Source organism: Mus musculus, chromosome Y (genome assembly GCF_000001635.26).
Source record: "Mus musculus strain C57BL/6J chromosome Y, GRCm38.p6 C57BL/6J".
Lineage (NCBI taxonomy): Eukaryota > Metazoa > Chordata > Mammalia > Rodentia > Muridae > Mus > Mus musculus.
In genome coordinates this window covers 55192037-55264125 of record NC_000087.7, presented here as the reverse complement: position 1 = coordinate 55264125, position 72089 = coordinate 55192037, and the positions used below count along the sequence as shown (strand labels likewise).

The following is a 72089-nucleotide window of genomic DNA, read 5'->3' as shown; positions in this document are numbered from 1 at the left end:
CTTTCTGAAATCCCTTGGGTAAATGGAGAATATTCATTTCTTTCTGAAACTGCTGGGGAAGAAGCTGAATGCAGTACAACCCCATTGGCAGATCCTGAGTTATGTGTCATTGTCTGGGCTGAGATATAAAGTGTCAAAGGCCCCTGGATTGATTGCAAAGGTACTAGATTCCCTAGACCAGTTGAGAGCATTTCTATACCTCCTTTAGGAAAAGATGAATGTCTCACAGGTTCTCGAGGTGATGGTGACTAATTTCCTACAGTAGGGAAAGCAGATTTAGAAGATCTGGCATCCTTCTTCACTTGAGGCAAAGGGTCCAAAAAAGTCTCTGTGTGTTTACATTGTCTTAATTCCAATATACCTATGGAATCTGACAAAGGTAATGGATTCCTTTGAATGGATGACAAAGAACTTTGAAAATGCAAAGTTGCCATTGCAATTGTTAAGTTTTTCTTGTGCCCTTGAGAAGTAAGCAAAAGTATTACAGCTACTCGAGTAGGTATTATATGCCCCTGACCATCTGGTGCAGATAGGTAGTGTTCTGGATAACCTGGCAAATATAAAAATTTCTTCTGATTTTTCTGGCTAGAAAGGAGAGGTTCATTAGTGTGGGGAACATGATGAACATTGTATGTTGAGCACATGGAAAAAATTTGAGAGCCCTCTAGTGTGTAGATTGATATTTGAAAGACTTTGTTAGAGATGCAGAGTACCTACAGGTTCTTGTTTGGGTGTGAACACAGACTCTTGGACAGATAGGGAAGTTCCCAGAACCCTTTGTACAGATGGTCATGATCCTACCATTCCCTCTGCAGGTAAGGAAATTCCCAGAAGTACTTGGTAAGATGGAAAAATTCCTATTTCCTGCTTGTCACTTTCTTTATAACCTGGGCTGGACAACAAAAGTTGTTGAACTCCCTGGGCAGCTATGGGCTGTCCCAAAGTAGATTCTTGATTGAGGTAAGCTTGTCCATTCACCTGAGTAGATGGTGAGAACAATGGAGAGATTTATGCTACAAGAGTTGCTTGTGAATACAAGTTGTCACAGTTTCTTTTCATAGATGGTGGAGGGGATTGACATGCTTGTATTGGTGAGGAATGTCCAATAGGCTTTGGGACTTGTAGCAATGTTCCTGTCATCCATAGGACACATGAATACATTCCCAAAGAACCTGAGACGAAAGAAAAATGTTAATGAATACACTTGGCACACTCTGATGTTCCCAGAATCTTTTGGGAAGATGATGACAGCTGGATAGACTGTTGAGCATATAGTGAAAGGCCTAGACATGCCTCAACAGATATGAAAATTTGGTAGACTTCAAAGGTGCTAGATCCCTTGGGACTTCTAAAGAATTCTCCTGAGATCATTGGTCAGGTTGTGAATATCCTGTATGACTTGAGGGATGTGGCAAAGGGACTGTAGTACTTTGGAATATTGGTGAGGTATCCTGAGATTCTACCATGTTGACTAGTTCCCTCGCTTCTGTTGGAAAGATGCTGAATGTTCTAGAAACCCCGGGAATCGTCAGCAAAAAATCCAAAGTTTCCTGGACAGGTATAGAATATTCTGGAACTGCTTGTTTACATCTCACAGTTGTTGGAGTACCTGATGTAATTAGTGGAAATTTCTGAGCACATGGTACAGAAGACAAAGGTTTCACAGTCACTTGGGAAGATAACAATGTTTTTTTTTTTTTGTTGTTTGTTTGTTTTGTTTTGTTTTTGTTTTTTGTTTGTTTGTTTTTCTTTCTTTTTTTTTTTTTTTTTTTTTTTAGTTTTCCTGGTGGATGAAGAATTTTTTTCAGATGGAGATGTTTCTGACTTCCTAGGTTCAGATTTGGGAGGTCACATAACCTCTGTAGAAGGCAGAGGATTTGTAGTCCCATGGAAAGATGGCAAGGTATCTAGAGATTCTACCATGTGTGACAAGTACCATAGCTTCTTTTGGAAAGGTGCTGAATGCTCTTAGAATTCCTGAGATAGAAGTAAAAATCCCTCCTTCACCTGGACAGGAACAGAATCTTCTAGAGGCCCTTGGTTACATCTGACATTTGTTAAAGTTCCCGTCATTGTGCATGGAGGTTTCTGAGCATGTGTTGCAGTTGATGAAGGTTTCACATTCCCTTTGGAAGATAACAATGTTTTCTTAGTCCCCTGGTTAGATGGAGAAGATGTAAGAACCTCTGTATCAAATGGTAGATGTCACAGGGTATCTTACAAAAATAGAGAACGTGTAGAAGACTTCCCCCCCCAAAAAAAAAAAAAAAAAAAAAAAAACTGAAAATTTTCTCAGGTCCTGGTTCAGATGGTGAATTTTTTAGGGCCTAGTTTCAGATTTGGGTAGTCCCATAGCCCCTCTAAGAGACAAAGAATGTTTCTCAGTTCCTTGAGTAGATGGAAATATTTGAGCCTTCCCATGAGCATGTTGAGTAGATCCTAAAGCCCTTGTATTACTTTGTGATGGTTCTACAGTCCCCCGTGGTGATATAGACTGTCACAGAATGTCTTATTCTGATTTGTATTTTGTACCTTTCCTTGTGGGATGATATAAAGACTCTAGTGTTCCTTGTGCCAGTGATGACATTTCAACATTTCTTTGCAAATGGAAATACCCTAGTGTAGATATTGAAGAATGCAGAGTCTGTTTATAAGGTATGTAAGTGGGCAACATGCTCTTGGGTAGACAAGAAAATTTCCACAGTCCCTTGGTCATTTGTTGAACATTTCAAGGTATTTTGGATAGAGATGTTGTGGGACTCACCTGAGGAATAGTTGTAGCTTTTGATGTTTTTTTTTTTTGTTTGTTTGTTTTTTTTTCAGCAGGACATGATGCAAGTATTACCTTTTAACAGAATTTCTGAAGTGTCCTATTTCAGAAGGATCAACAATTAACCTGGTTTTTTTGTTTGATTGTTTGTTTTTTTTTTTTTGTTTTTGTTTTTTTGTTTTTTGTTTTTTTTTAATTCCTAGAAACTGGATGCCTGTGGATCACTTTGGTAGAGGGCAAATGTCTACTGCTTTCAACCAGACAAGACAAGGAAAATAAACACTCTAGGGTAGATGGAAATAATTGTAAAGCACCCTGTTCAGATATGATATACATATGACCTTTTGCACAGATGGTGAAGGTCTAAATTTCCTTGTGTATATGTACAAGTCTTGACAATAGCTTCAGAATTAGGAGAAGGCCCTAGAGATACCTGCGTAGATGTGGCCTCTCTTAGAGCTTCATGGACATGTGTAAAAGGTCTAAGAGCCTCATGGGCATTTAGTGAAATTTTTAGACCTCCTTTTGTAACAGTGGAAGTTCCAAGAAAATTTTCTTCAGCTAGAGAATTGGATAACAACTTCTGTGTAGATATTTCAGGTGTCATAGACTACTTGATGTGCAAACAGGTTACAAGGGCCCTTTGGAAGATGAAGTAAAATCCAGAGCTTTTTCAGGCATTTGGAATATATTATGGAGACTTATGCAGGCATGGAGAAGGACCAACAGCCCTTGTGCAGGTGGATAAGAATGTGTATTTGGAGAAGAGGGCTGATCCTCTTGAGAGATAGAGAAGTTCTCATAGTCTCCTGTGAAGTTTGGGGAGGTCATATGAATTCTTGTGCACAGGTAGAATACATGGAATTCCCTTCTTTGGGCTGTACAGGATGCTCCAGACTCTTGTGCGTACAAATCACATCCGATAGCACCATGTTCACATAGGATTGGATCCAGACCCTTCTTTACAGATGGAATCTGTCCTAGAACATCTTTTGAAGATGTATCATATCCATGAGCCATTTCTAAAGATGGGACTGTGGCTAGAACTCTCTTCTGTAGATTTATCCTGTCCTACAGTCCCTTTATGTGATAGAGTAGTATGCAGAGAGTCCTGTACAGGTTTTGGAAATCCTAGAAACTTGGACATATATGGGGAATTCTTCACAGCCTCTAGTGTGCCCAGTGGCAGCTGAGAGGGTGATATCCTCTTAGTTGTGTATTCTACGACAAATATTGAAATTGTTTAGCTCACTGGAAGTGTTTTGGAATAATCTCTCAGGTGTTTGGGGCCTGCTGACAAATCAAGAGGGCTCTTTTGGCTGATAAGAGATATCTGAATAATTCTTGATCAGATCAGGACTTTCTGAAGACCCATTGTTTGGACAGAGCATCTTTCAGTCTTCTACTAGAATGACAATGTTTGTGTCACATTTCATAGCAGGAGAATGATATAATCTTCCTTTCTGTGGTAGAGAAAACTTAAGAACTGTCTTTGAATCTGTTCCATAGAGGGGGATAATCTTCTTGGCCCCCTGACAGAATGAGAATTTATCATAACCCCTGGGGAAGTTGCCTATGGTTCTAGTTCACTTTGTGCAGAAGTAAAGTAGAGTCCCTTTGGAGGACTTAAGTGATTCTACCACATCTTGAGTATGTGTGGAACACTCAAGTGCAATTCCATGAATGGCAAAGTACTTGAGCTCCTTGTGGAATTTTTTTCTCTCTGCTTGGGCAGGTATGAGCTGTGTGAGGCTCACTTAGGAAGTTGTGCATTTAATTCCCTTTTACTGTAAGAGATGACATGAGCCCATTTTATAATGATAAATGACTTTGAAATCCCTCTTGGTTTAATGGGGGAGTTTTGAAACCCCCTTGTTCAGCAGGGTCCGCTCTCAAACTCATTTTACTAAAAGCAGATTGCATATGGCACTTTGGGGGAGAAAGGGAACATCTTTGGCTGTCATTTTGAGAGGACTTAGCTCTCTGCCCCGCCTTGGCATCTGTCAAACATGTTGAATTCTCCTGGGAAGAGGAGGTGGGACTTGATGCATTAGGGACTAATAAGACATCACTGACATTACCGTTAGGCGAAGAAGGTTTGGAGCCCTCTTTGTCTGATGGGGCCTGTTGCTTGACAAGAGAGTTCTTCTCCAAAATGCTTTGGAGGAGAATTGGAAAGAATACAGTTATGTAGGGTAGGGAACAAACTTTTGAACTCCTTCTGGAAGAGGAGGCATTTATGAATTTCTTTTAAGCACACGTGGGAAGTCTATGGGATGCCTGGGCAGATGTGCAATGTCCCATAGAGTCTTGGAAACTTTGCGTTAGTTCTCAAAACTTTTTGGTGCATAAGGACCTGCCCTGAGAATTTGAAGATCCCAGATCTCCTTGGTTAGATTGGGAAGGGTGTAGGGAACCTTGAATGTGTGGGGAAATTACCTGTCCATGTTGTCCAGCAGACGATGGTCCAGGCACTGTGTTATCTTCTTTGAATTTGTGACTGGTATCTCCAGCCCTGTGTTTGGAAGATGCTGCAGGCACTCTGGCACCCGACTGGTCAAAATCCCTAGGTTCTTCAAACCCAGTGGACATAGGCTGGCTTCTTTTCACCCATCTATGCATGGACACAGCAGATGAGGCCACTCATTTTCTGGTGGAAGGTGGTAAAACAGATTGTCTGGTACCCTACTCAGTGGGTTACTCATGAACTCAGGAAACATCAGAGAAAGTGTAACTGATCATTTTTTTTTGTTCTCTTTTAGCTCCTTCAGAGGGCCCAGGGTCGTGTAAATGGCTAAACGCTTTATAAGAGCTTTGGGTTTCTGTAGCTCGTCTGCAACATGAGCATCAGATTTTTTTGAATGTGTGGTCTTCATAGGGCTTTAGGCACCTGAACTTGTGCCGTTTCTGTATAAGGAGCCCTGGAGGCACAAAGTCCTTCGGGTCTCTGCTGGTCAAATGCTTCCCCTGTTGGCTTAAGGTGTTAAATACAGCTGGGGGTCAGTGAAGTGGGCCCCAGGCTATTCCCTGATTGGGGTAGGGTATCACCTTTCTTTGGGCGACACTGAAGGCAGTACCAGGCTCTAGAAGCAGGGAAACCTGTGGTCTGTGGTCATAGGGTCAAGTCTGTGCTGAGGCTCGCTGCCATCTCTCCACATGTCTTGCCATTTAATCATTAAGAAAATTGTTCAAGAAACATGAAATGGGCGACTGACCCTTAAAGGGGCAAGGAATGGACTTGCCAATGGTGACTTGCAGAAAGAAACAATGAAGCAGCATCCTTTAAGAGTGATGCTCTCTCCTGAAAATTTTGGACATATCGTAAGGCAAATCGCACAGAATATAAGTAACAGTGGCCTCAGGAATCAAGCAAATTTTGAGAACGGCTGTCCACATGCCTTCTCGGGCCTGTCCCGAGCCTAGATAATGGCTACCCTCTTGCCTGCACAGGCCAATCTGGAACCTGTAGATTGGTTGTCCTTGTTCTTGCACTGGCCAATCCTAGGCTGCCTCACTTTGCAGTTCTGCTTCAGGTAGCACGGCAATCGTCCAAAGTTTCTGAATGAGGAAGGACCCCGAGGACTCTCTTCTTTAGGGTTCAGAGTGCTACCTGGTCTGGTGCCCACTCTAAGGGGTCATGACAAGGAATTGTTGAAGTCAGAGCATGATATGAAATAATGGACATGTTCTTAGGAGGCTGTGATCTCAAGTCCATTTTAAACCAGGATAGATCCCTATAACCTGTGGTAGTCAGTGAGATTTTCAGTGACGTCAGTTTCCATCTCATAAATGAATGGGTAAGTTTTATCCATACAATTCCTCCTCAGAGGCTATGGGGATAGACAAACACTGGCATACTTGCTAGGGAAAGAACTGGTGATAGTATTTGAATAGAGCAAAGAATGCATGGAATTGATATCACAGATATTATTCTGTATTTTAAAAACGAACTCTCCTAGATAAATTTGTGACAACTGTGAGTCTAACTGGATGCTGAAAGACATCTCTGAATGACTAATACTTACTGAAATATTACTGTGCAATTAACATGTTATTGTTCAGAGAATAAGGGCAAAACAGTAATCTATTTATAGTACAGATGCAAGTTTTATTTCCAATATTTTAACTGTTTTTGACTAGATTCAGAACACAGACAAAGTTGGACTCCTGAATGTAGCACTAGTGGCCTTAAAGAATTGTTTTGTCTGTCACAGTTAGCAAGTTGGGTTCTTATTCATTTTCATATTTGGATTGCTTGTTGAAGGTCATATAAATCTCCTGAAACACAACAGGATAATGGCTCACAACAGTGGCAACACATGGAAAATTCAGTTTATGTCCAATGATGCAGCTGGAATATAGTTGCACAGGATTGTTTATTAAACACTTAGTCAAGCTGATTCTTTGAAAGGTCATGTTTTATAGAAATTGGTACACTGAGAAAGTGTAAAATTGAGGCTATAAGTGAAGATCCTACTTTACTGACACAGAAACTTGTTTTGCCTGTTTTGTACACTTTGCCAGTTTTCTAAGAGCAGTTTTTGATCTTGCTGGATGAAAGGTGTTTATTGGCTCCTCTCTTTGATTTTTGTGAAGGATTTCTGTTTCCCTTTGGCTATGCAGCAATAAAGGCTTGCATCATTCAGAAACTCAGGGACACTTTCTATCAACCAGTTATTTCCTTGTGCCATTGCCTCAGTGCTATGCCATAAGTTCTTTCTTCTTGGAATTCTTGAATGCTTTACCACCCCCTCTCTTTTTTTTAACTCCAACTTATCTCAGGAGTTTATATTTAAAAGCTATTTGCTGTCAGAATATCCACTCTTCTCCTACAATCTGGGGTAACTTGTATTCCCGGCTAATTCTGTATTAACTATTCTTATCTGAATTTCTAGTTGGTCTTTTGCTATCTCTGAAAACATTGAATTTAAGTAACAGAACAATCCTGCTAGGCATGAAGAACTTGCTGCATGGTAAAATGGGTAGGAAATTATATGTACCGATTCAGATAATATACACCTTTTGAGAATTAGCTGTGCAATCTTAATGTCAGAACAAAATAGCTTTCTGGATTTAAGTTACTGTTACTATGTTTCTTTCAGATAATCTATAAAGGCAAAATGAGTAGTGGTTTATAAATGGAGAAATGCTTGATTTAAGCATGGTGATATTGAAAAGAAAGTTCAATTTTTCACTTTGAAATTAAATCTATGAAGGTGATTACTTGACTTATGTTTTGAAAAGTTTTCTGTGAATTTTTCTAAATATTGGATATGTTTTTAAACATATCATTATTAATAACAGCATTATAATGTTGTTCAAATAAAATGACTTTTATTCATTGTAAATGTAATAATGAAAATAACTGAATAGGTTTGTAGCATTTAACACAGTAATTAATATTCTTTAATAAAGCTTTTAAAATCTATTCCTTTTCTTAAGTTTATTCTCTTACATGAACAAACAACTGAATGACCAGGAAAGACATAAGACCAAGTCTTTTTGTAAACTAAATTAATATCTTTTGACATTTGGCATGTTAAAAGCTTGACACTGGAAGTCAGTCAAACAAAATGTTGGTTTGGATATTTAATAGGGCCTTGGTGTACTTTCTTTTTCATGACTGGAGCTGTATTGATGACACCATTGTGCTTTTATGCTATTTCTCCTAGCAGAGTTTTGTGGGAACAGTAAGACACTCTTGTTTGTCCTGTCTTAATGTTTTCTTACAATTTATCTTCTTATGACTCCTCCTCATCCCTTCTCTCTTTCTCTCAGTCTCTGTCTTTCTGTTTTTCTGTATCTCTGTCTATCTTTCTCTGTCTCTCTGTCTCTGTCTCTCTCTCTCTCTCTTTCTCTCTCTCTCTCTCTCTGTGTGTGTGTGTGTGTGTGTGTGTGTGTGTGTGTGTGTGTGAGTGTTTGTGTGTGTGTAGAGTGGATGAGGGAGAATGGAGGTGGATCTTAATGGCATGTATATATAATGTTTTTTCATGTATGAAGCTGTACATATATGTAAGTGTATATGTTCATGTGTGTGCATGTGCATGTACAGACCACATGTTAAAGCTGTGTAATTTGATGACTTTCACTCTGTTTACTGAGCAGGGTTTGGGTTGTCTAGCAAGGCAGCTTGACCCAGGATTTCCAGTCTTCCTCTGCTCAGAGTATAGGTGAGCAGACACACTCACTCACCACTGGGTACTGGGTTATCTGAACTCTTTTCCTCACATTTGTATGGCAAGCACAATATCCCCTTAACTATTTCCCAGCTCCTATTATTTTTAAAAAAATGTTATTAGGAATTGGCTTTTACTTCCTTTATTACTTTCTCAGCAAGTTCATTGATGGCATATATAAATATGTTGATTTTTTAATGTGACTTTGTATCACTCCAATTTGCTGAAACTGTTTGTATATAAGTTTTCTGTTGAAATTATTAAGGACAGGATTGCATTTTCTACAAATGGGGATCAATTGACTACTTCCTCTCCCATATGTATCCATGGTGGTATGTAATCATGGGCAGCACTGTGTAAATTAGTACACTGGTTTTCAAAACTAGACTTATGAGATAGTCTAGCTGTCACACACCAAGACAAATACTTAAAGATCCCACGTCCTACATTTGATATATGTTCAATGCATGTTTATTGCAATATTCACAATAGCTAGGAAATGGAACCGTTTCTTTTCCATTATGAACTTAATAGATGAAATGTGGTATATAGGGCCGGTGAGATGGCTCAGTGGTTGAGCGCTCTGACTGCTTTTCTGAAGGTCCAGATTTCAAATCCCAGTAACTACTAGGTGGCTCACAACCATCCATAATGAGATCTAATGCCTTCTCCTGGGGTACCTGAATAGAGCTCTAGTGTATATATATATATATATATATATATATATATATATATGATATAATTTTAGTCAACTGAAAGGTAGCTTGCCACAGACAAACCTCACTTGGGTCCTTGCTCCATGGGCATATCTTGGATTCTGAGTAAAGGTGGGCAAGGATTTAACAAGAAGAGAGGCTGAGAAACAGACAAGACACAAAGGAGTGTGGATCTGAATGTAATTTGTCTCAAAGGGAGCAATAGTCTTATAAGTGACTTTTACACAAAATAGAGGAATGCCTACAAAGGACTGGCAGGGACCAATTGGGATAAAATTCAATGTTAAAAACTGGGATCAAAAGTAGCCTTCCCTAAGGTTTGCTTAATCTTAGAAGTCATAGGCAATGGTTTTGTGCCCTTGCAATAGTTCCTCTTCTAGTCTATCATATAATACCTCGGGCCCCTAGGTCATTGCAAATTCCTGTGTATGTTTGAAGCTCAAATATCTATAGTTCTAATTATCTATTCTGGTTTCTTCTTATAACACAACCTTTCTTATTCCTAGATAATAGTAAATTCTTGCATATGGTAGTAGTTTGCCCTGAGAATTCTAACTCTGTGGAACAGATAGTAATGCCTGATTTCTTTCATTATCTCTCTTACAGTACTAGAGGTAAATCTGAATGTCACTGAATAGGCAGCATCCTTGGTGAATTCAAAGACCATAGTTTGCTCAAGGAATGCCTAGGACAGGAATTCCTAGGTGAGGTATCTAACTTAGCAATATGTCAAAATCAATCCTTAGAGGCACTTACAAAAAAGCAATATTAAGGGAAAGCACACAGATCCATTTACCGACTAAAGCAAGGACATTGGAACATTCATTATACAGGTTACCATGAATATAGGAGACTAAGTTTCCATGAAGTTTTCGCCTCGGGACCATGTCTAGGCGTTTCGGCCTGTCAGGTGGGTCACTACTGGTGTGTTTGTAGCAGTAGCTGAAATCAAGGCATTTGGAGGAAAATGGATGGAAGGAGAGTGTTTTGTTAGGTGAGTTAACACAGATTTGGAATAAGGTAATTAACATAGTTTTGCTCTCATACGGGTTTGAGGCCATTTTTATATAATTTCGTGCATGTGTGAGGTTGAGTGATAGTATTCTCTTGCAGAAAGATAGAAAACCTAATATATTACTTATCATAATGAACATAAAGGGGAGTTAGCAATTGCTGTATTATTGCTGTGATCAACCACTATTACCAAGGCAACTAGTAGAAGGAAAGCTTTTTTTGTCTTATCATTCCAGAGGGATAAGACTTTATCATGATGCCACAACTCTTCCCTGCAGCAGAGCTGGTGCTCCAGAACTCCTCCCACATACAGAGATATCTTGACTACTAGGAGGTCTGTCATAGCCAAGCTCACAGATGAGATACCGCTTGCCACAATACTGTGCCTACCTGGGACCTCAAGGGGCCCAGTGAAAGCAAACCATATCTGTCTTGCCCTGGTAGAGATACATTTTCCTTCTGGCCGAAAACTCGGCCTGGGCCAGAGCCACTGCTCCAGATCCAGTCCCACAACCATCGACAACTTTGATTCCCGGAAGCTCCACCACAACCAGTTCACACTCAGCTCGTTGGAGGAACAGGATCCAGTCAGAAACAATAAGGCCAGTAAAAATCTGAGATAAACAAATGGTGAGAGGCAAATATAAAAATTGCAAAAGACCCAAAAAACACTGAAAGTTTAAAAAAATCAGGAAAACCAAAAAAAGAAAATATATATATATATATATGACCCTAAAGCCCTAACAAAATATACCAAATTTCTAAAAAATAAAATAAAATAAACAATGACAAACAAACAAACAAAACAAAAGCCTTAAAAAATAGAAATTAAAAAAAAAATCCTAAAATCCTTTAAAAGCCCTAAAAGACACTAATACCCTAAAATACTTTAAAATTCAAAAGAAATCAAGAAACATCCATCCCTCTCCAAATATAGACCTCAAGAAAACCCTAAAATCCCAAAAAATCCAGAAATATTTTTAAATCATAAAAAACTAAAACCCTACATAAAATCCCTGTCATTCAAGCCCCCATCCTAAAAACTCTAAAATACTTAAAACTCCCTAAAAGACTCCTAAAATCTTAAAAAAGAAAACCCTAAAACACTTTAGAATCTTTAACCAAACACTAAAAGAGACCTAAAAAGCTTTTAAAATAACCTAAAATACTTTATATTTATCTATCTACCTATCTACCTTTCTACCTATCATCTACCTACCTACCTACCTAACTACCTACCTACCTACCTACCTATCTTATCTATGTATCTTATCTTATCTATCTATATCTATCTATCTGTCTATCTATCTATCTATCTATCTATCTATCTATCTATCTATCTATCTATCTATCTATCTATCTATCTACCTATCTACCTATCTACCTATCTACCTATCTATCTATCTATATACTTTTTACGGTTTTTCAAGACAGTGTTTCTCTGTGTAATTCTGCCTGTCCTGGAAATCACTTTTTAGACAAGGCTGGCCTTGAAATCAGAAATCTGCCTGCCTCTGCCTGCCATATGCTGGGATTAAAGCCATTGGACATCACAGAAAGGAGACCCGAAAATACTTAAACAAACAAACAAAACAAAAATAAAACAAAAATACAAAACAAAACAAAACAAAACAAACAAACAAACAAAAAAACAGGAACTCTAAAAAGACCATTAAAAATTCTAAAAACACTTTAAAATGCCCTAAAATTCCCCAAAATCTCAAGAACCCTAAAAAGACCTTAAAAATTGTAAAAGCAAAAAAAAAAAAAAAAACAAAACAGAAGAACAAAACAAACAACAACAACAACAACAACAACAACAACAACAACAACATGTCTTTAAAAAGTTGCCTGAAACACTGAGGAAACCCTAAAATTATTTTTTATATGAAAGAACCTTAAAAAAAAATCCTAAAAGACATAATTAAAACTTTACAAACCCTAAAGAAAAATCTAAAATTCTAAAGAGAACTCAAGAAGTCTTACTAAAAAACAAATGAAACAAAGAAACAAAATATAAAACAAACTAATGAAAAAAAAACCTAAAACTCTAAAATAACCTTAAAAAAAATAGAACCCCAAAAAAGACACTAAAAACTGCAATGCCCAAAAACCCTGTGTACTGTGGCATGAGAATAGGCACACACGAATATATTAAATGAACAAATGAATTTGAATAAATAAATACAAATATTTTGACTTTAGGCCATGTTTCTGCTATAAGCATTAAAGTTGGCAAAATCAGAGCTGGCAAGAAGGCTCAGCAAGTCAAATTTCTTTTTTTGCTCCCTGGCATCTGGATTTCAAGGACTGAATCCATATGGGAGAAAGGTAGAATTTCACTGAGTTATTCTTATACACAATAACAAGCAAAAATAATCAATCTGTAATAATTAAGGCCAAATATTGGCTATTGCATTAACTGTGGTGGAATTAGAACTGGTTATGCTATAAATGTTGCTGAATTCCAAATTGGTTGATGAATGAGTTTTACTGGGATTCCCCTTAAGTGTGAGGGGTTACTTACAGGAGCAGAAATGACTCAGGGACAGCTGCACCACCAAACACACCCCACTATGGTCCACAAAAACTGGAACCTTCAGAATAGAGCAGACAGCTCAACAGGTTGGAGAGAATCCTTTCAATGTAGCTCAGTGGATCTAAACCTCTTCCAGGCAAGGTAGCTCCAGCTCCCTCTTGTTTCTGCTTCTTTCAGACAACTAGTCTCAACTTCACCAAGACTCTGTAAGACCCCCAAAGCTGGGCCTCCACTCAAGTCCCAGGATGAGCTGCCCAGCACCCCAAAGACTCAAGAGAAAACCACACCTAATGCAAACTGCAAGAGGTTTTATTATCAGGTAGCTGAGGAGGAACTCCTTCTGCCATGCAGGGCAGGGGAGTTTGACCCTCAGCAGTAACATTACAGGACTTTAACAGCTAGCTGAGGAATTGGAAGAAGTTGGAAGGAGAGTTGGCTATAGGTGGGGGTATAGTGGGGTAGTAGTCTGCACCTCCTCTCTATATCCATATCTTTGTAGGTCTTCCTACAATTATCGCATCTCTGGCTGTAAGGCACAGAAACAAAAAGCCTTTTGCTGGCAATAGAATACAAAGAGCTTCTTTCTGATGTTTATTTAGAGATCAAGGGAAAAAAAAAAGGTTGGGAAATGTCCAGGGGCTCTTCCTTCCAGGGATAAATGCTATAAGACAGGGTCTCACATACCCTACTCCTTCTAGTAAATAGTTCTAATATTAGAACTAGGAAAATTAAACCTCTGGCCCAGCTGTCAAATAAAGCCAACATGAGGTTACATCTTCAGAATTTGTTACATTGAGAGCCCCAGAAGCGCTTTAATGAGACTAAAGAGTTTCTCACCAGAGGTGGGATGGAGGGAGGAGGTTCAGTTCCTGAGCCAAGGCCAGTTAGTGCAAGCAGGGCTGGGTCAGTGGGCCTCGGTGGGGCCAATAGGAGGAGCCAGACACAGGCTGGAGGAGCAGCAGCAGAGCTTGTCACAAGCACCAGTTAGGGTCCTTTTCGTCTGGGTTTATGGTTGTTAGAAAGGTGGTGTCAGGCCAGGATAGGATGCTCTATTTGAAATTGATGTGGTCCCATTGTGGTTCCTGGTACCTATGTATTGTTTGTTTGTTTGTGTGTGTGTGTGTGTCTGTGTGTGTGTCTGTGTGTCTGTGTGTCTTTGTTTGATTTTTTTTCAGCAATTCCCAGGAATCATTTTTGATCAGTTATAGGGCCTTCAAGTGAGCTGGCAGGGGTTGGGAAAAAGGAACACCAGGTCAAACATTCTCCCTGCTTCATTAGGTCTCCCATGGAGGAGTTCAAAGGGTGTAAGTATAAATTTCCCTCGGAACAAGGCGAAGGTTAGGAGTGTTGTCCAATCTTTTCTGCTGGTCTCTAAAGCCAATCTAGTTAAGGTTTACTTTAATGTTCTCTTTATCTGCTCTACCTGTCCTGAAATCTGGGGTCTATAAGCAATTGTCTTATCTGAGCAACGAAGGAGGGGATGTTGTCTGATGAAATTACCTTAGGGATGTCAAATATTGGGAAAATTTCCTCTAATATCTTCTTTACCATGACATTGGTGGTCTCCTTCTTAGTGTGGAAGGCTTCCATTTACCCTGAAAAAGTGTCTAAAAAAACTAATAAATATTTATTACTGTACTTGGCTGGATTAACGTCAGTAAAATTTATTGCCCAGTATGCCCCTAGCGGGTCACCTCTTAGCTGCTTTCCCGGGGCGAAGCCTGAATTTTAACTGTTAGCAACAGAGTATTCCCGGAAGACTGACAAGGGAATAAAACACCCAGTTCTAAGAGCCTTTTGAGGTGAGGTCTGATGCCCTTGAAGGCCTCTTTGTTCATGGGGTATTATCATACCCCAATAGGAGTCGCACCAGCTTTGAGCATCACAACGATGGGGGCACCCTTTTTGTCATTTTTATACCTGCAGTCTCTGGCCAGGCTTGAGGATATCTCTCTAACCAGTTCCCTTCTAGAACTTTTCTCTAATAGGTTTGAGGCTCACTTTATCTATATTAGTTTTCTGATTTTCAAGCTAAAATTATAGAGATGGTGGAATCCAAGAGACTGAAGTTCCTTCTGAAAAGAAACTTATGTGGGATTTTATTTTGATAGTAAGTCTCTCCCCAACAATGGGGTGGAGCATTCAGGAATGATGAGAAAGTAATGAGTTACTTGGCTTCTTCTTAAATCAACTTTATTATCAGTGGTCCAAGAGTATGGATTCTGACAAGTAGCCACTATTACTACAGTTTTCTTGTTCTTCAATTTCCCCAGTGGCTCTTTCAGGACTAAAAATTCTGCTCTGGTATCAACAAGGAAATATGTTGTGGTCGCCTCCACAGTTAGGATTACCCTAGGCTCGGGGAGGGGGGCCTGAGGCCCATCTGCCCTAGGCATTGTCATCTGGGTTAAGGACCTTGGGAGGACTGATATCTATTTTTTTTGGGGGGGGCAGTCTTTTGCCCAGTGTCCATTTTTTTTTTATTGGTCCTTATCTAGAGGTGGTTGCGAAGGTCCTCTGGAGTTTTGACATCTTCTTGGTGCTGTGTTACCCAGGTACACTGTCTGCCTACATCCTCCTCCCTTTCTATAATATTCCTTATCACCTGGAATTATGTCTAAAACTCTAGTTAAATTTCTTACAGCCTTCTATCTCATATAATTTATCTTTTTTTCAGACTCTCTCTTTACTCTTTCTCTTTTTTCTTCTCCAGTCTCTCTCTTATAGTACACTTTCTCTGTCTCCTTAACCAGATCTTTCAAAGATAATATTTGCAGACTCTATAGACACTGTAACCTTTTAATGTCAGAAGCAGACTGGCCAATGAAAGCCATGGCCATCGCTGCCTGCTGGCCCTCTGATGTAGGGTCAAAGTGAGTGTAAGGCCTGTATGGTTCTAAGAGGTGCTCAAAAAAAACACTGCTGGGTGCTACTTTTCCTCTTGTAGGATCCCTCTTACCTTGGCCAAATTAGTGGGGCACCAGCCAGCTCCTTTCAGCCCTGTTACTAGAGCCCAGAGGAAAACTGTCAACTGCCCCCTACTGTGAGGACTTTCAGGGTCCCAGTCAGGACTTGTCAGAGGCAAGCCTGCATCTATTTCATTCAGAAGATGTGACAGCCATTCATTGACCCCTAGCATGTTCTTTCTGGCCTCCAGCAGTATCTTTTTTTTCTCCTCTGTGGTGAAAAGAATGCTCAAATTCTGTTGACAGTTATCCCTAGTGGGCTGATGAGAGAACATGAGAGATTACATTAGATGAGTATGGCTAGAGGGATTTCCAGAAAAGGGGGCATGATATGCCTTCAAATTATAGGATCAGTAGAGGAAAATGGCCAGTACTAAAGGGACTGCAGTTGTCTGGGTTCTGATGGAGGAGGGCCGTAAGTATATAAAGGCAGCACTGTGCAGTCTGTTTCCTCTAGGTTCCGAGCTCAACAGCCTCAGGTTCCAGCTGCTGGTCCCACCCCCACATCTACAGCGGCACCTCAGACATGTTGAGAGGTCTGGGAGGGGACGAGTTGGGGATATGGTGGTAGGGTGTTATGCCATTGTGGAGGTTCTTCTAACTCTGGATATATCTTTGTGGGAGCCAGGGTTGCAGTTCAGACTCCACTATTTTTATCTCAGTTTTTTTTTTTTTTTTTAATGGCAGAGAGTTAGGTCTCAGGAGTCTGGCTTTTTCCACTGAACTCAAGGTTTCAACAAGGATGGGGGGGATCCTTGGCTAAATTTTTTTAGATGAGATTCTATGGCACTTGATTTGGTTGAGACCCTGGTCCCCTCTGCCTAAACAACATTTTTAAGGGCAGAAATCACAATCAAATCAAGAGTGTCCTCTGGTGTTAAACCAACACCAAAAGCGTGCCATTCCCTAGAGCAGAAAGTTCTTCAAAATCTCTTTCTGACATCTACAGACGGGTTGTGAATCCTAGTCTTAATTTCAGTCCAAATCACAAGACTCATACGAGGGGAGTGCTAAGAGTCTGTCTCATTGTCAGAGTCACATTCAGGGAGACAAACAAGATATACACACAATAAATTACGATAACTGCAACCAGTACCCAATCAGACAGCCGAGTAAGCACACTCTTAACTTTGCACCCAGTAACAGAAACAGATGACTGAGTGAGCACACTCTCACTTGGCACCCAGTAACAGAAATGGATTGCTGAGTGAGCACCTTTCAATTGGCACACAGTAACAGAAACAGATGGTTGAGTGAGCACCACTCAATTAGCACCTAGTAACAGAAACAGACGGGTGAGTGAGCACAGTCTCAATTGGCTCCCCGATGGGAAATACCCAGGCATCCCTGGAGCTCCCTCAGACCTTCTGGGATGTCTCCCAGGTTGGCAGGCAATTACTCCTGACACGTCTGTCAGTAACACTCCCCTCCATCCCAGACAGGGAATTTGTTGCTCTCATGTGCACAGGCTACTGTAAACTAAGAATACAAAATTCAAAAAAAGCCTGCAGACAAAGACATAGACAAAGACATAGACAAAGGCAGGATCTTACCTCTCAGCGGGGATTTCTGAGAACTGGGGTAGGCCACAAATCTCAGCAAATGAGCACCCACATGTAAGACCACCAAAAGCTGGGCCTCCACTCAAGTCCTAGGATGAGCTGGCCAGCACCCCAAATACTCAAGAGAAAACCCCCCCTGATGCCAAATTCAAGAGTTTTTACTAAATCTAGCTGAGGACAAACTCCTTCTGCCTTGCAGGGCAGGGGAGTTTGACCCTGAGCAGTAAGAACAGGGGGTTTTAACAGCTAGATGAAGAATTGGGAGGAGTTGGGAGGAGAGTTCGGAGGAGATGGGGAGAGTTGGGAGGAGTTGGGAGTAAACTTGGCTATGGGTGGGGAGTAGTCTGCATATCCTCTCTATCTCCATATCCCTATAGGTCTTCCTACAATTATCACATCTCTGGCTGTAAGGCACAGAAACAAAAAGGCTTTTTGCTGGCTATAGAGAACAAAGAGCTTCTTTCTGAATGTATTTTAGAGATTAGGGAAAACAAGGTTGGGGATTGTCCAGGGTTTTACCTTCCAGGGAGAAATGCTCTAAGCCTTGGCCTCATATTTCTCTTTTGTACCTCATCTTTCTGCATATGAGAGGGACTCTCAGCTTTTATTCCTTTCTCTGGCAGGGAGAAGCCTACTGACTTTTGTCAGTTTGAGGGACTCCTTGAAGCTCTTTGAAGGTGTTTGCCTTCCTGCTTAAAGAGCTTCCTGGATTTCTTTTGAGTTGTTTATCTCTCTGCTTAAGGAGCTTCCTGTAGGGTGGAAGGTTTCAATCCTCTGAGGATACTATTATACAAATGTATATTAAGGGCTTTTGGAGTTATAGTAGTAATAAATTCAATGTTTCTTGTATTGTACAGTTAATAATTTTATGTCACAAAATAATATTATACTAATAATTATTTAAACTGTGTCTTATACTGCTAATATGGTTTCACATATACATGGGAGTTTGGTAGCCTCAGGACTCTGTCCAGGTAGCTGGATCATGTTAATGAATTTTACACTCAGATTGCCATTCATTTTATTTTTAGTTGCCAATTTCAAGGGCACACCATTTACTTTGCGACTACCAGTACTTTAGATTTTTTTTTTTATTTTCATGACAGGGTTTCTGTGTATACCCCCAGCTGTCCTGAAACACACTTTTAACAGCAGCCTGGCCTCGAACTCAAAAATCTGCCTGCCTCTGCCTCCAAAGTGCTGGGATTAAAGTCGAGTGCCACCACCACCTGGCTAGTACTTTAGATTTCTAAATGGTCCCCTCTGGTAAGTTGGAACAGGAAGAAAATTGTACAGCTAGTCCCCAAAACACACAATCCTGATTAGGTGAGAAAAAGTATAATTGAGGCTGTGTACCCAACATATCTAGTATAGCCCACAAAGGGCATGGTACCTGATACCTGCATTGACATTTTTTTTCGGTCCTGTCAGAGATTAGAGAAACTAGACAAGGAATAGATGTTTTGTTCAAAGTGGTTTGGGAATCCACACCATTGAATTTCCCAAGTGACTGCATTAAAGAATGTTTGGCCCAGGCATGTGGGGCTTCCAGCTGAAGTTTAAATCACCCTTCCATTAGGTAGGTCAGTTTTCCCCAACAACTTAAGTATTAGTTCAATTTTGGTTTTGGTTTTGTCCAGGATCTCATTATGTAGGTCAGAGTAATCTGGAACACACTGTGTAAACCAGGCTAGCCTCAAAATCACAGAGGATTCTGACTCTGGAGTGCTTAGGTTTAAACACATGTGCTATTACCACTCCTAGTCCCAATAATTGAAGTTTTAGTGAGTCAAGATTTGTAGCAGGACCGGGGAACCTTGTCTCATACAAAGGATTACAGGAATCCAGTTCTTTTTTTTTTTTTTAATCTATCCAGGCCATAGTTCTTCCATGTTAGTTTTTTCACATGCATGGCCAAAATACACCCTTAGCTACTGGACTCTAGTGTCTACCAGGATGCCACACATGCACACTGTAGTGAAGTCTGCTTGGCAGTCCAAGAGCCCTGGAAGCACTCATGAGTCATAGAGTTTCAAAATGAACTCAACTCCTGGAGCTTTGGCATTCTCATAACCCACATATTCATACCCTATCCCCTTGTTAGTCTGGTGTACAGATCCATGTGCTCTCTTTTAGTAATATCTTATTATAAGTGCCTTTTAAGATTGATTTCTGACATAGTTAAGCCTTTGCCAGTGTTCCAATGTCCTAGAAAGTCCTTGCTCTGACCATGGGTTTGGAATTCAATGTTGCCTATTCAGTGACATTCAGAATTGCCTTTGGTATTACACTATCACTTAGAATAAAAGCCAAATCACTCTCACATACAGGAATTTACAATGGTTTAGGCAGTAGATCTGGCTGTGGTTTTAGGGTAATGAGATGGTTAGCTAGAGCCAAACTCCCTAATTAGAAATATGACTTGGGTGTGAAAGCCATTGCCCTAGGAGTGTAAGACCTCACACCTGGCTTCTAAGACTTTAGGTGACCTTAGATAGGGCTGACTTTGTCTCAGTTGTTTTATTGACCAGTTCCTGCCTGTCTTTGTGTTTACATTCCTCTGTTTTGTGTAAGAGCCATTAAGCTCCCAGTAACCTCATTTGTACTTTGCCAATGTGTCACCTAACTTCCCTATTTTCTTGTGTATAAAAAGTTTGATGCTCAATTTGACAAATGACATTCAGATAGTACACAATCTCACGTGTTCATCTTTCTGTCATTCGCAGACTCTTTGCCCATCTCGGACTAGTGACTCTTTCCATGCAGAAAGAGGGACCCAGAGGGTCTGTGGCAACAGGACCAAAAACAGATTTCTTGCTATGGGAGCAATGAGAAATGGGCTAATTTTTATTTCCTCATGAAAAGAATGGAAGATCTGGATGTCACTTAATGCATGATAGAAACTCTCTTGACATTTAACACAGACCCTGTGATCGTGCCCTTTCCAATCTGCCAGCCAGTATTCTGTCAGGGGTTTCTTAAGTTAGTGATATTGAAATTAGAATGTTTCCAGGTCCCTAGTTGACAGTCTGATGCAGAAGGCTCCTTTTGAAGGAGCACCATTTTTGCACTTGTAGTGCCAGGTTGTTCATAAGATGTGCTTCCAGTAGGAAATGTAAAAATGGGCTTTAGGGGTACATCTGGCCAGAGTTGAAGGATGTTCACATATATAGTTATCATTTAGCCTGTATGCCCACTCTGAGTGCTACCACTGACTCAATGAAGTTGATCAGCCATAATCTAGGTTTGCAGAGACATATAAAATTATTGACACTGGTTGTCCTAGGTTAGAGAATAGTAACTTTTGGATCATTTATCCCTGTCCTAAGGGATGGCTCTGGTCGTCTTGTCATTCCACTGTTGGGGAAAACTGCATATCAAAAAATAATGTCTCCCATGTTGGTAGATGGAGTATGTGATTTTTTTTTATACTTGAAAAGTGGATGTGACAAATGAAGCTGGGTCCAAGTAAATCCTTATCCCAAATGAGTCAGACAAATACAGTAGATAACAGAATTAGCAGGCTGGGCCCACAAAGCAGGGGAAGATCAGTCCAAGCAAGTAGTTAAAAAAAAAAATCTGTTCATGCTGTAGGCAGCCAGCACCTAAAAGATGGTGCTGGTCTCCGGTACACCATCGCAGTAAACAACACCACTGAGCAGGTGCTAGACCAAATCTGGCACCAACCCCTCCTGAGTGGGTGCATGCAAATTAACATGTCTGCAGACTGACCAACCCTAGCAGGACGCATAGCCCTCCCCAGTGCTGGGGTGTATTTAAGCAGTCCTCCCTGGGTTCCTGGGGTTCCTGTAGCATTGAGGCATTCCTGCTCTTAAGCTGTTGAAAAGAATTCAACTGTGTTGAATTCTCTTTACCAGGAAGAGGTAGGCGAAACATCACCCCAGCAATTGTGTTCCTCTTTTCTTGCCTTTGGGAGGGCCTCAGCAAACCTAGCCCTTTCTGAGCTTCCTAAAACTTGGAAGTTTTATTTGCTTCTGAGTTGTAGGATCCTCCATCCTCCTTATAGGAAAAAATGTATGAGAATTTTGCTTCCTATAAAAACCCAGCAATGTTATATGTGTAGTTTTTTTTTATTTTGTTTTGTTTTAATCTCATGTCTGTCCCCAGCTGCAGATAGTTTTTGTTTGAAATTCTAGTGATTCTTGAGAGTGAATAAATGAAAGAGCACCTGAGAGGACCTAGGGCAGATGCTGCTCCTGCTGCACCTGCTTTTGTTATCACAGGATTAAATGAGCAATGCTCTTGTCAATGGAGCAAGTTTGTGGATTTATTTGTGTCAAAGGGCACTGATGGACATACATTGTTGCAAGGAGAAAAACAAGTGCATAATTTAGCATTCTTAGTGATTAGGTAAGGTTAGGTTATCTGAATTTATCTGAAGGCCAAGCCAAATGAAATGTTGTTTTGATTCCTTTTTGGGAATACAAAAATCCATGTCTCAAACTAATATTTATAGATTTTGTCAGTTGATTTTAATGTGTTAGTGTTATGAAATATTACATGGCAAGGGAATACATTTGCTGGACCCATGCATGTTGTGACCTTCAGAAATTACACCACGGAACAGACCTGGTATAAAGGGAATGATTGGGAGAGGGTAGAGGAATGAGGAAATGGGGGAGGTATAGAGGCATAGAGGCAGAAACAAAACCATTAGGTCAGAAAAATGTGGGGCAAAGAACAGATAGAGGGCTAGCTGAAAACAAAGAGAGAGACAGAGCTATAGAAACAAGAACAATGGGAACAGAGAGGTTGGGCCTAGAACAGAGAGAGGGGGCTAATCAGTCCTTTTATCCTGCCTTGAAGTTAGCAGTTTAGTTTCTTTCAAGAAAGAAATATACTTTCTATGAATTTTGTAAGTTAACAGGAAATATTTTCATCTCTGAGAGCAATGTTAATTTTAAAGTGTTTATAGGAAATTTTTGTGGGACTACTTTCTTAAGAACAATATAAGCCAGGTATGTTGTCACATACCTGTAATAATACCTACATGGAATGCTGAGATCACCTGGAACCTAAACATTCTAGAACTTCTTGGACAATACACAACATACTATATGCCTATTTCAAAAATGAAATGAAGTGAAATAAAATCAACCCAATGTACCTTCTTTATTTGTATCTCTTACCTTTGGAAACTAATAAGATAATGAATCAAAAAATAAATAAATTTCAATTATCTGTATGAATGAAAACAATTTTAAATGTTAAGAAGGTTAAAAAAATCACTACAGTGATGGGGAGGAAAGAGCCTGGGTGGGAAATGGGACAAGAAGGTGAACATGATCAGGTATTATGTGTGTGGGGAACATAACTGAAGTGCTGAGGAAAAGCAAAAAGAATGGAAACAGGCAACTTTTTGAGGTAGGAGGTGAGAAAACCCTCGGTTATATCAGAGACCTGGGAGGTGAGAGACCCTAAGGACTCAAAGGGAGGGACCTTAGAAGAAATGCCCTACAGTGGGGAGAGGGAACTTGTAGAGTCCTCCTCCAGTGGAGGGACAGGACATCAAGTGGAAAGATTGAGTTACCATCCCACAGTAAAAAGCTCTAACCCAGAATTGTTCCTGTCTGAAAGAACTGCAAGGAAAAAACATGGAGAAAAGCCTAAAGAAAAGGAGATCCAGTGACAAGACCAAATTGTGATAAAGCTCAAGGAGAGGCATCAAGGCCTGACACTATTACTGATGCTATTCTGTGCTCACAAAAAATGGGCTTATCATGACTGCTCTCTGAAAGACCAAACCAGCAGGTGAAAGAGTCAGATGCTCAAATTTATATGCAACAAATAGACAGAAGCTGGGAACCCCTGTGGATGAATTGGGGAAAAGCTGGAAGAAGCTGAGGAAGAGGTCTACCCGGTAGGAGGACCAACAATCTCAAATAACCTGGACCTCCCAGGATGTCTCAGACACTGAGCCAGCAACCAGGCTTCATACACCAGATGATATAAAGCCACCAACACATATACAGAAAAGGACTGCCAGGTCTGGACTCAGTCAGATGAGGTCCATCTAATCCTCAAGGGACTTCAGGCCCCAGGGAGCAGGGAGGTCTGGTGGAGAGGGGACAGGATGGTGGGGACATACTCTTGGAGATGGGGATTGTGGGCTTGGGGCCCTGGGAGCATGGGGGCATATAGGCAGGAGATATGGGGTGTGGAACAGTAAGAGGGGGAACTAGGAGAAGAATAAAATCTCGACTTTAAAAAAAGTATAAGAATAAATTTTAAATAATTCAACTATATTAGTGTGTGGAATTTCAGTCCACGGGACTATATACCATTCACATATTCATTTAGATTTCCTTTGGAAGTTAATATAAAGATGCACTTACACTTAAACAAGAAAATGATTAAAGATATTTAAAAATAAAGAAGTTCTATTTTAACTCTAAAGGTATAACTGCTAGTTAACTTTGTAATCACATCACTGGGATTAACTTCCTTCTCAGAATCATCAGAATAACAAGGATTAAAGAAACTTTAAAACTCTGTTTCATAGGAAACAAAAAAGTTAGAGATTTTTTTATTTGTTTTATATATATACCAGCAAGTGAAAATTTTTCATGCTTCATTTTTCTGAAGATGGGAAAGTAGAAGAGTACTTCAGATTATCCTCCATGATGGCTCTTTCAAACATAGACATTTTTTTTTTCAGTTCACCATCTACACCAAAAAGCATTTCTTAGTTCTTGGTCCCCAAGTTCATCAAAACCTAAAACAGAAAAGTACCTCTTATTAAATAAATTCCCAAGGATACAAATATGAAAGATTCTGTGCAGATGATGTATAGGGTAAAGGTTAAGGTCAGGATTAGGATTAGGGTTAGTGTTAGGGTTATGTTTAATAAAGCAGGATAATTATAGTGTTATTAAAGTATGAGGTACATCTGAGGTCAAATTCCCATTTTATCATTTTATATCTTTAATAATTCATACAAAGCCATTAGGATTTTATGGATAATAGCAGTCATTTCAGTAAGAAATAATTCAAAATAATAAGTAGTTAAAACTTTATGATTATTAAAACATATTTAGATTCCTAAGGTCATTTTATGGACCATGTGCAACATACCTCCATGGACTTCTCATGCATTTCTTTAACTGCTTCCAGGGTCTGGTTCTGACTACATTTGGACAGTTTCAATGCTTGTTGTTCTTTTTGACAACTATTCTACAAATGTAAAAGGAAAACATTAGTATAACAATTCTGTTTATTTTTGTTGTTACTACCATGCAACATGCATGGCAGTCTAACAATAAAACACTAAATGTATATCTAATACTAAAACATTTATGTGAGCAAAAATAATTCTATATGAAAGTTAAAAGGAATAGTTTTCCAACTGATTTAAAATTTTAACAACTATTTTGACTAAATATATATATATATTTACAATAATATGAAATAACATTATGCTACCAATTGTGGAGTAGGAATTTTTTTAATGTGAAAGAGTTTTTCATAATGCACAGACTGGCCTTAGCCTCCCAAGTTCTTATGTTTATAGGCATGCACCATGTATACATGAACTCGGTAAAATCCTAGTCTTGGAAGCTTAGATTGGTTTTCTCTAGATTCCAATCTCAAGCAACATATAGAAGTAGTAACATAAAGTTCTCATTGTATTCTTTAGGGTTGCGCACAACCATGATAATTTGCATTTTAAAAAAATTAAGACAAGCCCTTTACACCTTTTCACCTTGGGCTACTACAATCCTGTTTTGCCCTTTATTCACTGTGATCAATTTTTTACCTCACATTTGCACTCAAATCATCATAATTAAGTAAAATTACCTCTAATTTGCAATGCTTATCTTTAAAAAAAGTGCACCTGCATACATTTGGAGACAAAGGGTTAATATTGGGTGTCATCTTTGATTTCACAGTACTGTTTCAGAGACAGAATCTCACTAAACCTAGAGCTCATCATTTATGCTACACCTGGTGGCTACAAAGATCTGGAGATCTTCTTTTCTCTGAACTAAATCTGAGATTGGTTGTTTTAAAATGCTCACAACCACACCAACTTTTTTTTGTTGTTGTGGTGGTGGTTTGTTTTTAGTGTTGCTAGTTTGTTGTTGTTTATTTTGTTGTTGTTGGTGGTGGTGTGGGCATTCATCCCAATGCAGGGAATATAAGCTGGGGTCTCCATGCCTACACGGGAGAAAGATTACCAATTAAACCATCTTCCAGCCCTGTAAATCAATCTTATTGGGCCCACATGCAGCATATGACACATTTAGGGATCTTTTCTTCTTTAAAACTTTCCTTCACTCATGGTAGTTTTCTTTCTACCAGTGGTTCTCTTCCTTTACTGGCTCCCTCTCACCAGCTGCCATATGCAGAATTACAAATTTTGAAGTACCCTGCTGTTCTGTCTTTAGACTCCTTATTTACAGGGATGATCACTTTCCCTTGAAATGTCATCCAGAGTCCAATGTTTAAAAACTGTCTTCAATTGGAGTATTTATTATTTATCTTTAGTTCCTATCTCTTTCCAGAACTGACTCATAATGGCAGGTTCCTCAATGCCTTCTGAGGCAAGAATGAATTTGCTGTTCCTTTCAAATTGAATACTTTCCAAACTATTAACCAGTAAATAAAATAAAATAGTTAATATGATTATCGTTGTCTCAGATCTTACTTGGAAACCAGGTGATGACTCTACAGGTAGAGTAATGGAGACGTGATCTAAAATTGTTTGCTGATATTCTTCCACAGGAAAATTCTTCCAGGGCTGTTGAGATTGTTTGTTTCCATCCTCTGTTGTTACTAAATCTTTACTAAATTTAGGACTGTAAGAACTGATTTACCAAATTGAGTTGGTTTTTTAATATAAACAACAGAGTCCAGGTGAAACCAATAAATAAGCTTTCTCTCTTCTTTGAACTCTGATATATTGTGGTTTTTTTGTTTTTTTTTGTTTTTTTTTTTTTTGTAGTCACTGGTAATCATCTCTTGATCTTTCTGCAAATGTCTGCCTCTTGAAAATTTATGATCTGGTATACCATAAAATGCCTAGTCGTTTTCATTGATATAGTATGCAATCAATAGTTTATATCTCAGTAAGACTAGAACAGAAGCAAGGATAAATAGATAATGGAACTTAATTTAGTTTCATATGCTCAACTCAAGGCTAGTTGTTCCATTCCTACTTAGTAATACTAGGTTAAATATTAAGTTTTTTTATGGTACCAACCACTGATTTTTCTTTTTCTTCATTGAATTTCTGTACATCCATATCAGACTTCTGAAATGTAGTTATATACTGCTCACAAAATTTGTTGTTGATGTTCTTCCTGTAAAGCACAGTAACAAAAGCAGGCACATTTCATACCAATATGAAAATGAACACTCAGAACAAATTCAATTGAACATTTCATACTATAAAAAGAAAAATAGCAGTATAAAATATCTAATGGAAAATCATTATAGATTTTTCCGCTAACATATTATCAGAGAGGTTTTCATTTACGTTTTAGCTTTTCAAAATTAAAGAATTATAAACACACACAACACACACGTAACACACACACACACACACACACACACACATATATATATATATATATATACATTTACAAAATTTAATTATATTTCAATGTGGTTTTTTTTTCATTATTTTCTACCAAATATAAGTTCTAATTTATTTTTCATACATTGCCTTAGTAAAGACAGTGCAAAACATGTCAACTAAAATATACAAATTGTCTGCATATGTAATTGTAGTTGTTCCTTTTGAATATTGTTAAACATAATAATCCATAAATTACATTCCTAAGACTATGTGCAAGACTTCTGTATTTCCACAATGAATGTAAATTAAAATTTAAATCTCATTAACATTGACTTAAAGCAGAAAATAAAATTTTCATAGATTTCTATGAATTAGATTTAGTTTGCTTGAAGGCATGATGTTATAGGGTTAACTGTTTAGACAAAATCAAAGCCACACATTTTTACTAAAGAATCAGACATGATATAATTTTTTTTTAACTTCAGCCACATATAATTTTTAAAATGATACACATTTGACCCTACAAATATAACAACTCTACCTCTCTCGTTCGTTCGTTTTGCAAAATCTTTCTAATTTCTGGTTGCTGCCTTTGAAAGATTCTTTGACATAAGTTTCCATCCATTTTCTCTTTATGTGAAGCGTCTTATAAATGTCATCTATATTAAAAATAAAGAGTCATTTTGAAGAAAAATTAGATGATTCCATGTATTCAAGTAAAAATAGATATAGATAAATTTCATTCAATAATGCTATGGAAACTTAAAATTAATTGATAGATATCACAAACATGCTTCATACTTTAGAATACTTAGGGTTTGGTATGTTCAGATGAAGGATGTTCAACCTGTAAAGTCTACAGAAATGTTCCACAACATAGAAAAAAACAGTCCATGTATTTTGGATAAGAAATATCTAATCTTATCTGAATTTTAACTTCTGTAAGGAAAATAATTTTGAGCTTCAAGAACAGTTTTCAAAAGAACTAATGCACAAAACAAAGGATCAAAAGTATACTTAATTCTTCATAAGGAAACACTTTTAATAAAGGCTAATTCTTTTCCAAATCTAAAAAAGATGATGCAACTGAAAGAACAAACTTGACTGTGGAACTGTTAGACCCATTGTTTAAAATATTCAATTAAAATAAGAGGGCAACCGGTCATATTGGTTCCCATGTTAATCCTAGTATTCTGGAGGAAAAGGCAGAGAGATATTTGTGTATTCCAGGTTAACCTGGTCAACATACTGAGTTCCAGGACAGACAGAGCTACAAATGAGACCCTGTCAGAATCAAACCTGCGTTTGATTCCTAGCACCTACATAATGTGCACAAATATCTCCAACTCCAGTTCCAGGGGATGTGATGCCCTGTTCTAAATTCTGCATGCACCAGGTACATATGTATATGACTCACAGACATACTTATAGGCAAAATACCTATATAAATAAGAATAGATAAAAATGTTAAAATCTATGTTTAAAACAATGATCTCCAAGTTTTATTTTAATCAAAAAAAAATTATTTCTAAAGTGAATTGGTAATTATATTTCAGAACATATCCTTTAAAAAAACACTTGAAGAAAATTATGGTAGGAACTTTTGATCAGTAACTGCTGCAGTTCATGAAAATTGTAATGCTTCAGAAAATGTTTAGTACCTTTCTAGCATGCACAGTTAGCTTTCAGTAACTAGGATGAAGCTATATTTCGGTGTACATGTTTAATATTCTCACCATACATAGTACTAGACAAAATCAGATTATTAAATGATTATTCTGCCTCCTCTAAATAGAGCAAATCCTTCAGTTGAAAAAAAAATAATTTGGTAAAATGGGTAACTTGAAAGAAGCAAAATATTATTTTTTAAAAATATAATATTGTTTCATGGGGGTAGAGATATGGCTCAGCAGTTAAGAGTACTTCCTGTTCTTTGCAAAGGACATAGGTTTGGTGTCTAGCACTCATATGGTGGCTCACAACTATCTGACTCCAGTTCCAGGTATCTGAAATAATCAACTGATATCTGAACAACAGGTACACATGTGGTGCACATATATAACTGTAAGCAAAACACTAATACACATAAATAAGTCCAAAAATAGGTATTAGGAGCATTGTTTAGTAAGCCATGTAAAGATGTTTTTTTGTGTGTGTATGATCCTAGTATTGGAAGCTTAAGCAGGAGATTTCCAGTGTAAAGACTGCATAGGTTAAATAGGAAAATGCAGGCCAGCCTGAACTACATAATGACACCATATCTCAAAGACAAGTTACTGTCTTCTGAGAAAGCTCACTTAGCATTCAGTTACATATAATTTAAAACAGATACTTTAGAATCTGAGTATCATTCTCTCATTGTTTAGTAAGTTGTCTTCCACTTACAGTTACATAATTCATTTCATAAAAAGAAAAAAAAAAAACAATGAAGGGATTGGAGAGATGATTCAGCAGTTAAGAGCACTGGTTCCCTTCCAGCTTTCTGAGATTGGAGTACCAAAACCCACAAGGTGGCTCACTACCTATAACTTCTGTTTCAGGGGATTCAAGGCCTTCATCTGGCTTCCTCAGGTACAAGACACACTAGTTGTGCACATACACACGTGAAAGAAAAAAAAAAAACAATAACCATAACATAAAATTTAAAAATAAGTTATAAGGGTTACATTAAAGAATTCAGTTTTGCACTGTGCCATATAATGAAGGAAGCACAGAAGACTCCTAGAAAAGAAACTGACTTAATATAAAATTAGCACTGGATCAATGAAAATATGTTCATGTACAGAATTTTGTATACATATCACTTAGCTATGAGTACATGGAACTGTGAAATTGTTTACATCTTTTTTTTTTCCTTTTAAAATTCCTTCAAAGCTGTTACAAAAAAGCCTCAGTAGTCAAGAGGGCCTACTGTGAAAAGAGGAGGTTCACAAAGTACTTTTTTTTTTGTTTTTTAAGGTAAGTAATGTTACTTCATGCTTATCAAAGGATAATTCATCAAAGATGAACTCACAATTCTGAATATCTATGCTCCAAATACAAGGGCAACCAAATTCCTAAAGAAATTTTACTAGAACTCAAAGTACATATTGTACCCCATATAATAATAGTGAGAAACTTCAACACCCCACTCTGAGCAACGCAGAGGTCCTGGAAAAAAAGAAATGAAAAAGAGACACTGTGAAACTAATGAGAAGTTATGAAACAATCGGATTCATCAGATACATATATATGTATCTGTCACACACACACAGACACACACATCCAAACATGCACACATATATTGAAGCAAATTCACACACAGTTCTCACTAGATGAAGAGAAATTTTTTGAAAAAAATTCAACAAACCTTCATGATAATAGTCTTGGATAGATTAAGAATTTTAAGCACATACCTAAATATAGAAGCAAACCAGAAGCCAACATCAAATTAAATGGAAAGAAACTTGATGCAATCCCACTAAAATAAGACAAGACAGGACTAGACAAGGCTTCTTACTCTTTCCCTACCAATTCACTATAGTACTACAAGTTCTAGACAGAGCAACTAGAAAAGAAAAATTGGTCAAAGGAATAAAAATTGGAAAGGAATAAATCAAAATATCACTATTAGCAGATAATAAAATAGTATACTTAAGTGACCACAAAAATTCCATCAGAGAACCCATAAACCTGAAAAACAACTTCAGCAAAGTGGCTAGATATACAATTAACTCAAACAAAACAGTACCTTTCTTCTACTCAAAAGATAAACAGGATGAAAGGCAATTATGGAAACAACACCTTTCAAAAGTCACAAATTATAGTTCCTTGATGTGATTCAAACCAAGCAGGTGAAAGATTTCTATGACAAGAACTTCAAGTCTCTGAAGAAAGAAACTGAAAAATCTCAGAAGATGGAAAGGTCTCCCATGGTCATAGATTAAGTTAGTAAAAATGGCTGTCTTCCCAAAAGCAATCTACAGATTCCATGCACTCTCCATCAAAATTTAAACTCAATTCTTTGTAGAGACAGAAAGAGCAATATGCAAAACCATTCGGAATATCAAAACTCCAGAATATCCCAAAACTATTCTCAACAATAAAAGAACTTCAGGGGGAATCATCCCTGACCTTAAGCTGTATTATGCAGAAATAGTGATAAAAAATGTATGGTAATGGTACAGAGACAATGCCTTCATGAAATGGAGAGATCTAAAATATATCATCCTGTGTGATCTCAAAGGAAAAAAAAAACATGGTATGCACTCACTGATAAGTGGATATTATCCTAAAAGCTCAGAATACCCAAAATGTAATTCACAGACCACATGAAGCTGAAGAAGAAGGAAGACAAAAGTGTAGGTGTTTCAGTCCTTCTTAGAATGGGGAACATAATATTCCTGATAGGAAATGTGGAGATCAGGGCAGAGACTTAAGGAATGACCATCCAGATTCTGTCCAACCTTTGGATCCATCCCATATACAGAAACCAGGCACAGTCACTATTGTGGATACCAACAAGTGCTTACTGATAGGAGCATAATATGACTGTCTCCTGAGAGGCTCTGCCAGGGCTTGGCAAGAGCAGAGGCTGATGCTCACAGCCAACAATCAGACTGATCATGGGGTCCCCAGGGGAGCAGTTAGAGGAAGAACTGAAGGAGCTGAAGGGGTTTGCAACCTTACAGGAAGAACAACAATATGAACCGAGCAGACAGACCAGAGCACTCAGGGACTAAGCCACCAAACAAAGAGGGGCACCCATGACTCTAGCAGCATATAGAGCAGAGGATGGTATTGTCAGACATCAGTGGTAGGAGAGGTCCTTGGTCCTGTGAAAGCTCCATGCCCCAGTGTAGGCAAATGCCAGGGTAGGGAGGTGGAGTATGTGGGTGAGGGAACAGGCTCATAGAAACAAAGCAAGTGTCAAATGGAATAGGGATTTCCTGGGATTAAACCAGGAAATGGCTGATATTTGAAATGTAAATAAATACACACTCACACACACACACACACACACACACACACACACACACACACACACAGATGGCTTTAACTGTGTCTTCAGGTGGGTTTACATCTAATCACAGGATGATCTAAATTTTTCCCATTCCTGCTAGTTTTTTGATAAATTAGAGTAAATGTGTCTGCATCTCAATCTCCAAATAAAATCATAGTTGCTCTTATCACAACCAAGCTCCTCAAACTTTTTCATCACAATACAAATCTAAGACAAATCTTAAATATAAAATTCTTCCTGGCTGGACAAATATTTTACTGCTACAGCAAGAAGCTCTGGTTTCAATCTTCAGGAATGAAAAATAAAAACCCCCAAAATTTAGATATAAAAAATAAAGAAGGCATGATTCCTCGGGCCCCATTACATTTCTGAGGCTGAGGACTTCAGGTACAAGGCCAGTCCAGGCTGCAATTGAGGTTTCAGACAATCCTGAGATATAGAGCTAGAGGTTACTTTCCTAAACCAAAACAACAAATAAATAAAGACAGCCTGGTCTGAATTATGTCTGAATTCCCAGCACTTCTGAGGCTGAGAGAAGCCTCTAGTATTTGAGGCAGTTTGGAACATATATATAGAAATTTCGGCAATGTGGAATTTTCACAACACGTTAAAATGTAGACTGGTCTTCAGTTTCTTTTTAATAAATTCCTGGTGGGAAGCAGTTGCACAGAAGAGGGTTTTGTCTGTTTCATCCACTAAGTGAAGTCCAGTTTACTCACTCCTCACATCCCCAGTCCCCAAGAATACTTTCAGGGTCTCCATTTCCTTGGCCTTCCTGATTTCTGCTAGGAGCTAGTCTGTTCAAACCCTTGCACTTACAGTGAAGTTCTCAGTTTTTCTCAGCAGAGGCCTAAGTGGGAAAGGTCGATTGTGAACCTGGAAGTAGCAACTTCCTGAGTCCAGTGAGGGTCACCTAATCTCATTACTCCTGAAGAAACACCTCCAAAACTCCACCTTCATCCCCACCCAGACCCCTAGCTGAACCAGGATTAACCAACAGACAATTGACTACCTCCACTGAGACTTCATCCTACCATGATTCCTCAAGAATTTTGCTTCCTCAAGAACTCTTTGTAGCCACCATACTGGGTAACAGGGTTTGAACAGCAGGAAAATAATCTCAGCCAAGCCCATTGCTGATTGGCTGTGTTTGCACATGAGTACTAAGGGTAAGAGAGGCTCTTTCAGTCATCTGTGATTAAAGCTTCAAAAAGCGGGTAGTATTTTAACTTCCACTACTACCCAGAGGCTTTCCATTTTCTAAGTTTGCAATACTAACTTGAAAGTTAAAATAAAATGAACTCCAAAGACGACTCTCCTACTTTGTTTCAGATGAAGGGACTGTTCTGTGTAACTCTAAATTGTTTTTTTTTGTTTGTTTGTTTGTTTTGTTTTTTTTTGTTTCTTTTTTTTTGGTTTTTTTTTAAACTAAAGTGTTTTTGCATGTTTGTATTTATATAACATGTATGACTAGTTCCCCTAGAAACTAGAATAGGATGCCAAAATCCCTGGATCTAGAATTAAAAATGATTTTGAGAATTATGTGGGTTCTAGGAACTAAACCTTGGTTCTGTACAAAAGCAACAAGTGTTCTTAATTTCTAAGCCATCTTTCCATTCCTATCCTGTGTGTGTTTTAAGGTGTGCTGGACCATTTCTCACGATAGATGTTTAATTTTACTATATAATGGAGAGTATAAAAAATGACTTTGTTAATGTTGTCTATTTCCAGAAACAGAAAAACAAACAAACAAACAAACAAAACAGCAACAAAAAAACATAATTTTAATGGATTGTGTAAATCATAAATAGTTTCAGGATAAAAATGGAGTGTATACATTTCAGTATATGAGTGCATAAGGAGGCCAGATATAGACATCTGTTTTATTCTCAATTATATTCCAAATTTCTTTTTCATTTTCAGTTTTTTTTTTCAAGTCAGGGTTTATCTGTATAGCTCTGGTTAACCAGGAACTCACCCTGTATACCAGGGTGGCATCAAAATCAAAAATCTCCCTGCCTCTGCCTCCCAACGTCTGGGATTAAGGCATGTGCCACCACTGACTGACCCAACTTAAAACTTGAGATAGGTTCTCTCTGAATATGCAGCTAACCAATGCCACTACCTCGGCTAGCCAGCAAGCTGTCTCCACCTACTCAGCACTGGTTGGCAGCCTGCATTTTAGAAGTGGATTCTAGGCCCCCACTTTTATTTTCAAGAAAAACATTTTACTAAAACAGCCATCTCTCTAGCAACTCTTCAAGGTTTGTTCTGTTGCTATAGACACTGCAATTTTTTGTTTGTTTGTTTTTTGTTTGTTTGGTTTCTTTTTCTATTTCTCTAATCATGCCTAAGTTTAGGCTCCTAAAATGCTTAGTGGTGGTTTTGCTTGTTTCCTTACAACAGCAAATTGGTTTTCTTGCTCACTTTACAATTTGCAGCTAATTTGGCACACTGGACGAACTGACATTTCATTTACTAGTCTTATTGCTGTGTTTTGTTTCTTTGGTGCTTTTTTTTTTTTTTTTTTTTTTTTTTTAATTTGCTGGGTTTGTTTTTTTTTTTGCTGGTTTTTTGTTTTTGTTTTTGTTTTCACCACTGAAGATGAAATTTATAACTTTTAATGGTGCTTTACCACTGAGCTACATCTTTAGTTAATCTTTAGTTTTGAATGTTGGATGAGAAGTTATCTGTGTGTATTTTTTAACGAAAACTATAATTTCTGTGAAGCCTACAATTATCCCCCTATGCTATAGGTTCTATAGAGATCTGTTTCCCTCGTTTGGCCTCTTCAAGAAACAGGGAAATATTTCTAAAACACATACCTCCAGATTTATCCAACATACTGCCTACTTCATGTCTGTGAAGACAGAACAATAAAAAATTAAAGCAAGAAATATAGTAGACTGGTAGGCCATTTTTTTTACCACACACAAAACTTTACACAGAACCTTCTTTAATTTTTTATAATAAATATATAATGTTTGGTTTGGAACAAATGTCATATGCATATAAAATATATGGTGGACTACCAACTTGAACTTGGATTATTTACTTTTAACAATTCATACGTTTACACCCCACAAGGAGTTTATTCATAACTCTCCCACAATTGCCAAGACCCTTTTTTCCCCCAGATAGTCCCCTACTTATTTTTATGATGTTTCTCCTTTTGAGTGTGTCAAAGATCACATGCAGGTGGTCCTATTGTATGAGTTCCTATGTGTTTGTGATCACAAAGTCTAAAGGATCCCAAGCTGGGCTTGAACTTAACATATATCAGCATCTGACATTGAAATGCTGATCTTCCTGAATCTAGTTTTCCAGTGAAGGTAACACAAACACTACTTTTGAAGTACTCTATTGAACTGGCAAAAAAAAAAAAAAAAAGAAAGAAAAAAAAAGAGAAAAAAAGAAAAAGAATTGAAAATATTACCCCATGTCTTCATCTCCTTTTACTTGAGGCGATATATTTTCATCTTTACCAATTGCTGGATTATTTACTGTATTGACAATAGAAAATGTAAACATTTGAAAGTATGCAATATTAGTAATAGTTAATAAAGTACTATCAATTTGAATTTCTTTGGAAAAACTGCCCATTTTGAGTTTTTGAAACAGATTTTAAAAATTAAGTAAAATTAAGTACATCCAGGAAATCTAGGACACAAGGAGAAGAAAAAACATAAGGATAACAGGTATAGATGAGAAGTAAGATTTCCAAATTATAGGGCCAGTGAATATCTTCAACAAAACTATAAAAGAAACATTTCCTAACCTAATGAAAGAGATGTCCATGAACATACAAGAAGCATGCAGAACTCCAAATAGTTTGGACCAGAAAAACAACAACAAAAACAAAAATCCCTGCCATCATATATTAATCAAAGCACCAAATGAACAAAACAAAGAAAGAATATTACAAGCAGTAAGGTAAAATGGTCAAGTAACATATACAGGAATTCCTATCAGAATTACACCTAACTTCTCCCCAGAGACTATGAAAGCCATAAGATCCACGGTAGATATCATACAGACACTAAGAGAGCAGAAATAAGAGCCAAAGCTATAATATGCAGTAAAACTATTTTACCATAGATTGAGAAAACAAGGTATTCCGTGAAAAAAAAATATTTACACAATATCTTTGAACAAACCAAACCCTTCAAGGGATAATAAAGGGAAAACTCCAATATAAGGAGGGAAATCACATGCTAGCAAAAGCAAGATATTAATCTTGAAGTAAACCTAAAAGAAGATAGCTACATGAACAAAATTCCAACAAAAATAACAGGAAGAAACAAAGACTTTGTCTTAGTATCTCTTAATATCACCATATTCTATTCACCAATTAGAAAGAAATAGACAAACAGACTGGATGTGTAAGCAAGACCCAGCATACCAGAAACAAACCTCAGGGACAAAGACAGACATTTCCTCACAGTAAAAGGCTGGAAAACAATTTTCTAAGCAAATGTTCCAAAGAAACAAATTTGGAGTAGCCATTCTAATATCAAATAAATTTGACTTTCAACCCAATGTTATCAAAAAAGACAAGGAGTGACACTTCATATTCATCAAAGTTAAAATTTACCAAGATGAATTTTCAATTCTAAACATTTATAGTCCAAATGCAATGGCATCCATATTCATATAAGAAACTTTAGTACAGCTCAAAATGCACATTGCACCACACACAATAATAGCAGAAGACTTCAACAACCCTCCTCATCAATGGAAAGATCCTGGAAAGAAAAATTAAAAAAAGACACAGTTAAACTAACAGAAGTTATGAAACAAATACATTAGTTGATATCTATAGAACATTTTATTCTAGAACAAAAATTGTCCATTCTGCTCAACACCTCATGACGCCTTCTCCAAAATTAACAATATAATCAGTCACAAAACATGCCTCAACAGATATAAAAATATCCAAATAATCTCATACATCCTATCTAATCACCAAGGACTAAGGCTGATCTGAAATAATAATATAAATAATTGAAAACCCATGTACACGTAGAAGGTGAACAAAAATCCAGTCAGTGATAAATCAGGTAGGGAAGAAATAAAAAAAAAATAAATGTAAGACTTTTTAGAGTTTAAAAAAAAATGAAGTTACTACATACCGAAAGTTGTGGAACACAACTAAAGCAGTGTTAAAGGGAATCTCATAGCTCTGAATGCCTCTAAATAGAAACTGGAGAGAAGATACAGTAGTAGGTTGACAGCACACCTAAAACCCCTTGAATAACAGGAAGGAAATTCACCCAAGAGGAGTTGAAGGCAGGAACTAATCACACTCAGGGCTGAAATCAAACAAGTGGAAACAAAGGAACTATAACATAAAATCAAACAAACTAGGAGCTGTACCTTTGAGAAAGTCAACAAGATAGATAAAACATAAGCCAGACTAATTACAGGGCACAGGGAGAATATCAACATTAACAAAACCAGTAATGAAAAGGGAGACATAACAACAGATACTTAGTAAATCCAAAAAAATCATCAGATCCTACTATATAAGCCTGTAACTTAGCAAAAGTGGAAAATCTGGATGAATTGGACAATTATCTAGACAGATGTCAGGTACTAAATTTCAATCAGGTTGAGATAAACCCTGTAAACTCTCCCATAATCCCCAAAGAAATAGAAGCAGTCATTAAGAGCTCCCCCCTCAAAAAAAAAAAAAAAAAAGCCCCGTATCTGATGGGTTTAGTACAGATTTCTATCAGGCTTTCAATGAAACACCAATACCAACAATCTTCAATCTATTATGCAAAAACAAAAGAAAATGAACACTACTTAATTTGTTCTATGAAGCCACATTTACTCTTATACCCAAACCATACAAAAACCCAATGAAGACAGGATACTTCAGACCAATTTAACTTATAAATATTGATGCAAAAGTACTCAATAACATCCTGTTAAACACAATCCAAGAACACATCAAAATGATCATCCTTCATGATCAAGCGGCTTCATCCCAGGGATACAGGAATGGTTCAATATATGGGAATCCATCAATGTAATCCAATATGTAAAGAATCTCAAGGAAAAAAACACAGTATTATCTCATTAGACGCTGAGGAATCATTTAAAAAAAATCAACACACCTTCATGATGAAGTCTTGGATAGATTCAGAAAGCAAGGCCCATAACTAAACATAGTAGCAAACCAGGATCCAACATCAAAATAAATGGAGAGAAACTCGATGCAATCCCACTAATATATGACAAGGCTTCCCACTCTCTCCCTACCTATTCACTATAGTACTAGAAGTTCTAGCCAGATTAAATAGACAACAAAAAGAGGTCAAAAAGTTAAAAATTGGAAAAGAACAAATGAAAATATCACTATTAATAGGTAATAAGATAGTATATTTAGTGACCCCAAAAAAATCCTCTAAAGAACCCTTAAGCCTGAGAAACAACTTTAGCAAAGTGATTGGATATACAATTAACTCAAATAGATCAGTAGCCTTCCTCTACTCAAAGGATAAACAGGCTGAAAAGGAAGTTATGGAAGCAACACTCTTCACAATAGTCTCATATTTTAATAACTTGGTGTGACACGAAAAAAGCAAGTCAAAGTTCTGTAGGACAAGAACTTCATGTCTCTGAAGATAGAATTGAAATTCTCAGAAGATGGAAAGATCTCCCATGGCCATAGATTGGTGTCCCAAATAATTTAGTAAAAATGTCTATCTTGCCATAAGTAAGCTCTGATTCCATGCCCTCTCCATCAATATTCAAACTTAATTCTTTATAAAGATAGAAAGAGCAATATGCAAAATCATTTGGAATAACGAAAATCCAGGATATTGTAAAACTATTCACAACAATAAAAGAACTTCAGGGGGAATCATCCCTGACCTCAAGCTGTATTATAGAGAAATAGTGATAAAAATGTATAGTGACCATAAAGAAAAAATGACTTCAGGAAGTTCACACGCAAACGGATATGTCTAAAGTATATCATCCTGTATGAGGTAACACAATCCCAAAGGAAAAAATATGGTATGCACTCACTGATAAGTGGATATTATCCTAAAAGTTCAGAATACCCAAAATGTAATTCACAGACCACATAAACCTTAAGAAGGAAGAAAAAAGTGTGCATGTTTCCGTCCTTCTCAGAATGGGGAACAAAATACTACTGGGAGGAAATATGGAGACAAAGTGCAGGGCAGAGACTGAAGGAACGACCATTCAGAATCTGCCCCACCTGTGGATCCATCCCGTATATAAACACCAGACCCTGTCACTATTGTGGATACCAACAAATGATTGCTGAAAGGAGCCTAATAAGGCTGTGTCCTTAGGGGCTCTGCCAGAGGTTGGCAAAAACAGAGGCTCATGCTCACAGCCAACAATCAGACTGATTATGGGGTCCACAGTGGAGGAGTTAGAGGAAGGACTGAAGGAGCTGAAGGGGTTTGTAATCTTACAGGAAGAACAATAATATGAACCAAGCAGACCGCCCCCCTCCCCCCAGAGCACTCAGGGACGAAGCCAGCAAACAAAGAGGGGGACCATGGCTCCAGCTAAATACATAGCAGAGGATGTTCTTGTCAAACATCAGTGAGAGGAGAGGTCCTTGGTCATGTGAAGTTTGGTGTCCCAGTGTAGGCAAATACCAGAGCAGGGACATGGGTGTTGGTGGGTGGGAGAACATGCTCATAGAAGCAGAGGGAGGGTGGAATGGTAAAGGGAATTTCTGGGGTGAAACCAGGAAATGACTAATATTTGAAATGTAAATAAACACACACACACACACACACACACACACACACACACACACACCTAATATGATGGCTTTAACTGTGACTTCAAGTGGGTTTATATGCAATCACAGGATGATCTAAATTTTGGTCCCATTGTTGCTAGGGTTTTGATAAATTAGAGTAAATGTGTTTGCATCTCAATCTCCAAATGAAATCATGGTTGCTTTTATCATAACCAAGCTCCTCAATTTTTTTCATCATAATACAAATCTAAAGCAGATCTAAAATATAAAGTTTTTCTGGCTGGACAAATATTTTACTGCTACAGCAAGAAGCTCTGGTTTCAATCTTCAACAAGGAAAAAAGGAATAAAAAACAAACAAACAAACAAACAAAAATTTAAATATAAAAAATAAAGAACACATATTTCCTCAGGCCCAGGTACATTTGTAAGGCTGGGGACTTCAGTTTCAAGGCCAGTCAAAGCTGCAGGTGAGATTTCAGACAATCCTGAGATATAGAGTTAGAGCTTACTGTCCTAAACCAAAACAACAAATAAATAACAACAACCTGGCCTGAATTATGTCTGAAGTCCCAGCACTTCTGAGGCTGAGAGGAGCCTCTGTATTTTGAGGCAATTGGAGCCTATACATAGAAATTTCGGGAATCTGCCATTTTAACAACAGGTAGAGGTAAATGAAGACTGGTTTTCAGTTCGTTTTTAATGAATTCCTGGCAGGCAGCAGCAGCTAAAAGAAGGTTTTAGTCTGTTGGCTCCACTAACTGACTTCCAATTTACTCACTCCTCACCTCCCCAAGCCCCAAGAAGACTTCCAGGGTCTCCAATTCCCTGGCCTTCCTGCTTTCTGTTAGAAGATAATTCTGTTCAAACCCCTGCCCTTAGCGAAGTTCTCTGTTTTTCTCAGCAGAGACCTAAGAGGGAAAAGTTGATTGTGAGCCTGGAAGCAGTACCTTCCTGAGTCCAGTGAGGGTCACCTCCTCTCCTTACTCCTAAAGTAACACCTCCACCCCTCCACCTTCTTCCCCACACAGGCCCCCAGCTCAAACAGTATTAATCATCTTTCAACAGACAATTGACTACCTCTACTGAGACTTCTCCCTACCATGCTTCCACAAGAACTCGGCTTGATGACTACCACAAAGCATACTGGGTAACAGGGTTTGGATAGCGGGAAAACAATCTCAGCCAAGGCCCTTGCTGATTGGCAGTGTTTGCACATGTGTACTAAGGGTGAGAAAGGCTCAATCAGTCGTCTGTCATTGAAGAGCAAAAAGGAGGTAGTATTTTAGCTGCCACTACTACCCAGAGGCTTTCCATTTTCCAAGTTTACAATACTAACTTGAAAGCTAAAATAAAACGGACCCCAAACAAGACTCTCCTACTTTGTTTCAGATGAAGGTGCTGTTGTTTGTAATTTTCAATTGTTTTATTTATTTAAGTAATTTGTTTTTGCATGTTTGTGTTTATAAACATGCATGTGTGGTGCACATAGAAACTAGAAGAGAATTCCAAAACCCATGGATATAGAATTAAAAATGGTTTTGAGCCATTGTGTGGGTCCTAGGAACTAAAACTTGGTTCTGTCCAAGAACAACAAGTGCTCTTAATTTCTAAGCCATCTTTCCATCCCTGTCCTTTGTGTCTTTTAAGGTGTGCTGATCATTTTTCTTGAAAGATGTTTATTTGTACTATACAGTGGAGATTACAAAATTATAACACTTTCTTAATATTGACAATTTGCTCATAGAGAAAAAACAAAAAGACAAAAACCATCATTTTAATGGATTGTGTAAATCAGATAAAGAGTATTGTAAAAAACTGATGCATATACATTCCAGTATAAGTATGCATAAGAGGGCGACAAATAGACATTTGCTGCATTCTCAATCACATTCCAACTTCCATTTTTTTTTTTTTCAAGGCAGGGTTGTAGTCCTGGACCTCACCCTGGTTACCAACTGCTGGGATTATGGCATGAACCACCTCTGACTGCCCAAATTTAAAACATGAGACAGGTTCTCTCTGAATCTGCAGCTCACCAATGCCACTAGCCTGGCTAGCCAGCAAGCTGTCTCCAACTACTTTTCACTGGGTTGCAGCCTGCATTTTTAAAGCCGATTTAAGACCCCCTCCTTAATTTATATATTTTCAAATAAAGCACATTACCAAAACAGCCATCTCTCTAGCCCCTCTGAGAGGTTTGTTCTCTTGTGGTAGCCACTGTATATTTTTTTTTCTTCTCTAATCATGCCTAAGTTTAGGCTCCTAAAATGCTTATTGCTGGTTTTGCTTGTTTCCTTAAAAGAGCAAACTGGGTTTCTTGCTCATTTTACAATTTGCAGTTAATTTGGCAAACTGGACAACCTAACATTTCATTTGCAAGACTTATAACTGTGTTTTCCTTGTTTAGTAGGATTTTTGTTAATTTGGTGCATTTGTTGGTTTGTTTGGGGTTTTTATTGTTATTGTTTTGTTTTGTTTCTTTGTTTGCTTTTGTTTGTTTATTTTTGCCACTGAAGATGAAACTCATCACTTTTAAATGGTGATTTACCACTGAGCTACATCTTCAGCTAATCTTGCATTCTGAATGTTTGCTGAGAAGTTGTCTCATATGTGTTTTAAAGGAAACTACAATTACTGTGAACCCAAAATTATCCCCTTTTGCTATACAGTCTAGAAATCTGATGCCCTCTTCTGACCTCTTTAAAAAACAGGCAAATACCTCCAAAAACACATACCTTCAGATTTATCCAACATACTGTCTACTTCATCTCTGTGAAGAACGGAAAATAAAAAAATTAATGCAAGAAATATAGTGGACTGGTAGGCATTTTTCTTACCCACACAAAACTTTAAAAAGAACTTTCTTTTAATTATTTATAATAAATATATAATGTTTGGTTAAGAACAAATGTCATATATATATATATACATATATATATACATATGTATATGTATGTATATATATATATATGTATGTATGTATGTGTATATATATATATATATATATATATATATATATATATATATATGTATGTATATATTACATGGTGGAGTATCAAAGTGATCTTGTATCCTTTACTTTTACCAATTCATACATTTACACCCACAGTAGTTTATTCATTACTCTCCCACTCTTGCTGAGACCCTTCTTCTTGCCAGATGGTCCCCCTCTTATTTTCATGATTTTTCTCCTTTTCTTTGTGTGTATATCTTGGAAGATCTCAGGCAGGTGGTCATATTATACTAGTTGCTATGTGTTTGTTATCACAAGGTCTGAAGGACCTCAAGCTGGGCTTGAACTCAACATATAGCAGTGTCTGATTTGTATTGCTATCTTCCTGAATCTACTTCTCCAGTGAAGGTAATACAAACACTACTTATGAAGTAATCTATTGAGCTGGCAAAAAATATTGAAAATGTTACCCCATATCTTCATCTGCTTCTGCTTGAGGCGATATATTCTCATTTTTATCAAATGCTGGGCTCTTTACTGTATTAACAATAGAAAACAGAAACATTTGAAAGGATTCTATATAAGTAATAGTTAATAAAGTACTATCGATTTGAATTTATCTGGAAAAACTCTCCATGTAAATTTTTGGAAGAGATTTTAGAAAGGAAATATTTACACCGAGAAAATCCAGGACACAAGGAGATGACAAAACTTAAGGATAATAGGTATCAATGACAAGTAAGTTTTTCAAATTTAGGGACAGTGAATATATTCAACAAAATTATAGAAGAAAACTTCCCTAACCTAAAGAAAGAGTTGCCTATGAATATACAAGTAGCCTACAAAACTCCAAATAGTTTGGACCACAAGAGAAATTTCTTCCATCATATATAAATCAAAACTCCAAATGCATAATAAAAAAAAAAGAAAAGAAAAAGAAGAATATTAAAAGCACTAAGGGAAAATGGTCAAGTGACTTATAAAGGAAATCCTATCAAAACTATACCTAACTTATCCCCAGAGATTATGAAAGCCATAATATCCAGGGCAGATGTCATACAGACCCTAAGGGAAAAGAAATGCCAGACAAGGCTACTAGACGCATCAAAAAATTTTACAATAGATTGAGAAAACAAGGTATTCTGTGAAAAAAAAAACGATATCTACACAATATGCTCGAACAAATCCAGCCCATCAAGTGGGTAATAATGGGAAAACTCCAATATAAGGAGGGAAATTACACTCTAGAAAAACCAAGAAATTGATCTTGAAGCAAACCTAAAAGAAGAAAGCTACATGAATCACATTCCAACTCTAACAACAAAAATAACAGGAAGCAACAACTACTTTTCCTTAATATCTCATAATATCAGCGGACACAATTCACCAATAAAAAGACATAGAATAACAGACAGGATGTGTAAGCAAGACCAAGCATACTAGAAACAAATCTCAGGGACAAATACAGATATTACCTTAGAGTAAAAGGCTGGAAAACAATTATCCAAGGAAATGTTACAAAGAAACAAGTTGGAGTAGCCATTCTAATATCAAATAAATTCGACTTTCAACCCAAAGTTATCAAAAAAAAAAGAGGAGGGACACTTCATATTCATCAATGTTAAAATTTGCCAAAATGAATTCCCAATTCTGAACATTTATACGCCAAATGCAATGTCATCCACACTCATAAAAGAAACTTTAGTAAAGCTCAAAAACACACATGAATAGAGCATTAAAAGAAACCTTGACTAAATTGGTTTTAGAGACCTGCAGAAAAGATTATGCAGCTCTTTTTCCCTTCACCTTGTTCTGAGTATGGAACACCACAGGGAAATTTAAACTTACACCATTCGAACTCCTCAACTGGGGACCCCCCCCCCTTTAACAGAAGCAGGTGGAATGTTTGACCCTCATGTTTCTTTTTCATAACTCCCACTAGCTCACTTGAAGGACCTACAACTGGTCAGAAAACATGCCTTGGAAATGTTGAAACACTATAAAAAACTTAAACAAAAACAAAAAAACAAAAAACATACGAACCAGAAACCATCTTGGTGCCACATAAATTTCAAACAGGAGTACCTGTCCTGGTCTGGTGCCACCATTCTGGCAAACTTGAACTCAGATCAAAAGGACTTTCCCTGATGATTCTCACAAGCCCTGCTGCCACACCTCCAGCATGTGCCCAGTTCTGGCATCCAGCCTGCCATGGCCCACTGGCCTGGCACTGCTCACACACAGTGGGCACTGCACAGGAACCTCCCTCCCTCCCTCCTCCCAATGGCAAGAGGCTCTTTTGTCTCATTCAATGGGCTTCTGAGGTTCTCAATCTTACATATCCTAAAGCTGTGACCTCATGTTGGCTTTGTTTGGCAGCTGGGCCAGAGGTTTAATTTTCTAACTTATAAGATCAGAACTATGTACTAGAAGGAGTGGGAAATGTGAGACCACAACTTAGAGCGTTTCTCCCTGGAAGGTAAAGCACCTGGACATTCTCCAAGATTGTTTTCCCTGATTTATAAAAATACAGCCAGAAAGAGACTCTATGTTCTCTACAGCCACCAAAAATCCTTTTGGTTTCTGAGCCTTACAGCTAGAGATTCAAAATTGGAGTTTTGACAAGGACATCTGGGCAGAGAAGAACACTCCTCCCATCTCTTCCCATCTCCTCCAAACTCTCCTCCCAACTCATCCCAATTCCTCAGCTAGCTAATAAAAACCTTCTTCTGTCACATCTCAGAGTCATACGCCCCTGCCCTGCACAGTGGAAGGAGTTTGTCCTTAGCTAGCTGATAATAAAAACTCTTGCAGTTTGCATCAGGTGTCGATTTCTCTCAAGTCATTGGGGTGCTGGCCAGCTCATCCCGGGACTTTACTGGACTTGAGAGGAGGTCCATCTTCGGGGTCTTACACATGGAGACCTAATACCAAAACTCTTCAAACTAATATGCAAAATCAAAAGAGAAGGAACACTATTGAATTTGTTCTATGAAGCCAGATTACAATTATATTCAAACCATACAAAAACCCAATGAAGAAAGGAAACTTCAGACCATTTTCCCTTATGAATTTCGAAGCAAAAATACTCAATAAAATCACTGCAAACCAAATAAAAGAATACATCAAAACGATCATCCATCATGGTCAAGTAGACTTCATCCCTGTAATGCAGGGATGGTTTAATATATGGAAATTTGTCAACTTAATCCACTATAGAAACAAACTCAAAGACGAAAACAACATGATCACCTCATTAGATGCTGAGAAAGCATTTGACAAAACACAACACCCATTCATAATAAAAGTCCAGGAAAGGTCAGGAATTCAAGGCCCATATCTAAACATAAAAAAAAAATACAATAGACAGCAACTGAGTAGGAAACATTAAACTAAATGAAACAATCTCATTAAAATCAGGGACTAGACAAGGCTGCCCACTTTCTTCATACCTATTGAATATAGTAGTTGAAGTCCTAACCAGAGCAATTAGACAACAAAAGGAAAACAAATGAATACAAATTGGAAAGGAAGAAGTCAAAATATCACTATTTCCAGAATATATGATAGCATGTATCAGTGACCCAAAAATGCACCAGAGAAATCGTAACCATATATATGACTTCAGTGCAGTAGGTGAATATAAAATTAACTCAAACATATTAGTGGCCTTTCTCTACTCAAAGGAAAAAGAGGATGAGAAAGAAATTTGGGAAAACTCATCCTTCACAATACTCACAAATAATATAAAATAGCTTGGTGTGACTCTAACTTAGAAAGTGAAAGATATATATGATAAAAACTTCATGTCTCTGAAGAAAGAAATGAAACAAGATCTCAGAACATGGAAAGAACTCCCATGCTCATGGATTGGAAGGATTAATATAGTAAAAACGGCTGTTCTGCCAAAAGTAGTTTATAGATTCAATATAATCCCCATCAAAATTCCAACTCAATTCTTTACTGAGTTAGAAAGGGCAATTTACAAATTCTCCTGGAATTTGAAAAAAACAAACAAGCAACAACAACAACAACAACAAAAAACCACCACCAACAACAACAACAAAAAACAAAAACCTGGTATAGGAAAAACTATTCCCAACAATAAAAGAACCTCTTGTGGAATCACCATGCCTGACCTCAAAGTGCACTACAAAGCAATTGTGATAAACACTACATGGTACAGGTATAGTGGTAGACAGGTAGATAAATGAAATAGAACTGAAGTCAGAGAAATAAACCTTTAGTCACTTGATCTTTGACAAAGGAGCTAAAACCATCTAGTGGAAAGGAGACAGCATTTTCAACAAATGGTGTTGGTTCAATTGGCAGTTAGCATGTAGGAGAATGTAAATTGATCTATTCTCATCCCCTGTGCAATGCTCAAGTCTAAGTCGATCAAGGGACTGCACATAAAACCAGAGACACTGAAACTTATAGAGGAGAAAGTAGGGAATAGCCTGGAATACATGGGCAAAGGGGGGATATTCTTGAAAAAAAATACTACCAATGTCTTGTGCTATAAGATTAAAAATGGACAAATGGGACCTCATAAAACTGATAAGGTTATACCCAGAAGTTCAAACTTGTAATAAGGAAACATGCTTCACTTTGTCCATAGCAGCCTTTTGTATAATAACAAGAAGCTGAAATGAACCCAGATGACTCTCTTTAGAGGAATGTATATAGAAAATATGGCACATTTACTTAATGAATTACTACACAGCTATTAAAAACAATGAATTCATGAAATTTTTATACAAATGGATGGATCTGGATGATATCTTCCTAAGAGAGTTAACCCAATCACAAAAAACACACATGATATTCACACATTGATGAGTGGATATTATCCCTGAAGCTCAGAATAACCAAGGTAAAATGTGCAAAACCCATGAAACTGAAGAAGGAAGACCAAAGTGTGGATATGCCGTTCCTTCTTAGAATGGGGAACCAAATAATCATGGAGGGAGTTACAGAGACAAAGATTGGAGCTGAGAATAAAAGAATACAGAGACTGCCTCACTTGGGGATCCATCCCATATACAACCACCAAATCTACTGAAGATGCCAACAAGGGATTGGGTGCAGGAGAATGATATAGTTGTCTCCTGAGAGGATCTGCTAATGCCTGACAAATAAAAAAGTGGATGTTCACAGACATCCTTTGGACTTAGCACAGGGTCCCCAATTATGGAGCTGGAGAAAATACCTAAGGAGCTTAAGGAGTTTGCAGGCCCCTAGAAGAAAAAACAACATGAACTAACAAGTACCCCACAATTCCATGGGATTAAACCACCAATCAATGAAAACAAATAATGGGATATATGATTCCAGCTTCTTATGTAGCAGAGGATGGACTAGTCAGGCATCAATGGGAGGAGAGACACTTGTTCCTGTAAAGATCCTATGCCCCAGTATGGGGGAATACCTGGGTTAGGAATTGGTAGATGATGTGTTGGGGAGATGGGGGAGAGGGGAGAGGACAGGAGATTTTTTGGAGTGGAAACTAGAAACGGGGATAATATTTGAAATGTAAATAAGGAAAAGTTATAATAGAAAAAGAAAGGAAATAATTTATTTGCAAGTTTTATGAAATAAATTCATGTTTGGCAAACATATTATACGAACAATGTTCATTTCTTTTCTTGAGGTGAAATCAAGAAAGTTCTTCTCTCTCAACATATGCTGATATAGTTCCAAGAGTAGGTTTATGTGCTGCAAAACCTTGTATATAGGAATAGAGAGATATAGGTAAAATTAGAAATGAAGTATATGTAAACTCTTAACAAAGACTTCTTCCATTTCAGGTGACTAGGTAAAGTCTAATGAACTGCAGGACACAATTAATACTGGAAATGCGATACCTTCCGAAAGAGCCTCCTCTGAAACTTTTATGTCATCGTCCTCATCATCAAAGTCCAAAAGTAATAAGTAACCTTCCTTTGGTATCACCTTCAATTTCTTAAGAGCCATTCTTCTCATAAGAACTCAGTAGTCTTCTTAGTTTAAAAAAAAAAAACAATAAAAATAAAAAGGAAAAAAAAAGAACTTAGTTACCTGATTAAAAATTATCATTTAAATAATTAAAAATAACAAAAAATCAAATAATTATTTTAGCTCAATGAAAGATCATTTCTTTTTTTACTTAACATGTATATTTTTAATCAATTGCCTTTATCAGAGAGTTCTGTGTACATATTCAATATGGTGATGCATATATATATACACTTACCCGTACCATTTCCTCCGTGTATCCCATTTATCATGTCCCTCTCCCTCACAACTTGTTTTAAAAACTTCTTTAACTCACTTCTTTAAAAACCTCCTTTAGAACCTAAATTATTAGTCTGCCATTTCTCAGTTTAAAAAGAGACAAAAACTGGCCAACCTTCAACATATGAGTCCTCCCCTCCTCCCAAAAAACGATGAGCAACATCCTTTAACCTTTGAGGTATCTGAATTTTGGTCCTATCTCCCACAGAATATTTTTAAACAAAACATCAGCAATTCTGTTTACCAGTTTATCTCAGTCTAACGTAAACTCACAGTTCTATCCAGAAAGATAAAGAACATGGTAACTGTATATTCATATCAAAAAGATCCACCACTAAGTCTACAAAAAAACATGAACTACCACCACCACCCACACAGAAAGACCTTATATTGGAGAAATTAGGGATTTGGGGAAGCCGAGGATTTCAAACATCTGAAGATTGTAAGTTCAAGGCCAGGCCAAGCCGGGCCAGCTGAAACTACAAAGATAGATCCCATCCTACAGAAACTAAACTGAGAGAAAAAGCTGAACTTGGTGGTGCAAGTCTTTAATCCCAATACATGGGAGACTGAGACAGAAAGATCTGTGGTCAGAATCCATCCCCAATGACTTATGAATCTCTTACAATTATCTCCTCTTCTTCTTTTCATTCATCTTCCTATGCCATTCTACTGTCTGCAATGTTCATACAGTCTATACCAAAGGAACACACCATAGAGAAGACAATGAGGAGGGAGGAATCCTCAGTGTGTTTCTAAGGGATCCTGAATATCACACAGGACAATCGCCAAGGCATCTCACCAATGGCTCCCTGTTCCCTGACCCACAGTCCTGCAGCTGGTTCTCTGATCCTATCCCCAGGCCCCAAGCTTTTCTCTTCCAAGGGTTCCCAATTCTCTATGGCCCTGACCTGTTCGATCCTCTTCCATGAATATGGTCCTCCACCTTCCATTCACCCTCAGATTCCACAGAAAATGGCGATCAGGAGGCTTTTCCTCACATAGTGGCCTCCTGGGCCTGAGATTCCCCACCCTGTCACACCTCGATTAACTGTCCAACAACCCTGATCAGGGCAGACTATCACTTACAGCTCATCTAAGAGGAGAACACCTTCCAAACCGCACCCTTCTGTGCTTAGCTCCTCAATGGCAAAAAAAAAAAAAAAAAAAAAAAAAAAAAAAAAAAAAAAAAAAAAAAAAAAAAAAAAAAACCGTTGTCAGGGGCCACACCCAGACAGAAGCCTCAGAGGATCCTTTGTGATGCCAGCTGGAGCAAATAGGTCTCACCAAAGGACTGTGCTGATTGGCTGAATACACCCTGCGCATGCGTTCACGGAATACCAAGTACTTTGAAGGGAGATTTTAGAAGGTGGGAGTAATCTACTGGCTTTAAGACAAATGATTTCCAGTTTGTTGGTTGACAAGTGCTTACAAACTTGAAAATCCAGAACAAATATGTAACATATGAAATACAGCAAATGGCTCTACTTAATTTCAGCTGTAGAGGCTCTTGTAAGCATTTTTGGTTTTTTATTTATTTATGTGCATAAACATTTAATAATGTGGACTTCTGCATGTACACACGCACACCAGAAGAGTCTATGCTGCCCTAAGAGTTCAGAAGGGAACATGCAGATTTCCTACAACCCCTGGTACTCTCCTTTCTCTACTTTCCTAGTCCTCAGCTTGATAGAAGAGTGTGCTAGGCAGTGCAGGCCCTCTCTCTCTCACTTATGTGCTTGGCCACTCAGGCCCACTCTCTCACTTAGGAGTTAGGCTGGGCAGGTCCTCTCTCTCTCTCTCTCTCTCTCTCTCTCTCTCTCTCTCTCTCTCTCTCTCTCTCTCTCTCTTAGGTGCTAGGCTTCACATGTCCTCTCTCTCTCTTATGTGCTAGACTGCCCAGGGCCCTTCTCTCTCTTATGTGCTAGGCTTCCCAGGACCTCCCTCTCACTTAGATGTTAGTCCTTGCAGGCCCTCTTTTTCACTTATGTGCTAGGCTGGGCAGGGCCTCTCTCTCTCTTATATGCTGGGCTGCCCAGGTCCCCTCTCTCACTTATGTGCTAGGCTGAGCAGCCCCTCTCTCTCACTTATGCCTCTGTTGCCTACAGACGCTGCAAGAGAGCACTGTTTCTCTGAAACTGTGATTGTGCATATGTTATGAGCCACAATGTGGGTGCTTTGTGCCTGGTCCTCTGCATAGAATAGGTGCTATTATTATTATTATTATTATTATTATTATTATTAAATTTCAAGACAGGGTTTTTCAGTGTAGCACTGTCTGTCCTGGAACTTACACCAGGCTGATTTTGAACTCAAAAATCCTTGTCCTCTGCCTCCCAAGTGCTGTGATTGAAGGCATGAACCACCACTGCCTAACCAAAAGTTGCCCTTAACAGCTAGTTTTTCCATTTTTTCAACTAGTCTAGTGTGTATTTCATGTACCCAAGAGCATTCCGCCCATTAACTTGCAGTGTTTTCCTACTTGTGCATTAGATTTCCAAGGCTGGTTTGGTGGAAAGAAATGAAAGGAAGTAGTTAGACACTATAATAATAATAATAATAATAATAATAATAATAATAATAATAGAAACATTTTAATGTGTTTAAGTCTATCATTTTTAAAATGTATGAGTCCTCTTTTTATGGGTTCACCTTCATGAAAGAAGGGGTCATCAGATCACTTTATATATGGTAGTAAGCCACCATGTTGTTGCTGGGAATTGAACTCAGGAACTGTAAAATAATAGCCGGTTCTCATAACTGCTGAGCAATCCCACCAGTTCTAGAAATATATTTTGATTTAATTTTTATTGCATTATGATAAGAAAATATACATAATTTCAATTTATCTGAATTTGTTAACATCTAAAAACATATTTTGAGTAAACAGACTTACATCACATTCTTCTTTTTATTTTGTACCCCAACTCTTCCAGCTGATGCCCACTCAAAACCTATCAACCTTCCATTTTTTATCATGTTCCTTAATATTTATAAAATATTGTAACAATAAAAATGAATATTAAAAATGTTGTTTGATAGAAACAACAATCAATTTATATATTTGTCTGCAGCAATACTGAAAATTCTTTTTTCTCATAAATTTTAAATAACTGCAAATATATTAACTGTATGATATATTAAAATAATATATCACTATTAGTTTTTTTGGTGAACATAAATAGTCTTTTGGTTTGTTTGTTGTTTGTTTGTTTGTTTGTTTGTTTGTTGTGTTTTTAGGAGATCTTAAAATTCTTGACTTACAGATTATGCTAACAGGACCCTGAAGTTGTCTTGTGTGAGGATAGTCCAGTGACTGGCAAATACAGAAGTGGATGCTCACAATCATCTATTGGATGGAACACAGGACTCCCAATGGAGGAGCTAGAGAAAGTACCCAAGGAACTGAGATGGTTTGAAACCCTAAATAAGAACAACAATATTAACTAACCAGTACCTCCAGAGCTCATGTCTCTAGTTGAATGTGTAGCAGGAGATGGCCTGGTAGGCCATCTGTGGGGGGAGAGGCCTATGGTTTTGTGAAGGTTATATGCCTCAGCTCAGGGTACTGCTAGGGAATGTAGGTGGGAGTAGGTATGTTGGGGATCAAGGAGAGGTAAGGGGGGAGGCGGGAGGGGACTTTTGGAATGTAAACGAAGAAAGTATATAATAATTGTAAAATTAAAAAAAAATCTTGGCTTACTGTGATACAAAAAAAAAAGAAAAGAAAAAAAGAAGAACAATTTATGGACACTGGATTTCATTGTAATAAGGCTGTACTTGAATGTCCCTCACATCACCAAAGTATTTTACCTCCATAGTACTAAGGGTAGAGTTGATATATCTGCTGTGGCAAGGAATGAACTGTAGGCATGATTTTTGGATACTAATTTCCTGCTATGTTCAAAGCTATTTGATTTGAGTGATTGTTGTCATTCTCAGGCCACATGTAACAGGGTACATTCACTTATGGAATGGGTGTTTATTAAGATGGTCTATCCATGAAGTCATTGATCAACTGTTTCAATGAAGAATTGTTCTGCTTGGAGAGTGTCACAGAAGTTAGTTGATGATAGAATTCAGTTTTATTGGATGTGATGTTTTTTCAAAAGCATTCACCTTAGAATAATAGTAACTTATAAAGTCCTCTTCAGAATTTATACAATAATAATAAATATCAAGCAAAGCCTTTAGTCTCACTCTTTGCTGTTCTCTTATAAGCCAACTCCCAAATTAATTGTCTACATTTATTTTGGTTTATAAAGAGTTTTGAAAAATTTAAGCTGTTCTGAAAACCATAGTTTAGTGTAAAAATATCAAATAAACAATCCTACTAATACAGAGGCTGAGATAGGGGAACCATGTTTTCAAGACCATTATGTGGCACACAGCAATACAGTGTTATGTATAAACAAGAAGAAAGACTATATGGATTATACAATATTGGACTTATTAATCCTATTTACCAAATTAGGAACAAAATAATGAAAAACGGACAATTTCTAATTCCTCATATTTTTGAATTTCATTCAAATAGGTTATGATGGTAATATTAATTTTCATATTAATAGATATTAAGGTAAAGTGATTGTTACTTTCTATTAGTTTTATTCTTAGAGGTGGAAGCATGTTTTTGTGGATTTGTTGTAAGATTACTTTCTTGTTTCTTCTATGGTGTAGTTTCACTCCTTGTGTTGTTGTATTCCACCTATTATTCTTTGTAGGGCTGGATTTAAGGAAAGATTATGTGTAAAATTGGCTTTGTCGTTGTATATATTGTTTTCTCCGTCTATGGTGATTGAGAGTTTTGTTAGGTATAGGAGCCTAGGCTGGCATTCATGTTCTCTAGAGGTGGAATAGATGCTGGGATTAATATCTTTTTTATGAAAATACATCCATGAGTTGAGAGAGGAGGACTTCCACTGGCCTTTGTACCCTAGTGCCATGTTCTAGGTGCTGCTAGAGAATGGGGAAATAAGTGACACCCCAGTGACAACAGAAACCACCTCTTTCAGAATCCAACCTAAGAATGTCAGGCAGAGTTTATTTTGGCTGACTCATGGTAAACAGATCTTATATAGAGAGGGTGGGACTCATGTATCACTTCAGAAAATGCTTTTAAGTTTAGTCTTATATATTTTACAGAGAAGGAAAAGAGAGAAATAACTTCATGAAGGATAACACCCAAGAAAGCAAATGATCAAGGCAGCTTTATAGCAACACACAAATCTGCCCAACAGTAGTGTTTACTAGTGGTTTGTTAGTGTTAAAAAGCCATGGAGGCTACTGGACCATAGAGGGGCTGGAGAAAGTCAGATTGCTTTTTGTTATTGTTTTATTTTATTTTAACATTTCCCTTTTGAATTCAGGCAGTCTCATTTTAGATTTTTCCTGCTGCTAAGACCACTAGTGTTCTGTGGTACATTCAACCTTACTGATCTCCAGGCGACTAGACTTGTCAGGATCAGAGTGGAAACTGGATATTTTACAACCAATTATCTGGTCCACTTGCCTACCTCTGGTTATCCCAGTTTCTCCACCTAAATTCGTTACTGATAATTTCCTCAGTATGCAGCCTGCCATGATTCACAGACAGGTACAACAACTGCTTCTGACTCAGTATTAAATTCAAGTCCTTTCTCTTCTTCAGGAATGTTAATATTTGACGATATACAAATTTATTTATCTGAGGTAGAATGGGCTATGCTAACCCATGGAAGAAGACACTCTACAGTGTTGTAATGCTGGCCATCTACAAGCTAACCACCTGACTAGTTTAACTGGTTAACTATAACTCCTTTCCTTTGTGTATACATTGTGTAACCTGGACTGTAACAGTGAAAAATATACTCTGGGAGATATTGCCTTTTGGATTATAATTGATTTAGATTGCTTCTTCACTGTTGAATCAGGAACTGCTACAGAAAAATAAAATATTTTCTATGTTATTTTTTGTTTTGGGGTTGTTTGTTTTCTTTGTTTTTTTAACATACAATTTCTCTGCATAACCCTGGCTTTCCTCAAGATCAATCTGTACAGCAGGTTTACCACAAACTCACCTGCCTTTGTGTCCCAAGTTCTGGGTTTAAAACACACACCACCACCATCCAGCTCAGCGTGAAAGTTCTTAATTTTAGTGAGGATCAATTATTTCTCTTAGAATGAATATTTCTTCCATGAAATCTAGCACTCTTAACTCTCTTAATCATACATATACTCCAATTTTCCTAAATTTTTTTTGTTCTTACCTGCCCTTGTGAATTATTTTACATACAGTATGAAGTTGAGATTGAGTGTGAGGCTGACTCTTTTACCTATTATGTGTCACTGCTCTCGGGTGAAACAAAACATACAGCACAAATTATATATATGCATAATTTTATAAAACTATGGTGTATATATTATATATAATTTATTTTATATGTAATATATTTTATCATTTATAATATTTTGTTATATAATATACTGTAAATGTAGTTTAAATATACTTTAAAGTGAATTACAGGGTGTGATCCAACAATAGCTGTCTACCAACTGATATTCTAAGAACCTCATAGTTATTCAGTCAATGAGGTGGATTGTCTCAGGTAGTCTCCAGTGTATTATGGAATACTGAAAATGGCCTGTATTGACAGTGAAGAAATGGGCTTCCCAATGAGGGCAAACAGGCAAAGAAAACAAACTTTCTTCTTCCATGTCTTTCATATAGGTTGCAGAACATTTATATAAGTGTGTGCCAGGTTTAAAGTGACTTTTCCCACTTGAAAGATTCAGATTCAAAATGGATCTTGCCATCTCAAATTACTAAGAAAAAAATCCATTAATGTCTTGCCCAGTCATTTGGATTTTAGTTAATTTTTGATGCAGTAAAGTTCAAACCCAAGAACACTCATCACATTGTCCAATTTGCTCCCCATCATTTATTGACATTCATAGCCTTCCTTCATTGAATTGCTTGTGTGTTTTGTTAAAAGTTACTTGGCAATTTGTATACATATGTCCAGACTGAGCTGATTGACTTTTTGTTGTTATTATTTAACTCTTAAACAATTATAGATAAGCCCTCATATCTATTATACAATATTTTTCTATTTTATTCATTCTTGTTATTCTTTGCATTGTGAAGAAAGAGATGGCTCAATTCTTAAACAGTACATGTTACACTTCCCGTTCTGTTTATAGCACCAAATATAGTTTAACAAAAAAACTGTCTAATGTCAGGCAGTGTGGGAACAGGTCTTCAATCCCAGCATTTGGGGGCTGGGGGCATAGGCAGGCGAATTTCTGAGTTTGAGGCCACCTTGGTCTACAGAGTGAGTTTTTGGAAAGCCAGGGGTAAACAAACAAACTTTGTCTAGAAAACAAAACAAAACAATACAAAACAAAACAAAAGAACAAAAAAAAAAAACAAGAATAAAAACCTACTTGTGTCTCTAAGTCTTCTGGTCTCTTTGGATTCTGAATACATATCACACACACACACACACACACACATGCATCCTCACACACAGAAAAACACCGTTCAGATTTTAAAATACATTATCTGACTCACTAAGAAATAAAACTACATCTGTGTTCCTCTTGCCAGAAAACCTTTAATCATAATACAAATTTAGTTGAACATGAATGATTTTATACAGGAGAGAATCCTGTTTAACTGTATTGAATGTGGGAGACCATTCCTTCAAAAATGTCACCTCATTAAGCACCAGCTGACCCACATTGCTGACCATCCCTATACATGTAACCTGTGTGAGAAAATGTTTAACACATGATCAAGGCTTCTCAGACACCAGAATGTACTTAGTCAGAAAACTCAGACAGAATGGCCAAGCTAAGGAAAATTAGCATATTGCAGGGACAGAATGTAAAGAAGGTTTAAAATCTAGAAAATTTGGGAGAGTTATGTTTCATATCATAAAAAAAGATACAATAGAATTCTACGTTGTTTCCCACTGTCTTTCATTATCTGTGTTATCCACACATTTTTTTTGTATTAGTAATAAAAGAAATGAGTATTTGTTTGACATTTGTATCCATACCTATGTTTTTGTTAGACATCTGTGTCCATAGCAATGTTTTCTTAGACACTATCCTCTGGTTTCAGGTACCATGGACTATGATTTAATTCTTCACTTTTCTCAGAAGAGATGTAAAATGCTATTATGGCCCTTGAAGTCAGAAAGAATTAATATTCATGGCATAGTTTCAGTGGCTATAATGTTGACCGTCATAGAATACCAAAACAAAGATTCAGGTAAATTTATGAACAAGATGATAAGACTGTGTCTTCCTTCAGTGTAAGCATGGTAGTTGTCACCTCAGTTTCTCCCTTGACATTGTCTATTTTCAAGGAAGCTTGGGGAACACAAGAAGACCTGAAAGCCAGCACAAACCTAAGAAAGTTGTAAGCATTTGAAGTCCACTTACAGATCTCACTGTCCATACTAGTTATCCATCTCTGTGGAAGTAAAAGAGAGCAGTAAAGTGACTTTGATTATTTTGGCTTTTATTACACACACTGGAATTTTTAAATGATTGCATACCACTCCTGTGCCTAAAGGGATGTACAATTTGTGATTTCTTAATTTTAAATGAGTATAGCAGTTTTCTCTATAGAAAAGTTTGAGCATTAATTTATTGATAAGGTCAGTGCATGGGAGCTTCTGTACCCTCTCCAACATGGTATGCATCTGATACTCGAGGGTCTCATCCACTAGTAGTCTGGCAGAGAAACACATGTGGCTTATACATTTGGTCCCAATTAGAAGCAGGGTAGATTGAATCCCAGGTTTATGTTGAAATAACAACTGCTTGGTCAGGAGGATACTTCTTAAGATGGCCGTGTAGTCAGAGAAGTGAATCCTGGCTTGTGAGTTCATGAAAGACAAATTATATTTTGCTAGCTACTTTAAGCAACATAGTAGGTTCACACACCAAGACACACAGACACAGACACAAACACCAATACGAATTCACTGTAGGATCTCAGATAATAAAATTCTCCTTAATAATAATTGTTGAGATGAGTTTTCTCTAACACCAGAAAATAATCTGTCCTGGAGCTGATTTTTTAAATTAGTTAATCAATCAACATCCCAAACCTAGTATTCCTTCTCTTCTCTGCTCCCTGACTTCTCCTCCACTCCTGCTACCCCAATCCACTCTTCCTCAATTTTTCTTCAGAAAAGAGATCTTCCATGATAACTTCTAGTTTTGGCTATTGTAGTTGCACATCCACTCATATTGATGATAGACAAGGCCTGGCAGAATTTCATTCCATTGGCTATGGAAATAGAGCTAAGTGGAAGACAGGCTATGTGAACAAATCTTAACAAAAATTTACTCTCATTAACCATAAAGTCTTTTTTATTTCTCTTTTTATTAATTAGGTATTTTCCTCGTTTACATTTCCAATGCTATCCCAAAAGTTGCCCATACCATCCCCCCACTCCCCTACCCACCCACTCCCCCTTTTTGGCCCTGGCGTCCCCCTGTACTGGAGCATATAAAGTTTGCAAGTCCAAAGGGCCTCTCTTTCCTGTGATGGCTCACTAGGCCATCTTTTGATACATATGCAGCTAGAGACAAGAGCTCTGGGGTACTGATTAGTTCATATTGTTGTTCCACCTATAGGGTTGCAGTTCCCTTTAGCCCCTTGGGTACTTTCTCTAGCTCCTGCATTGGGGGCCGTTTGACCCATTCCAATAGGTAACTGTGAGCATCCACTTCTGTGTTTGCTAGGCCTCGGCATAGTCTCACAAGAGACAGCTATATCTGGATCCTTTCAGCAAAATCTTGCTAGTGTATGCAATGGTGTCAGCGTTTGGAAGCTAATTATGGGATGTATCCCTGGATATGGCAATCACTAGATGCTCCATCTTTTCGTCACAGCTCCAAATTTTGTCTCAGTAACTCCTTCCATGGGTGTTTTGTTAACTATATTACAAGTACAGCTTTACATTTTTCTCTTTAATATTTTTACATTTTCTACATCTTCCAAGCCTGGTGGACAAAGTGCTCTTTTAGTCAAATTGTATTAATTCATACCAATATTGTCCAGGGAAGTTTCTTGGTAAGCCCTTTAGAGCATCAGTTTCTTGCTTTCAGCTGTTCCTTCATCATGAGGAATAAAGTATAAACACAGTACATAGCCACAGTTTCTGTCATCGATGAGGACTTGGTCTGTGAAAGATACTATGCAGATTCTTAGCCTCTGAACTTGGCAATGGTTTACAGATGCTGATGTGAGCAAAATGAGGAACTAAAGGACAACTTTGTTAGGTCTCAGGTCTTCTTGTGCACACTGTTAACAGATAATAATATGGGGAATGAGATCTAGTTTTTTAGTGCAGAGTCATTTGCCCCTGGTCAATATTAAAAGTTTTAAACATTTCTTGAATATCATTTACTGAAATTGAATAAATTTTAAATTTAAATTATGTAATTATAACAAAAAGAAAAACAACAGCAATTAATTAATAATAATAATAATAATAATAATAATAATAATAATAATAAACAATAATACAGTGAGACTGATGAGCCTTCAGTGACAGGACTTGAGTGTCTATGATAGAATTTGAGTCAGGCATTGTGTACTCACACATTAATTATGAGGATCTTGCTTAATTTTGTGTACATAGAACTGGATTATCACATGGATCTTTTCCCCCTCTTATATTCTGAGCATGTGAAGAAAAGTTATGTTTCTCTTTCTTATACAATTAAACAGATTCCATAAAAGCTTATCTTCTCCCACTTCTAAATAAGCATTTTCGTTTAATTTATTGCCATGTTGTATGCTTTAACTGTTTGGTAGTTGTCTGTTAATTTTTGGTTTATCTTACATATAAAGCAAGTTTGATAAAAATTTGGTACGGAATTTTATGCATTTTATAATTGTAAAAATATTATTTTCACTCAACTCAAAGTGCTCTGTGGTTATAAATTGGCCTCTCAGTTAGTAATACACAACACAAATTCAATTCCACTTAACCCTTCTGAAAATGAACTTGCATGGTATTGTCTGATTTGAAGCTAATAAATCTATTTAACTAAACCAGAGACATTTGTGTTAGGAAGGAAACTACTACTGTCTGTTGTTTAGAAAATGGAAAAGTTACTTCTACAGTAAAAGAAAGAAAGGAGGGCCTGCCTTCAGCAATTGTGGGAAGTCTGTGTTGCATGTGCATTTTTCAGTTCAGCAGCATCTAGGGCACTCAGAATACACAGAGATTTCTTCATATGTGGTGAGAAAAACCAAATCTACAGGAATCCCAGGCAAGTGCTTCAAGCGAAGTCTTAGTCGTGCGAAAGTAGATGTAAAACCTCCCTTCTGCATGGGAGGTTTGTAGGAAACAATCAAGCTCCAAATCCTATAAATGTAGTCTCTCTGAAACTTCCAGTAGGAGGTCTGCTTGTTTTTATATGATTTTATACATTTTAATGTACTTACATTATGGGTACATGTGTTTGATTAAGTACATATGTGTGTAACTGTGCACAAACCACTGCACATGTGTAGAGATTGCAGGACAGTGTGGAAGAGACAATCCTCTTCTTCTACCATGTATATTATTTCAGAGATGAAGTTCAGGTACGTGGTCTTGAGTGGCTAGTAACCTTACTTGAGTGGCTAGTGGGCCACCTCATACATTCCTTGAGCTTTAATTCTTTACATCCTCTGAAGATTGCCTGTTCATTCATCATGTCAAAACCCACAGAGACTATGAAGGTGGTCATGCTGCAAACCAGCATGAGTATAGAAAATGAAGCAACCAAAGTTTAAATGAGCCATTGATATTTCTTATCATTCTATCACTCCCATAGGTCGAAGTGGTTAAAACTCTTGCCCAAGGCCTTCTATCAGTTGCATTGAACTAAAAGTGTCTGTAGCAGTATCTGTATGCACAGCGCCTGCAAGGTCTGAGATAGAAAGAGCCCAAGCAATGAGAGGGAAGGGCGTGCATGCCACTATCTTTATCTCAGAAGTTATTTCTAGTTTGTAGCTTGGAAAGGAAAACATTCAAATTTCCACTAGGGTATCACTGGGTATGCAAACCATGCTTAAATCTAAGTCTCTAGTTCAGCATTGCCTGGCAAATGAAAATCAAACTGGATAATAATCTTGGAGGTCCTTTATATAATAAGGTATTGGCAGGGTTCTTTAAAGAATACCTTAAGGGTCCTTTGTTTATATATTATGGTTTGCAGTTTTTTTTGTTTTTATGGGATTTCTGAGTGTTTGTGAACATATATGTCTCTGTGTCTACATGTATATTTCTTGTGCTTTTTCTTTGCCTCTTTTTCATTATGTTTGCTTTGTTCTGTTCTGGTTCATTTGTTTATTTTGTATCTTAATCTTCATTATTATTGTCATTAGTATCATTAATAGTATCATTATTATTTAGATGCCTGTTTGTATTTTAATAAAGGGAGAAAGAAAAAGTGTGAATTTGGGTGGGTCGAGAAGTGGAGAGGTTGTAGAAGGATTTGGGGGGACAGTAATCTGAATCTATTGAATGAAAAACTGTATTTTCAATGAAAAGTGTCTTCCCAGAAATTTTGATCTTACTATTAGTACAAAGGAATCAAAAACTTATTTTTTAAAGAATCATATTGTATACAGAGGAAAAAAATGAGAGCTTTTCCAACTGAGAAATGTTTCATTTTGCAAGTATGGTAAGGACCCTAGAGGTAATAATCAAGAACACAGAGCACAACACAAAGCAGAAAAAAGTACAAAGCACACACAAATATACAGGCAGGAATCAAATTAGTCAATTTATTGACCTTTTTAATGGAGCACAAATCCTCATCCATTCTCCATTCGGACAAAACAGATTTGCTGTTGTCTCCAATGACTTTGAGTAGGAATTCATCCAGTAACCTTTCTCATCTATTTCATTAGAGCTGACTCATCCCTGCCAAGATTCCAGGACAGGAAAAATAGACTCCATCATCCACTTGGGTATGTGTGTTTCCAAGTTCCTTCATATATATTCTTCCATATGCTTGGTGAACCCCTACATTAAATTATTTTTTCCTACCTCATAACTATAATTTCCTACTGTTATAAATCCTAACATACATACCTGACATAAAGATAGTCTTAGACAACTCCAGATGATCACATGATTAGACAACTAAAATAGATCACATCTATCCTAGTACAGTTCTGGAAGGCAGAAAGTGTAAAAATCAAGGAGCTGGCTAGTCTTACTAGTATTTCCTGGCACTGTGAATGACAACCTATAAGTTCTAAGTCCTTGTGACACTTTCATGGGAGTTGTCTAGGACTATCTTTATGTCAGGTATTTATGTTAGGATTTATAACAGTAGGAAATTACAGTTATGAAGTAGGAAAAAAATAATTCTATGTAAGGGCTCACCAAGCATGAGGAAGAATATATATGAAGGAAGTGTAGCATTAGAAAGGTTGAGAACCACTCTCTGGATGCTTGAAAACAGAAAGCATAATGGAGTCATAGGCTGGTCTTGGCATCAGTCTGATATCTGCTTCAGACTAATATCTTGCTTCCTTTTGTTTCTTGTGACCATGAGGGGAATAACCTAGATTGGTCAAAGGACCAATCTGAGGACATGTTCAGAATCCATTTTGTGAAAACATGTGCTGTTGTATCATTTGGACAGGGCTGTCTTTGGAACCAGTGCATGCACATGAGTGCTTTGGTGCTTTGCTCTTTCTTTCTTTCTTTCTTTCTTTCTTTCTTTCTTTCTTTCTTTCTTTCTTTCTTTCTTTCTTTCTTTCTTTCTTTCTTTCTTTCTTTCTTTCATTCTTTCTTTCTTTCTTACTATCTTTCTTTCTTTCTTATTTTTTTTGAGGCAGGTTTTCTCTGTGTAGGCTTGGCTGTTGTAGAACTCATTCTGAAAACCTGGTTGGCCTTGAACTCATAAATTTGCCTGCCTCTGCCTACCAAGTCCAGGGAATAAAGGCTTGCAACACCACACCCAGCTTCTTTGATTTTTTTTTATTCTGCTATTAACTTATTGTTCCCAAGGTTTTTTATTTTATTATTTTATTTTATTAGATATTTTCTATATTTACATTTTAAATGTTATCCCATTTCAAGTTTTCCCCTCTAAAAACCCAATAACATGTCCCTCCTCCCCCTACTGACCAACCTAAGCACTCCTGCTTCCCTGTCATGCCATTCCCTTACACTGAGGTATAGAGTCTCTCAGGACCAGGATCCCCTCCTCTCACTGTGTCCAACTAGGCCATCATTTGCTACATATTCGGTGGCAGCGATGGGCCCCTCTTTTTGCATTATTTGGTTGGTCTTTTTTTTTAATTACATATATTTTAACTTACATTTCAAATGTTGTATTCTTTCCCAGTTTCCCACTCCTCCAGAAACCCCCTATCACATCCCCTGTCCCCCTGCTTCAATGAGGGTGTTCCTTCACCTGTGCACCCTCTCCCACCTCACAGTGTGGTGGCTAACAAGTTTATATCTCTGTATCCTTATCATTCAACACCATATTGGGGATCCTGCAGCTTATAGGGAAAAGATGTCCAGATTCTGAGAACTGCAGGGTACCATCCAATACATCAATCTCAAGCCACATGTGGGTACATCTTCCTAAAAAACGTGTCGTCCTGTTAATAGCTTTCAGTTGGATCTTTAAGTACCTCAGCCAAGATTGAGGTGACTGCTCCCTGCATAATCACTGCCCACTTCATTTTGGGGAGCATCTGTGCCAGGAAGTCAGGGTAGATATCCACATAGTTGATGCGGATTTCAGTGGCCTGCAGGCACAGATGGAAGTCATGCATGTCCAAGCCTTACACATTTGAGCTTAGGAGATAGTATGTGAGCAGTTTCATGTTGTCATTTTGGATTTCTGCATAGGACATATTGTCTTTCATTAATTTTGGGATTTATTTACATTTTAAATGATAGCTCCTTTCCCATTTTCCATTCAACAAATCCCCAACCCATCCACCATCTCCTCCCTTCCCTTTGAAAAAAGGCTTAGTTTGTATTATATTTCTATATTGCACTCCATCACTGAGTGAAATCAAGACAGGACACATGTAGGAGTATAGGCAGGGTACATGGAGAAAGGCTGCTTATTGGATTGCTTTCTCAGCACAGTTTTCTCAGCTTTTTTTCTTACAAAATTTAAAAGCTTTTTTTAACTTTTATTTTAATAACATACCCACAAACACACACACGCACACACACCCACCCACACACACACACACACACAAGACATAAGATCACTAAAGAACAAGCGAAATGATTGTAAAGCAATGTCCTAAATGTATTTCATTATCTCCAGTGCCACATTTATAAGTCAATTCTAGAGGCCTTATGTCTAATCATATTTGGCAAATGGATATAACCCATTATGCAGAATTTGGAAAACTAAAATATGAACATGTTTGTATCGATACTTGTTCAGGATTTCTTTTTGCTTTTTTCTGCTTCTCTGCATAAAGGAAAGGTTTCTAAAAACGTAATTGATCATTGCCCACAAGCATTTAATGCAATAGGATTGCCTAAACATATCAAAACAGATAATGGGCCATCCTATTCTAGTAAAAATTTTATTTCATTCTTTAAGGAATTTGGAATCAAACATAAAACTTGAATTCCTTATAAGCCCATGGCAAACGGAATAGTTCAATGTGCTCATCAGACCTTAAAGAATTGGCCTTTTATGACAAAACAGTGGCAGTTATATCCCCCAAGGTCACCAAAGGCGCATCTTGCCTTTACTTTATTTGATCTAAATTTTTTGCAAACTGATATTAAAGGTCAGTCTGCAGCAGATCACCACTGGCATCCAGTTACTTCTAATACTTATGCATTGATAAAATGAAAGGACACACTAACTAAGGAATGTAAGGGTCCAGATCCGATTCGAATCTGGGGAAGGGCTCGGTTTGCATTTTTTCATAAGAACATGGAGCACAGAGGCTGTCCAAGAGATTAATTTGTTAGCTGAACACAGATCCTGAATCTTCTTATAATTATCACTCTGAGAACTAAAATTCCTCTTTTGCATAGAATTTAGTTGGGGACTCAGCCTCCCAGAAAAGCTGTTTTCTTGCTACTCTCAGAGCTTTGCAATTTGCAACTGAATAAAGTATCTGGACTTCCCCAAAAGAAGCTTTGCATTGCTACTTTCTCATTGTCTGGGTCTCTTTTTCTTAAGCAGGTCAATCAACATCCTCCAATCAGACTGCAGGGGGAGTGCATCCCTGCAAACAAAGGCTTAAGGTGGCAACTGCTATTTTCATTCTAAAGACATTCTACCATGCATTTTGGCTTTAGGTCTGATTTGAAAAATAGGTTTATTAGAAGGGCTAGGAAGGCAGATATTTCAAATATTAGAAGAGATTGGTTTTTATTCTGATAGATGGTCTTAGTCCCTTTGCTGGTCTCTGGTTCTCCATCCTTGCTGTTATTGCAAGCTCCCCTAATTTCCTCAGGCTGTGGGAATAACAGAGATGAGGAGGATGACCTCCAGCTCCTAATATAGCCTAAAAGCCACAAATTGTGATGTTACCAGTGGTATAATTCTTGTTGAGGCCTTGCTAAATCTGCTGTTGGCAATACTCCTTTAGGAGATGCACAGTACTGAGAACTGTGCATACTGATTCGTGATGATATGAATACAGTATGGGTACAGCTTCGGTGCAGATATTTACTGTATAATATCATGGGTATTCAGTGTTCTTTGTCTAATATCCACGTAGCAGTGAGTCCATACCATGTGTGTTCTTGTCTTAGGGAGAGATGTTCCACATGTATCTGTTAAATCCATTTGGTCCATGACTTCTATAAGTTTCACAGTGTCTCTGAGTTGAATGGTAGGGATATAAAGTAGGGAAAGAATTTGTTCAACCCATATTACATGAAAAAAATTAAATTAATATATACTTTTTTTAATCCAAAAAGCATGCCTATAGACCCATCTAATGTAGGGAGATCCTATTTGATGTTTCCTCTTCGTAGGTGACTCTAGATTTTCACAAGTTGGCATAAGATAACTAGCACACTCAGATTAACATAAAAGCATTTTCAGTCATGTCTAAAACCATCACACCAATCGACCGAGATATTCTCTGTACATTCCATGGGCTAAATGTCAGAAACATGTGTGTTTTACAGTGTGTCTCAGCTTTAAAGTGTAAATCCTGAAAGGAGGGCCATGGTCAACCTTCCTACTTCCTGCTTCTAGGCCACTATTTGCTGCTCTGTGGCACTACAAAGGCTTCTTTGTTAATCAGGTACCACTGTGCCATAGATATCTTGAAGTGACAGAGTGTACAAGCATCCATGGGACCTAGATGCTGATGAGAACACTCTTACACCATCTCCTGCCTTCACAACATACTTATTAAGATGGTGAAATATTGGGAAAGTCATGGTAGAACAAATTCTTTAAAGCCCAGGGCTGTTCTCAACAGTCATCTCCTGATTTTCTATATGGACCTCATATGTTACACTTTGAAGTCAACCCACAATCTCATGTTTCTTGTGCAAGTCATTAGAGTGTCAATTAAATCTAGACTTTGGGAATATATCAATAAGTCTGCATTATCTTCATATTCCCTGCCCTTAATTATGGTAACCTTGCCAAGAATAGATGTCTCACCATTCTCACTGACAGTTTACCTGGTAAATAGATAGTTGAGAAAAAGACATTCTTCTAAGGCCCAAATAGCCTAGTTAATCAGTATATGAGAAGCAGGGCTGACATCACTCAGCACAAAAGCTAAAGAGAGTCTCTTGTTTTGTGGAGAACTGAGAGAACAGCAGGGACAGGGGCCTTAATGATAGTCAGTCCAGACCTAGAGGCTGGGTCTAACAGCATCCAAAGGAATACAGGCCAATTTCCTCCAGCTTCCTGGAGGAGCACTGTTTCTCTTCAAAATGTGACAGGGATGGCACCCACAAGGGGGAAGAATGCAGTGTGTTCTAGACTTATTTTGAGCCATCAGGGTAATGATCCTCCCACATTTCCCTTGCTATTACAAATGATCAACCTCAATAGGGGTCATGTAAGCTCTGCTGACACCAGAATCTCTAATTGCAAAACCCTTACAGGAAAGACCAGTTTTCCTCCACTCTAAGGATAAAAAGCAAGGATTGGGCTCATATGGCCAAGCATTTTCTGACTAGCTTTGAGAGAACAGCGTGGTCCAAGGCCCAGATTTCAGATTTGGTGATTACTGACAGTTTAAAAAGTAAGTACCTGTAACGTTTGCTCTGTGGTACTGAAAAATATTGTCCCCAAATGTATGAACACAAAACGGTGAGCATGTAGCCTAAGGAGCAACATTTCCCTGATTTAACACCAGGCACTTGGCATTCATTCTATACACAGAAATACCCCCCGAGTCTCCAGACCACCCTCCTCAACTGTACATTACAAGCATTACAAGTTTTTGTTATAGCCCATAAGATACAAGTCTTCAAGAAAACACAATCAGACACAAGGCAGAAACAAGAACTCATGTATTGATCAAATTGCATTATCAATAAAAAAATGTCAGCAATGGGTTGACATTGCTTAGTGTCTGCATAAAATTGGTATAAATGGACCTAAAAGTTCTGTAACAGTTCATGAGTACAAGAAAAACAAGATTATAATTTCTTAGTAATAAAGAGAGAAACACTTTCTGTTAAAGTATTCAAAACCCTGTCTAAGGTAGATTTGTCACTCAATGGTAGTATTTGATTTGTAACTTCAAAAGCTGACCCGTCCAGCAGGTCCAGTTATTCGAGGGTCTCGACAGGACTTTCTCTTAAGAAATAAATGGGGTGTAGAGAGAGATGAGGATATTGTGCGAACAAAGATATGGAAATGTTCTGAATTACATCAGGACCCCAATGTATTAGCCATGACCAAGGTTTAAATGCACAAGCAAAAGGGGAAGTGCCTTTCAGCAGGAGAAATGGGGCAGAAGCAATGCACCTCAGCAGGAGGGATGGGACAGCAGGGTGGGGGGGGGGAGAGGAAGTACTTCTCAGCAGGAAGGAAGGGGCAGCGGAAATTTTTCTTTTGGCGACTACTGGTGGAAGCAGGAACTTGGCGTTATCAGGGTACATCTTTAGGTCAGGACATCCAGCACTGACTTAGGGTTGGAACAATCTGTAGTTGTTCTCAGAGCAGTGAGTCTGTGGCCTGCTTTTGACCCTCTTTTCTTATCGGGGGGGGGGGGGAGAGACCCAATTCAGAGATCAGGACAATAGCGTTGCAGTAATAGCTCCCAACAAAAAGCATAGATGCACTCCCCACCACCAGAAAATTAAAAAAACAAAACAATACAAAACAAAACAAAAACAAACAAACAAACAAACAAGCAAAAAAAGCAAAAGATACTCCAATGCACTGTATCTGCTTTGTTGTGAGTAAATCCACAAACATGAATGGATAGCAACACAGGAAGGAATTATGCACAGCAAGGCACACACACACACACACACACACACACACACACACACACACACACACACAAAAGTAAAAAGAAACAGTCCAGTCAAGAAGCTATTGAAGAGAGTCCTTTAAAATTTATGATAAAGAAGATGAAGTGTATTTCTTCACAGTTGATGATTTCTGGTGGAGGGCAAGGAAGATTCATTTTTAGAGCTTGTGTTTGATATTTTCTAGGTTCTTCTTTTTATACTCCAAAACACTAGATAGGACAGAAATAAAGGTAGAGAGAGGAATTAGAAAATCTCTGAATCTAATTTTTTTCGTAGTGCTTCTTCTTTAACTATGGATATGGAAAAACCACAACCAACTTGCGTAACCAACCACCAAACACCAGACAAAATGTACTAGCTTTGACACTCAATCTTGTGCAAAGTTAATGCAGCAGGAGTTTTTCACTAATGTATGTTGTATGTAAATATAGTATTCCACCAAACTTAGTAACTCTGTATTCCATACTTCCTGCATTCAGCTGTTCACTATTTTAATATTAGTCATACCTATTCCATGCTGTGCCATGTGTTTTGATGCAATTAAGTTTCATCTGGGGACCTCATATGAAATGCAAATATTGTGTGTAAATCTCCCTTAGTGTTACTTCATAAACATGTTTCATCTATGGAGTAACAGTATTAATGCTTTCTGTTTGAAGTACACTTTCAGTGTGCATAAGTAGATACTCCTCTTTAGTATTTTATGATACACTAAATATAACATATAGTGTATACTTAGAAGATGAATCCAGTAAAGGATTTTTAAAATGTTGTGTGAGGGCTTTGTGATTTAAAAAAAAAAGTGTTCTCAATAGTATTGGCTGAGATTCTGCAGTCTTGTGTGTGCTCTTTTCTAATGAATCATAATTAACGTTTATGCTGAGACTCGGGGAGGCAAGCTTATCAGTAGAAAGAAAGCCATTATCTTGGAATCTCTCCTTTTATAAGTACTCCTATAAGTATATAAATGTCTGGGTGGCCAATTAGACAGAATGATGTTACCCAGAGAGATGTAACCCAAATTCATAGGGCAACAATGTCTAGGTAACTGTCTGGCATTGAACAGTCACTCCACTGTTCTGAACAAACTGATTGTAACCAGTAGTTTAAGCACAGGCAGATAGCATAAGTGTAAGTATGCAAGCCTGTCTTGATTTCAATGTGATAAAGTTCGGGGCCCAAAACTACAAAAGGAGGTAATGGGTTCTTTTTGTTTACAAGTCTCAGCTTGTAAATTGCATGATCTAGGAAAGTCAGGACAGAACTTGATTCAGAGCTGGTAAGTAGAGGCAGAAACTGAAGCAGAGATTATGGAAGAACTCTGGATTACTTTCCTCCAAGTCATAGGTATGCGAGGTCCTAGGGGATGCAAAACAGAAAAGAAAGAAAAAATAAGTACCAAACATATCACAATGGTTGACCTACATGCATACTTTAAAGTCTGCTCTTGATAATATTTGTGTTCATTTGGAAATCAAGTTCTACATGGCAATTGGTAAACAGCATACTTTTCATTATTTCTATTGGATGGACATTTTTACCTGAAGGAGTGTATTTGTTGGATGTGAACATTCCTGGACTACATGGAGGTCCTAAGTTAGCTTGTATCAGATCCCCTGGAACAGGACTTACATGTGGCTGTGACACACAGGATGATCACTGGGAATTGAATCCCAGACGCTCTGCAAGAGCAGCCAATGATCTTATACTCTGAGTCATGTAAAGATCTCCACATTTCTGGAGAGAGAAGGAAGGTGTAGGAAGAGAACATTACTCAAAATGTCCAAATTCATCTAAGAATAAATTAATGCTTGCAAGGGTCTGTCAAGATACACAACAAAAACAAGAAAAAATTAGAAGGTGTGTAAAAATTGAAAAGAATGTTTGTTTCTGCTCTGTTGTGTGTTCTGACCAGGACTAAATGAACACACTAAATGAAGCTGCACTGAGAAGCATAAAGAAGGGAGGTACCACACTCTGACAAGTGCTAAGGTTGTTTCAACTGTATTTGTGTAATCCTTCAGGGGCTTCTTGTCAAAAATAAACCCCCTTTATCAAATCCCCAACAGTAAATTCTGTGTGTCTCATTTGGAGACTGGGCAGAAGATATGTGAGATGCACCAGGAATGATTAAACTTTATGTTCTCTTGCTCAGAAACCATTTTCAGGGATCCTATGAAATCCAAATGTCAGCTCCAGACTGCATAGTATCAGGTTTTTCTTGGCCAATTCAAAATTAGAGCCAATATCTAAAAAGATGACTTATCTGTTACACAAAGTTGCTGCTACCAAATAGGAGGTGGCTATGATTCCCAACACCAACACTGTGGATCTCTCTCTCTCTCTCTCTCTCTCTCTCTCTCTCTCTCTCTCTCTCTCTCTCTCTCTCTCTCTCTCTCTCTCTCTCTCTCTCTGTCTCACTCTCTGTTTCTGTCTGATTGTGTCTGTGTGTTTTTCTGTGTGTGTCTGTCTGTTTCTGTGAGTCTGAATGTGATTGAGTGTGTGTGTTATTATAATGTAGCCCATTCTTAAAATAAGAAAGGCACTTTCATTTTGTGTTTTTTTTTTCTTTCCATTTTGGCCAAATTGTATTGATTAGCACTGGCTGGCCTCAAATTGGCTATGTATGTATGGCTTTCTTAGAAGTCAAAAGAGATATGATATAAGACCCATAGTCATCTGGTTAAAAGCAGGAATCACTGTGATAGGCTTCCATTTTGTAATATTATAAGGTTTGAACTATATGAAGGTATGTAAGTAGTCTTCAAAATTAATTCCTAGGTGCCAGGGAATGGGGGCAAACACACATTTAATCCCAGGACTTATTATGCTGAGGCAGGAAAATCTCTAAATTCCTTGTCAGTCTCGTCTATAGAGCAAATTCCATTTCAGCCAAAGATATTCCATGGAATGCAGCCTGGAAAAAAAAAACTTGAAATGAATAAACTTCATAGTTAAGTAATGAATAATTAAAAAAAAAACGCTGCGAAAGATGAGTGAAATATGCAATTATCTAGACATATACCAAATCCATAAGATAAACCATCTAAACAGCACCTTAACACCTTAAGAAATAGAACCAATCATGATAATCTCCCACCAAAACAACCCTGGGACTAGATGGCTGTAGTGCAGAATTCTATCAGACCATCAAAGAAGAACTAATACCAATTCTCATGAAAGTGTTCCACAAATTAGAAACAGAAGGAACAATACCCAATTCATTCTATGAAGCCACAGTTACACTGCATATTCTCCTGTGGAGATGGAATGGTCACTGCCTAATGAGGAACTGGTCACTTCTTCCTTTCATACAGGACTTTGTTTGAGATTATTTTTTGCTT

General features: G+C 37.6%; 1 protein-coding gene across 1 annotated transcript; it reads right to left on the bottom strand.

Annotated features, from left to right (window-relative positions):
* Window positions 1-24263: 24263 nt before the first annotated feature.
* Gm20931 (predicted gene, 20931) lies at window positions 24264-50406 on the bottom strand. Its single transcript, NM_001373881.1, has 10 exons — window positions 50363-50406; window positions 48865-48996; window positions 43468-43534; window positions 42780-42814; window positions 35723-35789; window positions 35112-35146; window positions 27826-27943; window positions 26967-27066; window positions 24839-24937; window positions 24264-24479 (listed from the first exon to the last, which is right to left on the bottom strand). Exons 2-10 carry the CDS (start codon window positions 48980-48982, stop codon window positions 24450-24452), a joined length of 669 nt encoding a protein of 222 aa, NP_001360810.1. The 5' UTR covers window positions 48983-48996; window positions 50363-50406; the 3' UTR covers window positions 24264-24449.
* Window positions 50407-72089: the final 21683 nt, after the last annotated feature.

Bases quoted from the DNA above. Each gene is read 5' to 3' on its own strand.
- Gm20931 (NM_001373881.1), bottom strand. From the start codon at position 48,982: ATGAGAAGAATGGCTCTTAAGAAATTGAAGGTGATACCAAAGGAAGGT. The intron at 27,944-35,111 runs GTATGTGTTTTA...TTTTTAATATAG, and splicing joins TATGTTGGATAAATCTGGAG to ATGACATTTATAAGACGCTT. The intron at 24,480-24,838 runs GTATGTTGCACA...TTTCTGTTTTAG, and splicing joins TGCATGAGAAGTCCATGGAG to GTTTTGATGAACTTGGGGAC.